The following is a 72,089-nucleotide window of genomic DNA, read 5'->3' as shown; positions in this document are numbered from 1 at the left end:
GCAGTTCCTTTTATATAATGCCCCCAGTAGTGGTCCCCCTAAGCAGTGCCCGCCTATGTAGTGCTCCCCAGTAATGGTCCCCCTATGCAGTACCTCCAATAGTGAGCCCCCGGTAGTTGCCCCCAGTAGTGAGGCCCCTGTAGTTGCCTCAGTAATGAGCCCCTGTAGTTGCCCCCAGTAGTGAGCACCCTGTAGTCGCCCCCAGTAGTGAAGCCCCTGTAGTTGCCCCCAGTAGTGAGGCCCCTGTAGTTGCCCCCAGTAGTGAGGACCCTGTAGTTGCCCCCAGTAGTGATGGCCCCCACCGTGCACGCACACACAAAAAAAAAAAAAAAACTTACCTTTATCCCCGCTCCAGTGCTGCTGCCGTCCATCCCCGGCGTCCGCTCCTCGGCACTATGGGAGTGACGTTATGACGTCACTCCCATAGTACACTGCGGGACCCGGAAGACAGAGGGAGCTCCGTCCTCCGGCTGCTGCCGGGGTTTGAATAGGAGCCAGATGCCTGCTGGTAACACACTCAGCGGGTGCCCGGCAAATGGAGGGTGCAGGGGGTGCGATCGCACCCCTTGCACCCTACGTAGTTACGCCACTGGAGGTGGAGCGCCGATCAGCGGCGCTCCTCCATGCAGCTCCCGGGGACAATGGAGCCAGGTGCCCCCTTCAGGGCTGAAGCCCGGCGGCAAATGACTCCATTGTCTCCGGGAGTTACGCCACTGTTTCTACACAATCAGCAAAGTCACAAACTAGACCATAAAAAATATCAAAGGTAAGTTTCCAATTACAATTGGATATCTAATGTCATAGTCATAATTACAATGGCCCTTAGTTCTGTGAATAGTTAATCAGAGGAACTTGTGGGGTCAACAAATCTCTCCCGAGGGTATCTTTATATGGTGATCCTCAAAAAAAAAAAGATGAGAAGAAATGGAAGGAAAAAAACAATAGTGTAATATGATTTTTACAGGATCAATGTCCCCAAAATGGTGTTCTATATAGTGGTCAATAATCATACCATACTCACTCTGTGAAACAGAGGTAATCTCCCATAAAGGTATCTTTTCCCCACGATCTATATTGCACCAATAATCGAAATACCCATATGTAGGTGGATACAACAGGAGAGAAAGGGCATACCTTACTCACAATAAATCTTTACAAGATGTATTCATAAAGGGTTTCTTTTAAATCCCAAAGGCACTTTGCATCCCTTTGTTTTGGCCCCTCAATTCCTCAAGGTTTATGCAAGTTTAAATGAATGAGGGATTACGTCAGACAAATAATAGTAGTATTCAAAAATGTATTATATCATAAAAACATAAAATATCAACCATGCATAAATAGGTGAAAAACCAGGAAGAGATGGAAAAATAATCACCTGAAGTGGGAGACAAGGTCCAGACTTTTCCCACAGTTGGTCAGAGATTCCTGGTATGATCACCCTATGCTCCAGCCCTATACACCTCGGTGGAGATGGCAACAGGATGCACTTTTTGAAGAAGTCAAGCCGACTGAAGCAGTGTGATGCTCTGTGCAATGATCTTCTCAGAAACCTTAGGTCCTGGCATGTGGATGTTACTTTAACGTGTACCACCTACCTAAACGTTGATGTAGACCAAGCACACCCATTTATGGTATTCCCTGAAGACATTGGCCTCTTCAGCAGGTTAATGCACCCTGTCACACCTTTTAATGTTATGGCTGATGGGTGTATGTATATATATATATATATTAGGGATGTGCAGACTCGGATAGGTTTGAGTTTGCACGTTGAGTTCGGATTTTTCCCTCCAAAAAAACGGAACTCAGAAAGAGGCTAAATGTCATCTTACATGGACGAACATCATCATTCCTGGACAAAAGTCCAGGAATGATGATGTTCGTCCATGTAAGATGACGTTTAGCCTCTTTCTGAGTTCCGTTTTTTTTGAGGGAAAAATCCGAACTCAACGTGCAAACTCGAACCTATCCGAGCCTGCACATCCCTAATATATATATATATATATATATATATATATATATGACAGTTGCACACGCAGGGGTGGTTTCTGAGTACCCAGAAACCCCCCCTGACAGACTGGAGAGCAGGCAACGTGTTCTTAAGCCCCGCCCCCTCACTGCAATTTTGCCATGATTCGCGGGTCAATATTAAGGAGGTGGAGCCAATAATACGTGATTTAATTAGATTTGAGTCATTTGGCTTAAGAACATGGTGACAGCCTGCTAGATCCTGTCCCTATCATATCTGCTGCAAGGTAAGTTTTTTTAGTAATGTATGTGTGTGTGTCTATGACGATGAATTTATTACATCGTCATCAGGGCAATAAATTAATTGAAACGTTGGCATCAAACCTGCCTATTTTATTACACTTTTGATGTCCGAGTCCCGCCGGTCTATGGATATATATATACACGCACGCACGCACGCACACACACACCCCACCCCCCCCAAAAAAAGATCCCTGTGTTTGCCCCTGATTGAGAGAGAGAGAGAGAGAAGTACATGAAATGAGTGCTGGAAACCTGAGGAAACTGAGGAGGAGGAGGAGCTAAGTTTGGGGAGCCTGGGTAAAGGAGCAAGAAGGAGTGTTGTGTGAGCAGGAGAAAGATGCTTGATATATGGCTCTAAACGTGCTGGTAGTTACAGATTTCTCTGAATCATTCATAGAAGGAGCACTGGTGTGAGATGTGCATGGGATGCCACATCCGACACAGGGCCTTATTCAGGGATGCCACATCAGACACATGGTTAGCGCACATCTCAGGTGGTGGGAGAACTGCTCATGCGCAGTGTGTACTGCGCATGTGCAGCCCTCCGTTTGCGAGTTCGCTCACAGTGTCTCTCAGCCGCAGCTTGATTGACAGGCTGTGGTGTTTGGGAGGCAGAGCGGAGGCATTCCATGGCTTTTCCGGGATGGACGAGGCCAGGGTCTGCGTGGGTGCACGCAGACTTCCTAGCCTCACAAGCTGCCAGGAACCAGCAAGGCTGTGAGAAGCGATTGTTCTGATGGTGACCCCAGGCCGCAGCGCTGGGATCACGCAGATGCAGCACGGAGGTGTGTGACACCACCTTCTGCATTTGCATTTTAAATGGACGGCATTGCACAGCAGCTTGTGTGCGGCTGTGCAATTCTGTCCATCACTGAATCAGGCCCACAGTGTGGAGTGGTATGTAAAGCTGGTCATCAGGAGCAGAGGAAGGAAAAGCTCCTCATGCTACAGCAGGGGTGGGGAACCTTTTTTCTGCCCCAGGGCCATTTTGATTTTTAGAAATTCACTCGGGGGCCATACAAAATTATTAACTTAAAATTTGCCTCCTATATTTGGTTAAAAACGTTATTACCTCCCCCTTAATGCGATGACTGTAAGTAACTGTTTCTCTTTGGTATGTTGCCAGGCAGAGTCTGGAGGGGCAGTCCCTATGGATGTGTGACAGGCAGATTGATAAGGCAGCCCTGGGGTCCTCTCAATCCTAACCAGCCTGATGACAGCACTGACTGTACACACCCCCTGCTGTGCCACCACTGCCTGCTTGCCCGCGCTGTTAGAGTGAGACCCTGCACACCCCTGCACTAACCAGCTCAATGGCAGCCATGTGACAGCCCTGATTACCCTCCCCCCTTGTGCGCTGTCTGCCTGTCGCCGCTGATGGGGAGAGAGCCCTGCATGCCACTCAGTGACAGCCCTGACACCCTGATCCCCCCCCTGTGCTACCTGCCGCCACTGATAGGGAGAGCCCCTGCACTAATCCGCCCGATGACAGCCCTGACACCCTCCACCGCTGCGCTACCTCCCGCCGCTGATAGCCGATGACAGCCCGACACACACACCCTCCCCCCGCTGTGCTACCTGCCGCCGCTGATAGCGCAGCGGGGGGAAGGGGTGTGTCAGGGCTGTCATACCAGCCACCGATGACAATCCTGACATCCCCTCTCCCCCGCTGCGCTACCTGCCGCCGATGACAATCCTGACATCCCTGCTCTCCCGCTGCGCTACCTGCCGCTTCTGACAGCTGCTACACTACGCTGATTCTGCTGCTGCCGCTGACAGCCAGCCGGGCCGAAAGATTTCACCTTGCGGGCCGTATACGGCCCGTGGGCCAGAGGTTCCCAAGCCCTGTGCTACAGTATTAAGCTGCAGAAAGAACCCAAACACAAGCTGCATGTGAGAGAAAACCACTTGTATACACACAAGCATCTATTTATTTGTGAGAGACAGACATTGACTTTTAAAAATTACACATCAGCACAGGAGCGGAGCTATTTAAGTAAACACTTCCATTTTGTTTATACACTTTAAGGGCCCCAACGTGCACACAATGACTCAAATGTGACCCAGGTTACCACCGTTTAAACCATTTAAAGAGTTTTTAACATATTGCAGAGTATCCTGGACATTGTTACTGAGGCCAAAGAGCCTTCATTTATTTAAAGGGACATTCATTGAGTTCCAACTGTGCATACTGTGGAAACAGGGTTTATGTGAACACCCAGTTATTTTATAGTTCTACAGGATTATTCTAAATATTTAGTAGGGCTGTATTATTATTCTTAAAAGATAGTTAATAGTTTTGTAAGTGTTGTATTTGAGTGGAAAAGCCATTAACAGTTAGAGGGCCTGATTCAGGAAGGTCGCAGATGCGATTGCAATAGTGATTATGCACGCAGTCTCACTTCGATCATATGCTAATCCATTGAGATCGCTATGCCATTGCAGCACAATATAAGGACGCCCAATTTACCTTACACACATCCGTAATACTTAGCAAGATTGCGAAACCATCAGTAACATTGAGCACCATCAAATTTGTGCCGGCACTTTACGATGCATGATGAGGTTATTTTCATGTCTTGAACGGTCTGTGAGGGGACCAAGGTCGAAAGACAGCATTCACAGCATTGGTATAAGTACTGAAGCTTTCCACATTGCACATTTGGCATTGGGCCTTATTAGCCACAGCAGGCTTTGATCATGGCTTTTGTCAAAAGGACATTATGAATATTCTTTTTGCACTGAACAGATGTGAACATCGCTTGCACCAAAAAAATAATAGTTTGATGTGGATGGAAATTACAGGATGATGTATTAATTTATACATCTGAGCATTATCTTGGTGTTATGGACATCACAAGCTGTTTTCTGTGTGCTATAAGAAATTCTAACATGGCTATTTAAAGAGTCATTGACACCATTAAGCCTGAATAATATCTGTGGGAGATCAATGTATGCCAGTTTTTGAAGAAATTTGACTGATTTACTGGGTGTTATATCACCAATAAATACAAATTATAAAGCCAAGTTGGTGTTTTGTTTGGAGAGTGCCCGCTATCTAATTGTCTATATATATATATATATATATATATATATATAATGTGTGTGTTGTTTGTGTAGCCCACAAATACTGGACAGGTATGTCAATCAATGGGCACCTTGGGAATTACCTGACAAGAATTGGCTTACATATGGGAAATGAGGTATAATGGAAAATGTGACCACACAATTGTATATAATCAATAAGTTTTAATCCATGGCACTCACCCATCTGCGGTGCCTGAGGTATGTGATCACACCATTTAAATAAAAATATCAAAATATCATACGTGCTCTGCACTCACCTAATTACACTCCAAACTGTAATTCATTTAAATTCAGGGAATGTTTGCCCCCAGTATATTGCAATGAATTGTTAATTGTTAAGCCAGCCAACTCTGTCAAAGTCTTCCCTTCTCACCAGTCTTTACACTGACTCACAAAAACATGAGAACTCCTCTACAACTAGGAATTTCACAGATTTAATACACAGACTATGGGGCATATTCAATTGGGTGTGAGAATAGCAAAAATCCTGCACCTGCAAGGTTTTTTTTTACTTTTTGAGCGCCGGGAGGTTTTTTTTTGCGCAACTCAAGAGATCGACCAATTTTTCCTAAAATCCCAAATTTTAGGAAAAAGGTCGGTAAATGCTCTGGGATCCCGGCGGCACCCCTTCTAATGACTAATTAAGCAATTGGAAGTTTCCAATTTGCTTATTTAGTCAGTAATACTCACCTTCCGAAAGTGCTGTCTTCTCCATCCAGTGTTGGGACCCGGTCTCCTGCAGCAGCGTTGAGTATGTAGTGGGTGACCCCCAGTGTATGTGTTCCCCCCCCCCGCCCCCCCCCCCCCCAAGTTCAGTGGGCCCCCATGGAATGGGAACTGGGAGAATTACATCTCCCAACAGCTATTGCTCTTCCCATCAGTCCCTGGAGCCTCCCAGCAACCCCCAGGACTCCCAGGAGCCCCCTGTGAGAAGATAGAGGGGAGACCACTGGGAGCCATGAAGACCACTGGAGACCCCCAGGCAGTATGTGCAGAATTTTTTTTTTTTACGCAGCACGGGTTTTTTAGAGCTGACAATCCAGCGGCCACTATTTTTTAATTGGATACCACAGGTATCGGGAGCGCGCATACCCGCGGAAATCCAAAATTGGGCGAGAGGGGCGCAAGGTTTTTTCCTCGCTAAACCTCGCGCCCAATTGAATATGCCTCTATGCTTTTATCATGGGTTGAGATCTGTTAGCTCATATGCTCAAAGAGACAGAACCTCCTTCAAGCATATCAATTAATGGTCACCTGGGGAATTAACTGACAAGAATTGGCTTACATATGGAAAAACGGGGTGCAAGAGAAAGTGTGACCACAAAATTTTATATAAACATTAGACTTTAATCCACCGCACTCAACCATCTGCGGTGCCTGAAGTATATGACCACATTTAAATAAGAAAAAAATTATACATGCTTTGCAGAAGTGCTAGTCTGCAGAGCATTCATAATTGCAACGTATACATGCAAGCAGCATTTTACAGTGTTTATTAAAAAATAATATAAATCTGCACACAAATAATGAATTATGAGTTTGAAAATTTACTGTAGGAGCCTACTGGTTTACAGACTGTGTAACTAACTTGTAACATAGACACAACTGTTGACTTTTTATGGGATTGAATATGTTTGCAAATCACTATATACAGTATATATAGTTACAGAGGGAGGGTGGTCAAGCATGAGCAAGCAGCAGGCATGCAGGGTAATTTAAAAAAGAGAGCATTACACACTTGAGTTGTTGAGAAACTTTATTCTTTGAAAAGTACATAATAAAAAGATTTTAAAAAAAATAGCATACAGTTAAACAAATTATATTTTTTCAAAAACATAAAAATGAACACAGCCCCCAAACCACCACCACCACCCAAAAAAAAAATCACCAATTTTCATACATTATTTTAGGAGTTTTATGTGTAAAATATCAATTGAAAAACACTCTTCTCCATGTTAAATTTAGATAATTACTTCAACTCCAAATATTTACCCTAATAAATATTATTAATATAAGCTTTTTTTTCCTCTTGAAAATATATTGTGACTACAGATGGTTGTAGGTTTGGTTCCCCATGCATTCTGCACAAATGTCTGCATCACGGTGACATATTATTGGTGGGAAGGGTCAGGGATTTTATTTTATTTTTTAACATCCATGTGCTCCCCTGCAGCTAAGCATTACTGTAATGCTGGTCACCATGACAGCCAACAATAGTTCACTATTACCAGTGATTTATACATACAGAGATGCAGAGGAGATATGTATTGGCTTACATTTGCTAACATAGATAGCCCCATGATGGCTGAATGATGACCTGGTGTCTTTAATATGATATCACCTGCACTGGCTGGCAGAACTTCATGTCTCTGGGCTCCATTACATGATTTCTAATGTATTTTCCAACTCCAATCAAGTCCCATCCACACATCGCCACATATTTATCATGCATAAAATACTTCCCATGCCAATGTAATAAGTACTTGGTATCAGAGCACTTTGCTCACTTTTGATGCATATTTTATTATAATTTTAACTATATTTATTTTGTACTATTTGTAATGACTTGTTTACATGCCAATGAATGTTGACAAGGAATTTGTAAATCAATGTTATAATTCAAATCTTTTGTCCTTCCACTGTAGGGGCAGTTCATACAGTAAGACACAGGTTCTCAAACTCGGTCCTCAGGACCCCAAACAGTTCATGTTTTCCAGGTCCCCTCACAGCATCGCAAATGAAATAATTAGCTCCACCTGTGGATCTTTTAAAATGTGTCAGTGAGTAATGAATACACCTGTGCACCTGCTGGGTGACATGCAAAACGTGAACTGTGTGGGGTCCTGAGGACCGAGTTTGAGAACCACTGCAGTAAGACAAAAAACTCACTGCATTCATTTGCTTGCATTACCTTTTTCACACTGTGTATGCAAAATGATGGGGAGTAGAGGTGCACTTTGGCTGCCTCATAACTTCTTTACCACTCCGACATGATGATTGCAGCCTGTTTATGGTGAACAATCTCTTCTCATCGCTCTGTAACAGAAAATTGCCTTATACTATACACTGCAATAGTCTCAATTTAGTTGTAGACTGTCCAAGCTCATGGACACCAGAAAGGCCTTCTCAGAAAGGGACTTTGATTTAATTTTGGCATTGCTGGGTGGATCAGGGTGGAGGGGTGTCTTTTGTCTTGATTTTTTACTTGTAAATGTTGGGAGGTAAGTCCAACATTTAGAAGTACAGGGATTGCTATGGCTTTTTATGCCTCTGATCATTGAATCTCCATAGAAACTGTAATGTAGCTGATCCTATTCTGCTTTGGATTACATAGGCCAGTTCCAGTGCTAGAATTTCTCAGTTTGCTACTATTTTTACAGTAGAAGGCAGTTATAACCAGTGAGTCACACATCGGGCTGTCAAACCTCGGTATACGATCTGGCACTTCCTTCTCCTTTCGATGTACACCCTCCAGGCTGCCCGTCAGTACCCAATACCATGTCCGCCTGCCATGGGTGGCAGATTCCTCCAGATAGATCCCGATGCAGCCAATCCATGGGCTCGATCAGTTGACCACCATTCACCCAATCAGGAAATACTTCTTTTCACCTGACTGCAGCAGCCTATCAGGAGCCCGGCACCCAGGGCTGGTCCTAGCCCCAATTTTTTAGCAAGCGAGTATATTTTTTGGTGCCCCCCTATGCAGTGCCCCTTTTACAGTGCCCCCAGTAGTGATCCCCCTGTGCAGTGCCCCTTGTGCCCCCAGTAGTAAGCCCCTTATATAGTGCCCCCAGTAGTACTCCCCCCTATGCAGTGCCCCCAGTAGTGGTACCCCCTATGCAGTGCCCCCAGTAGTGGTACCCCTAATGCAGTGCCCTTTAAACAGTGGTCCCAGTTGTAGTTCCCCCTCCTATGCAGTACCCCCAGTATTGCCCTTTATATAGTGCCCCCAGTAGTGGTCCCTCAATGCAGTGACCCAAGTGGTACTCCTCCCCCGTGTAGTGCCCCCAGTGGTAGTCCCCCTCCCTTGTAGTGCCCTTAGTAGTAGTCTTCCCCTTGTTGTACCCCCAATGGAGGTTCCCCCCCTATGCAGTGCCCCAGTATTACCCTTTATATAGTGCCCCCAGTAGTGGTCCCTCGATGCAGTGCCCCCAGTGGTAGTCCTCATCTTGTAGTTCCCCCAGTGGTAGTCCCCACCCTTGTAGTGGTCCCCCCTTGTAGTGCCCCTAGTAGTAGTCCCCCCCTTGTTATGCCCCATTGAAGGTTCCCCCCATGCAGTGCCCCAGTAGTAGCCACCCCCTTGTAGTAGTCCTCCCTTTGTAGTAGTCCCCCCATTGTTGTGCCCCCAGTGGAGGTTCCCCCCATGCAGTGCCCCAGTAGTAAACCCCCCCCCCGCCCGAGTAGACACACATGTAACAAAAATAAAAACACTTACCTGAATTCCCACTCCCGCTCCGGCCGCCGCATCCGCTCCTCAGTCCGTCCCCCCGGGCTGGGCTGCTCTGCATTATGGGAGAGACGTCATGACATCTCTCCCATTACCCACTGCGGGAGCCGGAAAGCTCCGGTTCGGAGTCGGCAGTGGGCGCAGTAGCCAATGAGTGTCTGACTGACTCTCATTGGTTGCTAATCAAAACAAACACACAGCTGCTGGCGGCTATGTGTTTGTCACTGTGTAGTGCTGACCGAACTCTGTCCGGTCAGCACTACACGCGCGGTGCAGCTGTGTCACAGAGACACAGTCTGCCCGCGGCCCACATGGTCGCAGCTGAGGTGCCCTCCACTATGTGGCACCCTACTCAGCTGCGTACCATGCGTAATGGGAGAACCGGCCCTGCCGGCACCCTATTTAAACCTTTCCTGGACATAGATGCCTTGCCACAGCAACTCTGCTCATGTAGCAGTACCCTGGTCCTCGCAGTGTTTGGTTCTCAGTATGCTGCACCTGAAAGTATCCTGCTCTGCAGTCAGGGCCGGCCCGAGCCCAATTTTTTAGGTAAGCGATTATTATTTCTGGCGCCCCCAGCGGTACTGTAGCGCACACCCGAAAAAGATAAAGGAATGGGATGGGGTAAGAGAGGCAGCAAGAGTGGAAGAGAGAGAGCAAAATGACATGGGGTGAGGAAAGAGGCAGAGAGATAGAATGGGGGTGGTGTAACAGAGAAAATGGGGTGGTGGTGTAGAAAAGAGAGAGATATCAAAAAGACATAAAGCATTTAAAATAAACTAGATTCAAAATATTTTACAATGTAGTGGGTAGAAAAAATGAGTAGCTGAGTTAAGGAGTTACAGGCACAATTATGGCACCAACAAACATATTGACATTTATGAGCTTGGTGCTGCACAAAGAGAAGGTGACAACAGGACAGCATGCATATTTACAGCCAGCAGAGGCACATACCTTCCAATCACTGTAAGTGCAGCTCCAGCTCCTCCTCATCACCAGAGGCTTCCCCTTCTCCTTCCGCTTATTCCCTGGCATCGGCAGAGGGCTGGGGAGGTCATTCACCTAAGTAGGGGACGTTGAAGTAGCGTTCCTCCATCACCGTGGCCGCCCCTGGCCCAGCTGTAGCCTTAGCCATGCTCTCTCCCATCTCCCCCACTGAGAACCAGAAGTGACAAAACTCAGCCATTTAGCATAAAGTATATTTCTGGCTGCTGCTGTGTGCTCAGGGCTGCCAGAGGCTCCCAGTCAGAGCAGTCTCCCGGGAGGAGGAGCTATGAGTGCAAAGCCTCTGAATAGTGGAACAGCTGTCCACATGTCAGAGGAGTCTATCAGCGTCGCCTGGGGGACCAAGTGAGTAGCAGTGACTAACTGTATGTGACTGCCGCGGCGCCCTCCTCTGTCTGGCCCTCTACGCAGCCGCGTACCTGGCGTAACAGTCGGGCCGGCCCTGTCTGCAGTATCCAGTAACCAAAATTTCTACCTTGCAGCATGCACTACCTCACAGCACCAGCAACCGCAGTGCTGGCTGTAGTATTCTATTTCACAGTATCCAGTACTTGCAAACACCATGTCTCAGCACCAGCAAACACTGTGCTTGGCACAGTATCCTGTTCCTCCATATACAGTACCTGTGAGGACTATCTAATAGCACCCCAATCCTAGTACGGTGCTCTCTACACAGCATGCCACTTGTTTCACCTTCCATACGGCACAGCTTCCAGGTTAGCCGACCACCATCGTACCCACTGCTCCCATATGAAAAGAAATCTAATCAAGCCTCCCAGTTTCCTATACACAGCCTCCAGCTCAAACCAACCCAAGGGTCCTGCTCCAAGTCCAGTAAATCCTCCAGTGCTGACACAGTGGCTCAAACTCTCAAAAAGTACTTTTTTTAAATCATTAACTATGACAATCAGATCTTCAGATTGTGGTGCACTAGTTGTGACTAGGTGATATTTCTGCTGCCCCAATGGCAAGTGTCCTGTGCTATCCACAGTTCTGCTCCAGCTCAGAGCTGTTAGAGATTAAGGGGTACATTTTCTAAAGGTCGATTTGACTTTCATTTTGAAGTGCGATTTAGCTCACCTCAAACCGACTCAAATCGAATTTTGAAAACCCAGTGTTTTTGCCAGATTTACTATTGTTCGATTTGGAAATCTGATTCGATTTGATTCAGTTTTGAACAGTGATTTGCTGTTCAATTTGAGATGTTCATGCAGAAATCGAATGACAAATCACACTTCTAAACGAACTGCAAATCCCCGATAGAACTGCTTCATGTTTTCACTTTCAGCATGAGCAGTTTGTTATCACACAGATACATGCAGACATCAGTGAGATGCCTGCATGTATCTGACTGTAACAAGTAAATAAAGAGTTAAATGTAAAACAAAATGACGTGAGGTACCCCCCCAAAACACAACCAGCCCCAGACTTTTGAAAGCCAGTCCTGGCAGTTTAAGTACAGGGAAAAAATTGTGTAGGGTTCCACTGTACTTAATACAACCAGCACTGGGCTTTGGGACCCAGTCCTGGTTCTGGAATTACAGGTAAAAAATTGCGTAGGGTCTCCCTGTAATTCCCAGAACTAGCACTGGACCCTTTCTAGCGGGGGACTGATGCCACAGCCTATCACTGGGCCCCCCAGCCGCAACGTCAACCCTGACTGCTAGTCAACCCAGGCCAGGTACACCTGGGGATTGGGAACCCCCCAATAAAAGGGGTCCCCCTCTCCAGGGCACCCCTAGCCTAGGCTGATAGCTTGGGGCTATTCCTGCCACCCCTGGGCAGTGGGTGGCGAGTTGATTGTTAAATGTTGTGTAAAAATAGAATATGTTAACATTGTCTTTACAGTAGAACTGCAGGTCCCAGCAAGCCTCCCCCGCATGCTGGTACTTGGAGAATCACAAGTATCAGCATGTGGGACATTAAGGGCTCACTGGGACCTGTAGTTCACCTGTAAAGAAATGTTGAAATAAACACACACACACCGTACACCGTATAAATTTAATAAATATACATGCACTGGTTCCCAAAGCCCAGTGCTGGTGGTATTAAGTACAGTGGAACCCTACGTATTTTTTTCCCTGTACTTAAACTACCAGGACTGGCTTTGCAAAGTCCGGGGTTGGTTGAGTTTTGGGGGGGTACCTCATGTCATTTTATTTTAACATTTAATTCTTTTATTGCTTTTTACAGTCAGATACATGCAGGCATCTCACTGATGTATGCATGTATCTGTGTTAAATAAGACCTGCTCATGCTCAAATCGAAAGCATGAAGCAGGTCTATTCATTTGGGGATTTGAAGTTCGATTTGAAGGTCGATTTTGTGTTTGATTTCAAATCGAATTATAGTAAATAAGGGTTTTGTGTGTTGGTCTATGTAAAAGTACCAATGTTTTCCCGATGTTCGATTTGAGGTCGATTTGACTAAAATTCGATTTGAAATTCGATTTTACATTCGATTTGGCCTTTAGTAAATACCCAAATGCAAAATTGAATAGAAATCAAATGAAAATCGCATGCCAAATCACTCAAAATGCCAAATCGGCCTTTAGTAAATTTACCCCTAAGTAGCTTTTAATGGAACCCATTTTGACCTGTATGTTACACTTTGCCGGAGAAACTCATTGCTCACCAAACAATGCAATAAAAAACAAACAATAAATTGCCACCTCTAATATAGACAGGTTTAATATGTTATATGAGAGTAAACCAAGCAATATTTTAGGTTGTTGGACTGTGATGTACACTTTTTCCTCCTCACTTTTAGTTTAATGAAGTGGAGGCTGAGAGCCAAGAGTAGGAAGATGTCCACCCAAAGTGCACAAATGAGAAATGTAAGCATTTCTCAATGTGCAAAAAATAATCTCCTCAGACGTCAGATATATCTATTCTCCATCAAATATACTGTTTTAAAGCAATATTTAGGTTGTTTTCTTTCCTAATCACAGGTATTTTGTGCTAGCTCATTACGCACATGGGGTGACTCAAAGCCTTATGAAAACCTACACTGATCCAGAGTAACATTCGTATAAAAAATATTTGCTGTGGTGGGCCCCTCCAACAAGCCCAGATAGTTGGTACCTGCTCGCCCCCTCTCAGCGCCCATATATATATTATATATATATATTAATTAATTGGTCTGTTTGTTTCTTTGTTTGTTTGTCTTGTTATGCATTAAGACATCAATGCACCGATTGGGATGAAACCAATGCCAGGTGGTCCAGTTGGATCCTGGTGAGGTTTTAGGGGGATTAGGGTCCCAGTTGGACCTCCTGTTGGTGTACATTGGGCAGAACTTGACCCGGGGAGACTGTTCTAAGCCTTCCAATGGATGAAAGTGGATGAAAACTTCACAGAGTGATCCCAGAAGACATGCTAGGGGGTTGACGTCCCGGTCAGACCTCCCATTGGTGTACGCTGGGCAGAACTTTGACCACTCTGTAAAGTTTTCATCCTAATTATTTGATGTCGTCCAAATCCATCCAGTGGAAGGCCCAGAACAGGCTCCTTGGGTCAAAGTTTTTCCCGGCATACTCTGCCGTGAGGTCTGACCAGGACCCCAACCACTCCATTAGGCACCACAGACAAAGTGCCACCACTCTGTGACATTTTCATCCAAATCCATCCAATGGAAGGCACAAAACAGGCTCCCTGGGTCAAAGTTCTGCCCAGCATTCCCGGGTCAAAGTTATGCCCAGCGTATACCAACGGGAGGTCCAACCAGGACCTCAACCTATAGTATATATACAATAATGTGCATATTTTTAATAGTTTATTTTATCAATTTTCAAAATGCAAAATGAATGAACATAACAGAAATCTAAATCAAATCAATATTTGATGTGACCACCCTTTGCCTTCAAAACAGCATCAATTCTAATAGGTTCACTTGCACAAAGTTAGGGATTTTGTAGGATTATAGTCAGGTGTATGATTAACCCATGTCTCAAGCCACCGCGCTGCCAATGCTGTGCGGGGTGAACGCCAGACAAGCATTAGCTGAAGTCTCCTCCTTCTTTCTGTTCGGATCTGTGGTTAGTAAGTAGCATATTGTTTGCAGTTCCAGTCTGGGTTGCTGCTCAGCCTCTGCACTAATTGGTGCCTGTCTGTGTGCACTATCAGGTGCACACTGATTGATTCTTCTGTCTGAATACAGCCCAGGTGCTCAATAATCTGTCATTAGGGAGATTTGCTCTGGTTGGGCCCTATTTCTGTTAAATTCCAGCCAGCCCTTCACTCCTTGTCGGTGATAGCATTTCACGTGTTTCCGGTTTTTGTTGATCTCTTGTTCACAGTCGAGTTCCAGTATCCAGCCAGCTCCATTGTTCATGCCGTTTGTGTCATCTAGGCGGCACGGTCCACATCTGCCTTACCTGCCGTTTGTATCATCTTGGCGGCACGGTCTTCATTCCTGCCTTTGCTGTTTGTGTCATCTAGGTGGCACAGGCTGCACTCAGAGTGCAGAGTGCGCAATCCTGTGTACAACCACTTGTGTCATCCCGGCGGTATTAAGCACACCTAGGCGTCCTGAGTACGCAATCCTGTGTACAACCGCTTGTGTCATCACGGCAGCATTAAGCGCATCTGGGTCTCCCGAGTACACAATACTGTGTACAACCGCTTGTGTCATACCGATGGCATTAAGCACACCTGGGTGTTCCAAGTATGCAAACCAGTGTACAACCACTAGTGTCATCCCGGCAACATTGGTGCACCACAACATCTCCTAGCTAAGTCCTTCAGCCCTCAAGGCTACCATTCAGCCCGGAGGCTGCAGCTTTACTCAGTGACTGTATCTCGGCCCAAAATCGCATCCTACCCAAAGTTTTCCTGCTCTCAAGGCAGCAACTCAGCCCAGTGGCTGCTACCGGCCCAAAGGGCCGCATCTCAACTTATAGGCCCACAGGCCTCATCCAGCCCAGAGGCTGCTACCGGCCAAAAGGCCACATCCAAACTTAATGGCCCACAGGCCTCATCCAGCCCAGAGGCTGCTACCGGCCCAAAGGCCGCATCTCAACTATTAGGCCCACAGGCATCCAGCCCAAAGGCTGCTACCGCCCCAAAGGCCGCATCTCATCTATTAGGCCCACAGGCCTCGTCCAGCCCAAAGGCCGCATCACCACTTAATGGCCCACAGGCCCATCCAGCCCAGGGACTCCTACCAGCCCAAAGGCTGCACCTCAAGTATTGCCTCTCAAGCCACATTTGGAGCTATCTCCTCCAGCCCTTCAGGCATCCAGCCGGCCGCATCCAGCCAAGATATTCCAGCCCTCAAGGCTGAGCAGGACTTAAAACTGGGTGAGGAACAGGCAAACTCTGCTACAAAGGTGAGGTTGTGGAAGACCGTTTCATGTCACAGGTCATAAACCATGGCAAGACTCAGCACAGTAACAAAACACAAGGTAGTTATACTGCATCAGCAAGGTCTCTCCCAGGCAAAGATTTCAAAGCAGACTGGAGTTTCAAGATGTGCTGTTCAAGCTCTTTTGAAGAAACACAAAGAAATGGGCAATGTTCAGGACCATAAACGCAGTGGTCAGCCAAGGAAACTTAGTGCCTCAGATGAAAGACACATCATGCTTATTTCCCTTTGAAATCAGAAGATACTGGCAGAAACCAGTGGGACCCAGCTACACCCATCTATTGTTCGGAGAAGTCAGGCCAGAAATGGTCTTCATGGAAGAATTGCGGCCAAAAAGCCATTCTTTTCATGTGGGAACAAGGTCAAGCTACTCAACTATGCACAAACACATAGGAACTGGGGTGCAGACAAATGGCAGCAGGTACTCTAGACTGATGAGTCAGAATTTGCAATATTTGGCTGTAACAGAAGGCAGTTTGTTTGCCGAAGGTCTGGAAAGCGGTACAATGAGTGTCTGCAGGCAACAGTGAAGCATGGTGGAGGTTACTTTTAAGTTTTGGGCTGCATTTCAGCAAATGGAGTTGAGGATTTGATCAGGATTAATGGTGTCCTCAATGCTGATAAATACAGGCAGGTACTTATCCATCATGCAATACCATCAGGGAGGCATCTGATTGGCTCAAAATTTATGCTGCAGCAGGACAAACATATAGCCAATGTCATTAAGAACTATCTTCAGCGTAAAGAAGATCAAGGAGTCCTGGAAGTGATTATATGACCGCCACAGAGCCCTGATCTTAACATCATCGAGTCTGTTAGTTCACCAAGATGTTTGGAACAATCTCCCTGCTGAGTTCCTTCAAAAACTGTGTGCAAGTGTACCTAGAAGAATGGATGCTGTTTTGAAGGCAAAGGGTGGTCACACCAAATATTGATTTTATTTAGATTTCCCTTCTGTTCATTCACTTTGCATTTTGTTAATTGATAAAAATAAACTATTAACACTTACATTTTTGAAAGCATTCTTACTTTGCAGCATTTTTCCACACTTGCCTATAATGTTTGCACAGAATTTTATATATAAATTTGTATACATTTAAGTATACATCATGATTATATTTAGGAAAGTCAGATACTGCAGCTACACTAGGCAGCTACAAGGTTAAACTAATTAAAACTCAGAGCATTTGAAATTCGATTTAAAACATTTTTCTGCTACCAGCCATCTGTGAAATAATACTCCAAGGTAATTATCACCCTCATGAAAGATTTCTACAAGTAATTAAGGATTCCATAATAAATAGAATAAAGAGAATATAACAGACACTATAGAGCATTTTATAGTTTCAAAGTTCATCCTTTTGTTCAAGGCACAGGAAGACAATTCACAACACTTTTTAATACTTTCATTCTGGATCAGAGTCTACAAAGTGATTAGACAATTTTTTGGCATTTTGACTATCCACTAGGGTTTACTATTACTGAGGGCGGGATGCACTAAGCATTGTATTAGCGATGTGGTACATCCCTTCTGTCTTCGGTTACATACCACTATATGTACCAAGAATATCGCAAAGGTTAGCTCTCCAGATAACAGCTGTCCTTTGCAATGCTGCCGAGCAGAGGGACTTCTGGGTTTAACATGCAGAAGTCCCTCTGGCATCCTTCTGCGCATGCGCAGAAGGCCGTGGGGGCTCATGGGAGGGATCCGATTGTATCCCTTCCAAGGGGGAGCGTCCCAAAAAGAAGCGAATAGGGACAAAGCTTTTTCACATTTAGTACATCCAGCCCTGAAACAGTTAAAAAAAATAAGGTACTGAAATGAATAAAAGCAAAACAAATGTGATCATTTTTTATTGCATGTAACACTTGGTAAAACTCATGTTATATAACCATATTTTAGTTTACTCTAAACACCCGTGTCTGCATAGCGCCACAGGATTTCCTTTAAATCCTCCAACCCAACAGTGTGCGTATTAGACCCCTGTGGCCAAGTTTCAATATGACTTAAATGGTTAACCATCAAGGGTGTATTAAAACAGGAGGGGGCTCATGTGCAGCCTCCGTTCAGGTCCCTCCTCTCTCCACAGCACAATTGCAAGTGGAGTCTGGCACTGTGCCAGAGTCTACTTCGCATTCGCAGGTCCCTGGGTACATGGCGCCATTTTCTCAGTGGTTTGTGCAGCACTGACGTCTAACTCCCCGGAGGTAAGTGTATTAATTGGGTGTTTGCTCCAGCGGGGCCCACACCACACCCATTATAGATACACCACTGGTATCTTGGGAAAATGAGAAAAAAAAGCACATGTGAAGTGATATAAGTGAATGATGTAACACAGACCATAACAGTAAGTCAGTCCTTGTCCTTAAAATCAGTAAAAAAAAAAAAAAGTTATTGGGTGAAAATTAGGCACAGAATGTTATTGGATGCACAGACAGAGCTTAGGGGAAACCAGAGTTATTAATATGTTAAACAAAGTTCTGATGTAGATTGTATGTTACTCCCAAAGAAAAATGAGGACCAAATTGTGACAGTTGTATGCAGTGGATGTCCTCACCCTCTGTGCCACCAAGAATGAAGGGTATACAGCCATAGGGAGAGATGTATCAAACCTTATAAAGAGAGGAGACGTGGACTAGTGGAGAAGATTTCCATAGCAACCAATCAGCTTCTATCATTTTGTAGAACGTATTTGATAAATACTAGCTATAAGCTGATTGGTTGCTATGGGAAACTTCTCCACTTGTCCATGTCTCCATTCTTTAGATGGCTTGATACACTTCCCCTACAATGCTTAAATGATTTGCACTGACTGATGGGACTAGCAATGCTCTTCCCCAACCACTGTGGTCATGTATAATTTTTTTCCATAGGTCCTCAATTATTTTTTTCTTTTATTGTATTCATACCAACCAGTGTAGATGTGTATCCCTTTATAGTCATATAACCATTGGGTACTCCTATTTAATGCAGTTTTTTTTTAATTTATATATATTTTTAACTTTTTTTGTTTAATTATATCACCATTGTTCTTTATATTTTCTCACTGCTGAAAGCATAGATCTTTATGATACTGTACTGAGTTTGGATATTTTAGACAAGAAGAATGTAATTACTGATAGATGTTCAGGGTATTGTATTATTCCTCAAAGCTTATTATTATTACTAATATTTGCTGATTTTATTCTGTGCATTTTTTTTATTGTATATACTTAATATATTTATATGAAAACAGTCAAATAGAAGCACAGGGGACGACTAGCGGACAGAAAGTAAGGTCCAAATTTTGCAGCCAGGAAAAAGGAGCTTCCAACCATGATACCAAAATTAACTTTGACATTGACAGTATTCTGACAAATATGGACAATTCCCTTATGATGTCTGGTGAGGTGATCAATCAGAATGTTTAATTCATAAATCCGAAAAGTAAAAAAAATAATAAACAATAGAGGGATGGGGGCCGTATAAGGCCCCCGGAATCATTTGGTCTGTCCCTCTGAGCTTTTTTCTGTTAGCCTCATCTGGCTAGCATGGTACCGAGAATGGCACCTTGGACAAAACAAAAAAGAAAAGTATCCCCAATACGGAGCACTCACGAGCCAAATGGCACCCTGCAGCCAGAATCTATGCAGCAGTGCCATCTGGAGCGTACTGAGGATGCTTCAGATGGTCACACCGCTGCCCTCGCAGCTCCCTGGAGGATCCTCAGTATGCTTCGTGCATTGCTGTAATCACTGGCGATTGTGCCCCCGTCTCCGTGTGACATCACACAGAGGGGGCATGCCCTTCACCGGCCCCGCAAATAATGTTATATATATCAAAATGGCCCCCGGTAGAAAAAAGGTTCCCCACCTGTTTTAAACCATGAATAAAATATTGTCTACTTCATTTGAATTATTAGTAACAATGTTCTTCATTGTACTAATTAAAAGTTTCCACTTTTCACCATACAGTAACTTGTCTTTTCTTTGCCATTTAAAACTGCACACACATGAAACATTTGTAACTGGGCAGACAGCATCTGAGCCAATTCCTATGCAGAGTATTTATTTTATATGTAATTGATTTGAAATGGTTAATATAGCAACTAAAAGTTAGTTCTCTGGTTTCAACGCCTTGCTGCACTGCAATGAGACAAGATATTGTCCAGAACCAAAAGGGTTATTTAATTCCATTTGTTGAATAAGGGCTTTAGGAAAGCATGAAAGTATGAATTTAGTATTTAAGAGGATTACCGCCTTCATAAATAGCCTGGAAAGCAAAAGTCGTTGAATGTAATGCATTAAACAGGTCAGCCAACCATTTCACAAACATCTGGCATTTTGCTCTTGTCATTTGTGTGCAGAAGAGGTCACAGTTATTTGGGAACCTTGGAAGAGATTATATAAATTGATCTTTAATATGATATAATGTAAATTTGCTAAATTGTCTGACATGTTTTATAACATCAATTTGATGTAATTCTGTTCTCTGACCTAGTATCATAAAAGCCTCGTTAACGCATTCTGTTTTCATTGTGAAACAAGTACAAACAGCAGTTTTAGTTACTACAATAAAATTAGCAGTCGGATTTGTAATTTGCATAATGTTGTAGCTGTATCACCTACACGAGAAGTTCTCACAGTTATAGAATGATATCACATTAGGCTATATGTGTGTATGAATTGATATGCATGACAATTACAGAGAATATTCATATTTAGTTGTATTTTTTTGTGTATATAATAAATAGGGGCAAATATGAATGCTTTCACTTCTTGTAGGCTGCTGTAATATATGTAATATGTATACTACACACCTAGGACATATTTTTTAACCTGCTGCTCTGTATTTCTGACCTGACATGAAGCATTTTATGATTGGTTATCAGATAAGACTTATTTTTATTATTTTCACATTTTATGTATTTCTTATAAAAATATGTATTTTATTTAAAATTACTATATTATGATTAGGTGTCTTGAATTACATGAATACATCACATATTGATGGGAGTAAGAGCTTTACCCAAGAAGATAATAGGATGCAGGATTCTGCCTTACTAAACATTCTGACTTAAATTTGACTGCAAGCTCACCACATTGTGGGCAGTTTCAGAATCCCGCACACACCTTATTACATTTGGCCCTTAGAATGAATAGAATATATCTTATCATCTTTCTGGTGCAATGCTTTTTTTTAACATTTACCATTCTAGTCAATATTTATTTTCTGGTTTTACCTGGATGGTAACAAAAACGAGAAAAGGAAGATTCCACACTGAACCTGTAATGTTCAATAAATCAGTCAAGAAAACCAATGTATACAGTACAAGTAATAGGTCAACAATATACACAGTTGTTGGTGCTCCCAAGAGTCAAAGCATTAATACAGTTGTGAGTGCAAGACAAAAAGATGGACTCCTTTGCGGGGCCACACTTAGTAAAGAAATAGTTAAAATATAACTTTTAATAATGTATAAGTTAAAATACTGTATATTCCAGACAATAGAGATCATTAGACAAACATAAACAAAACAATCATATTTTCTAAAAATTGTAATAGTACAGCTCTGTTTTGGGACAGTAAATACAAGAAATTGTCTGTGGATATGATTATCTTACAAAAAATGATTATATATATGTAGATGTACTGTCCCCGTGGTGACAAATAAGGTAAGTATCTTGCAAAAAATGGCAAAATATATTTTAAGAGTCTCCTGAGTGCTTGATGACAGTCACATAAGTGGAAATGTGAGTATGTTAGTTACTGTAATTGTCACCTAAATATTATTACATTCCCACAATACTACCAAAGTGTCAGTTGAGTACCCACAATGTTGCTATAATACAAAGAAATTAGTTTAAGTCCCCTGAACAAGAATTGCATGAGTTGCAATTACAAATGTGCCAGCATAGGAGGATGGGAAACATAGATGTCCAAATAAAGTACTATGACCGTTGTAGGTAGATAGAGAAAGTGAGAAAAATTATATCTAGGGTGTTGGATCACCCTCCTGTTTCTACTACTTCCCTGTATACTGTAGAGCAGTGCACTGGGAAGTGAGAGCACAGTGAGGTGAAGGACTTGGTTAGAAGAGGTTAGAGTTGGATATGCTGTTGTATGGATATAACTCTATCACCAAGTAATGATATTGCAGTAAAATGTATCTGTATAGATAGTCGCCTCATGTTAATTTCAGGCTAAAGGCATACTCCTTATTTTGATCCCTAAATTTTGAGGCAAGTTATTGCATTTGCTTATTCTAGATATGGTTCCCTACATTAAGATGATGTGTCACACAAAATTTTTTATGACCTATAAAGTAACCTCAGCAGATGTATCTATATCATGTATGAATTATTTACTGTGTTGATTGAATTTTTCTCATGAAAGGATCATGACTATCCCATACCTCCGTGTCTGATAACATATAACAGCGGTTCTCAAACTCGGTCCTCAGGACCCCACACAGGTCATATTTCCAGGTCACCCAGCAGGAGCACAGGTGCAGTCATTAATCTCTGACACATTTTAAAAGATCCACAGGTGGATATAATTATTTATCTTTTGATTCTGTGAGACCTAGAAAACATGCACTGTTTGGGGTAATGAGCACCGAGTTTAAGAACATGTGACATTTAAGTTAGGAGATACAATTGCTTATTTTGTTATATTATAGCATTGTGGAACACTATCAACAAAATGGAATCGGTATGATTTACCGCCGGCCGCACGGTTCAAATCACGACAGCGGCAGCCCGACGGGTGAAAATCCCAATCGACAGAAGGTAAGTATTGACTAACCTATTCTGGGACCTAACCATAACCCTCCCTTAGGGATGCCTAACCCTAACCTCCCCCTCAAGTGCCTAACCCTAATCCCCCCTCTAAGTTCCTAAACCTAACCCCCCCTTCCCCGCAGCCTAACCCTAACCCCCCCTTCTCCTAGCCTAACCCTAACCTCACGGGGGGTACCTAACCCTAAGTCTCCCCCCAGGAGCCCCTAACCTAACCCTCCTACCCCTGTGGCTGTCCGCACCCGGCGCCCGGCTTGCCTTCGGTCGGTAAGCCGGGTGTCGGGCTTCCGGCGTAGGTCTAATTACAGGCGTCAGGATTTCGACGCCTGTCATTAGACACTTGCCGGGATTAGACAGTCAGGAAGCTGGCGGTAGGTATTACGTCCGTCGGCTTCCCGACTGCTTCCCCTACAAAATACAACTATTACTATTTGGGTACTCAAGTCATTATCTCAGACTTCTCTGTCTGATAACATAGAGTAATGTGTGACAAATTGGATATTTAAGATACACATTCGGATGAGAACTACCATTTTAAGTTATTTACATTTTTATGCTTCAGTCAGCATTTGTGAGTAGTCCAGACCTGGTAAAATACGTGTTATATAATTTAACATTTCTAGTAATCCCACTGCTGCTCTATGTTTTTCTCCTTTTGACACATAATTTATTCTTTATTTCTTATTGTGGGACCAGCCTACATACTCTAGCTGAGACTACCAGGAATCGATTTGGTGGCTCGTCCATACAACTCTAACCTCTTCCATCCAAGTCCTTCACCTCGCATTGCTCTCACTTCGTGCACTGCTTTTACAGCATTCTGGGAAGTAGTAGAAATGGGGATGATCCAACACCCTGGATATATTTTTTCTTGCTCTCCCTTTCTCTATTTACCTACAACGGTCATAATACTTTATTTGGACATCTATGTTCCCCATCCTCCTATGTAGGCACGTTTTAATTTGCAACTCATGCAATTTTTAGTAACTTCTTTGTATTATAGCAACATTGTGGGTACTTAACTGATACCATTGTAGTATGTAGAATGTGGGAATGCAATAATATTTAGGTGACCATTACAGTAAATAACATACTCACATTTCCACTTATATGACTGTCATCAAGCACTCAGGAGACTGTCTTAAAATACGGGATGCTGGCACTCGGGATCCCGACGGTCAGAATCCCTACACCGGCATCCCGACAGGTTTAGGATAGCAACACCTGTCGGTAAGTATCCTAACCCTACCTATAACCCTTCCTCCCCACAACCTAAACCCAACCCTAAACCTAACCTCCTCCCTTTGCATCCTATACCTAAATCCCCCCCCCCTATTGCCTAACCCTAACCATTCCCCTAGTGCCCAACCTTAACCCCTAACCCTAACTTTCCCCCTAACCCCACATCTTACCTTCGGGATGCTGGCACTGGTATTCTGACTAGTGTTGAGATTCCGACTCCGGCATTCTGAGCGCTGGCATCCCGACAGCTGGGATTAAAATGACATCCCCCTTATTTGTACACCATGAGGACAGTACCTCTACATATATATAATCATGTTTTGTACGATCACTATCATATCCCCAGATGATTTCTTGTATTTACTGTCCCAAAACAGAGCTGTACTATTGCAATTTTTAGAAAAATATATGTTTGTTTTGTTTATGTCCATCTAAGGATCTCTGATATCTGGAATTATTTTCAGTTTATACATTATTAAAAGTTATATTTTAACTAATTCTTTACTACAATAATATTTTTCTCTTGCACTCACTACTTTACCCTGATGGTATCAAACCATCCTTCTGACACTCATTCCTTTTTTTCTCTCCCACTACTCTTACTGTCTTGCCTCCTTTCTCTTTTTACCCCTACTTTCTCTTGCTCTCTTGCACCGTTTCTTGCTCTTCTCTCTCTCCTTTTTAAGCCATCAGTAACTCCTCCTCCGTAGGTCTGTCTTTAGTTATTCTAGTTGATGCTCACACATTGACATTCTATACGTCACCGCATTGGCCTGCATGGACTCAACACAAATGCTTGCATGCGTAGATTCTGTTTTTAATCTTAATGGAGGGCCAGAGTATTTATTTTGTGTTTGTTTAGGGGGGGAGTGGGGGAAGGGGTGCTCAGAGTGTGTGGAAGATTTGGAGGTAGGCACCGGTAGTGTACACGTGCATACCAGCAGGGTCACTTATATTTTTTCTCACACATGATTACATAGTTTATTAGCATTTCCTTTCTTCTTTTCATCTTTACTATTGTACTTTATGGGACCTCCTTACTTTTCTTGGAGTTCGGTATATGTTGTCGACATACATAATGATGACGTGAGATTGTTGATCATAATGGCGCCATGCTTAGCATGTTGACATAGACCATTGACATTCATAATGTTGACACAGATGAAATGTTGACATGACTGGATTGTTGACAAAACAGTGTGTCCAGGTGCAGCGCCTGCTTTCATGCTAGAGGATGTCCGGTGGTGTCTTTGGGTCTGACGGTCAGGTGATAGTGAGTTCAGGCTGTCATCAAGCCGTTCTGGCTGTGAGTATCACTAACCCTAACACTCCCCTCCCACAGCCAAACCCTAGCCGTCCCTTCCAGCAACCAAACCCTAATGTCGGCATGTGACATGCTGCAGATTTTGACACATAAGCATATCAGCAATGTCGACATCATAATTATCGACATTGTAGGGTCGACATGATTGCTGCATTCCTTTCTCTTCTCTGTATGTGGCCTGTGCATCCCTGTGAGCCTTTTTCCTTTCTTCTATAGTGTTATACATTTTTGGTTGTGGTTAATGCTGTAATATTGTTATTGGTTGATTTTCAGGGGTGCCTTAGCTTTCATCATGAGGCGTTATGTAATATGTAAGCAAGGTAAAGTATGCGAAATAACAGAAGTGTTTGGGGACTGTAGATATGTGTTATGCTGGATCCCTCTGCTAAGTTGCGATGCTGAATGAAACTCAACTTAAGTGACCTGGAATGTCAATATCCACTTAGCCAATCAGAAGTAGTCAGAGCTGCAATATCCTCAGAGCTGTTCAGAGCTGTGTTGATTGGCTCTTGGGAAGGAGAAACCAGTTTAATAACAACAAGAGAATGCATTAACAAAAATAACAGAGAATAAAACAAGACGCTTACAGAATATTAATAAGGCCTTGCTAAAGGCTTCCCAGTGGGATATCATTAAAATGCTCAGCTTTTCAAGACTCCCTATTATAAATATAATGTGTTCATCGTTTCAGCTTCAAAAAGACTATGGTGCTGTCAGTTCTGATACAATAGCTATAATTTAATTTAAACCTGATAATATTCAATAGCTGACGTATAGTCATTAGCAAATGAATCATACTGCTACTTGTTAGTAACTTTTGTATGTCATATATATTTTAAAAATGTGCTTAGACTAAGGGCCTGATTCAGACCCACTCGCGAGCGGCTGTCCGCTCGCAAGTGGGTCGATGGTGTGCACTGCGCATGCGCACGACGGAGGGAGCTCCATCGTGCGCATGCGCGAGACGCGACGAGCGAAGGACTTTCCTTCGCTCGTTGTGTCTGATCAAAGGGGGCGTGCTGTCGATGTTGATTGACAGCACGCCCCCTTTGGTGGGCGTGCCTCCCAGACGGGGGCGTTCCCAAGGGAACGCCTACCGTCAGAAGCCGGCCCCACTGACATCACTAGTGATGTCAGTGGGAGTGATTTTGGCTCTGATAGAGCCAAAATCACTCCGGGCCCTGCGGTTGAGAAACTCAACCGCAGGCTTCGGCTCGCAGTGGCGATGGTCGCGATGGTCAAGACCATCGCGACCATCATCCTGCACGCTCGTTTAGGCTGTGGGTGGTGACCCACAGCTATACGAGCATCCAGGAGGACGCTCCATAATTATGGAGGTGGGCCCTGATTCAGAGCGAGCGCTCTGGTCAGAGCGTCCGGCTCTGAATCAGGGCCTAAGTTCTGAGCCAGCAAATTATAACTTGGCCTTCAGTCAATGCAGGATTCTGGAGAGAACTGAGCCTATAATTTCCTGACTTCATTTCTTTCTCCACCACAAAAGTGAAATCATTATTTCTTTAGCAGATAAAACAAGTCAAAAATGAAGCATGTGAACTTTATTTATAATAATGTATATCTCGTCCTAAACATACAGAAAGAATAAACCATGGCTCATCCACTAGCATGGTGGTTCCCAAACTGGGTACTATGGTACCCTGGTTTGCTGCCGGGCACTTGCAGAGGTGCCATTGGTTGGTGGCCCATTACAAAATCAATTTATTTATGCTTAATGTGATATTCAAAACCAGTGCTGGTAGCAGCATATAATAAAATATATGGACAAACAGATGTGCTACCCTGTCTACCACCACATTACTGAACCTAAGGAGAACATATAAGCACGATTTACTTAATTTAATAATTTTGCTGATTTTCTCAATAAGAAACTTTTGGCCTAGCGGTGCCATGGAAAGATGATGAGACGCTAGGATGCCGTAATTCCAAAAAGTTAGGGAACCACTGCACTACATTTAGCTTTTCAACAATCACCAAGGTTGGCCTATTTTTCTACTAAAAAACTCCCATCATTTGAGAGTCAGAGCAAGCCATGTGAAGGTGTATATTATTATTAAAATTCTTTATTTATATGGCGCCACAAGGGTTCCAAAGCGCCTTACAAAGCACATAAACAAATTATTAGAACAAGAAAAAAGTGACTTACAGTAGAAGACAATGCAGGACAAGAACTTGGTTGATAAACATTGCTGCATCAGTGGTTGTAACACTCAAATAAGCAGCAGGATGGCAGAAATCAACGATTAGGTGCTGCTGTAGGGAGTATGCAGTAGAGTATATAGCGATAGTATAAGTAAGGGAAGGAAAAGCACATTGGGGAAAGGGCCCTGCACGGGAGGGGCAAACAGACTGGGGTGACACAGATGGAGTAGACAGTGAGTATGGGACAGAGAGTTACGATGAAGATGTGGGTTTTGAGAGTTTGAAGTTTTGTAGAGAGCCTGATAGATGAAGGAGATAATTCCAGAGGTAGGGAGCAGCACATGCAAAATATTGGAGGCAGGAGTGGGACAAAGATATCAGTTGGCAGGAGAGGCAGCATTCATGTGTGGAGTGAAGAGGGCTGGCAGGAGTGTGAAGAGAGATAAGGTCAGAGATGTAAATGGGAGAGGAATGGGTAATGGTGAGAAGCTTGAATTGGGTTTTGAAGGGGAAGGGAAGTCAGGTTAGGACTTGTAGGAGAGGGGAGGCAGATGTCACATATTTGGAGAGGAAGATGTGCCGGGCAGCAGCATTGAGGACAGATTGGAGTGGAGAGAGGTGGGAGTCAGGGAGGCCAGATAGAAGGAGGTTACAGTAGTCAAATCTAGAGATGACTTGTGAGGGTCTTAGTAGCATGCAGGGTGTGAAAGGGTCTGATCCTGTAAATATTTTTGAGATGGGAACGGCAGGACTGCAAGAGATACTGAATGTGTGGCTTGAAGGAGAGGGAGGAGTCCAGGATAACTCCAAGACAGCGCACTTGGGGGCTAGAAGAGATGGTTGTGCTGTCAATAGATAATGAAATTGTGGGAAGTGGGGTTATGCGGGAGGGTGGGAAGATGATCAGCTCAGTCATAGACATGTTAAGTTTGAGAAAGTACTGGGACATCCAGGAAGAGAATGCAGATAGGCAATTGGAGATACAAGTGAAGGGAAGATCAGGGGAGGAAAGGCAGATCTGAGTATCATCAACATAGAGATGATATTAGAGGTCAAAAGAGCTGATGAGCTTGAGGACTTATAGAGGGAGAATAGGACAGGTCCAAAAACAGAATCTTGGGGAACCCCTACTGTTAGTGGAAGTTGGAGTAAGTGGAGTCATGGGAGGAGACGGAGAAGGAATAGAGAGGTAGCAGGACAGCCAGAAGAGGGCAATATCATGTAGACCAAGGGAGTAAAGAATTTGCAGGAGAAGAGGGTGGTCCACAGCATCGAAAGCAGCAGAGAGGTCAACAAGAATGAGTAGAGAGTAGTGGCCCATGAATTTGGCAGCATGGAGGTCATTGCTAACTTTTGTGAGGGCAGTTTCAGTGGAGTGGATGGAAGCCAGACTGAAATGGGTCAAGCAGGGAGTGAGAGGAAAGAAAGATGGTAAGGAGGTTGTAAACAATATGCTCAAAGAGTTTGGAGGCAAAAGGGAGGAGAGAGTTGAGTCCATAATTGAAGAGAGTGTTAGGATCAAAGGTAGATTTTTTTTAAGAATGGGGGAAACAAGGGCATGCTTGAATGCAGAGGGGACAATGCCTGATTGAGGAGGGAGGCAAGATACAGGCAGAAGGAAAGAGGTAGAGGAGGAGGTGGGGGGGTAGGATCAAGGGGGTAGTTGGAATAGGTGAGGACAGGATGAGGGCCATGAGTTTATCTCCAGATACAAAGGAAAAAGAAGTCAGAGCTCAGAAGTAAGGTAATGTGGATGGGGAGGGGTAAGCTGAGAAAAGATGGGACAGGGTGCCGAGGGTCTGGTTGGATGTGATGTCCTGATGTACAGTATGGAGTCAATTTTAGAAGTGAAATAGGTGGTAAAATCAAGGGCAAAGAGTTTGGAGTGGAGGTGAGGAGAGGGTGGGGAGATAAGGGAGTTAAGGGGCGAAGAGATGCCGAGGGTTTGAGGACTGGGAGGAGAAGTTTTTGAAATACGACTGTTTAGAGGGGAAAAGGGCAGAATGGTAGGATGAGAGCATAGATTTGAAATGAAGGAAGTCTGCCTTAGAGTGTGATTTCCTCCACTTCCGCTCTGCGGTTCGTGAACACTTTGTAGGTATCTGGTGCATTTGGAATTCCAGAGTTGAGGTGTGGATCTGCAAGGGTGTGTAGTGATAGCCGGAGCAACAGAGTCAAAAACAGAAGTAAAGGAGGTATTGTATAGCGAAGTGACATGATCAGGGCAGGAGAGTAGAGAGAATAGGGAAGAGAAGGGTCGAGCACGGAGGATAAGGAAATGCTGTTGATAGCATGAATGTTACACTTAGTGATGGTAGCCTTAGGAGGCTGAGCTAAGAGGGGAATCTGCCGGAGGTGGGCAGGGAGGGAGTTTAATGTGGTGTGACTGATGGTGAGGTGAGGAGAACGACTGAGGAGGAATGGAGCAGGGCTTGGTGTTTGGGTAATAAGACCATGGTGGGGGAAAAGTGAATGAGTGGAGTAAAGGGAGAGATGGGGAAGGTAAAAAGAGGGGAGGAGGGCAGACAGAGGAGTAGAGAGAGGGGGAGGAAGAGGTGGAAGGGGGAAGGATAGAAGTTGCAATGGGGAAAATAAAGGATTAGGTATACACTGAGTGATGGGGGATTTGAGGTAAACATGGTCATGGTGTGGATGAGGTAAATAGGGGGAGGAAAACTGAAAGTAGGAATGAAGGCTGTATGACAGAGGCAGTGCAGTAGATTTGCAGAAATGCAGGTAAAAGTACAGTGTTGGTAAACGTGTATGCACAACATCAATTGTGAGCCTATAGTGAGCAAAAGCTGGGTTATCTTTCTGTTTATATTAGTTATCTAATAGCACATACTTGCCTGTTCCCCCGTGAGACTTTCAAATTTAAGTAAGTTTGTATTGCTAGGTATTCAAAAATGTTTTGTAGAAAAAACTAAAAGCATTGGCAGATCGAGCACCATCGGATGCGATCACATCGCTTGAGGTTGACTATACCCTGCCGCAAGCACTGCGATCACTTCAGTGTGAAATCCCACCAAGTGACGTGTACTTTGACGCTGCCTTTTAATAATGCACGCCTCTGATACGGCGTTGCAACATACTGGCACACCTGCGTTCGCACCTCCTCTCCCCCGTTTCTAGTAGACTGCCCCTGTCACCACCCACAAAACGGCCTCTCCTGTCACTCCTTCAGATGGGCTGTCTATGCTGGGCGAGCGAACGCTTCCCAAATTTTCGCAGTGGTTTGTGCATACGCATGCGCAGATTGCAAATATCGGCCAGCTACGAGCATTCACAGCATAGCGGGAGGGTCTGAATGAGCTCCTGAGTGCTTATTCATCAATCTGTAGAACTTCAATATTCGGCGGTTCAGCAGGGCGGCAGATCCAAACCAAAAGTTTGTAAAAGAACTTGTAAACAACACATGGCAGATGCTCAGGGCAGCACTTATGACCTTAATGTGTTTCACCATTACTACAATGGCTTCTTCAGAAGGTAAGTGACCTTTGTCACATGCTATCTTCAGTGCTGCACCGAGAAACGTAAGGTAGTATGATTTCCAGCACTCGGGAGCAATTTTGATTTATTTTTTTTTATGTTTATTTAATTGTTTTATCATTTTAAAACTCACACTGGCCTTCTACAATTTGTTTCTACACTCTCAATAGACAAGCACTACCTGTGTGTTTGTGTGTAGCCCGCAATTTCATGTACATGGCCATGACAAGCTCTCAAAACAAAAGCCTACATGCAAACGCCCGATTGCAATTCCAACTCTTAATCACCTGTTGCTCATTGTTATGTACGCTCAGCCACATAGCACGGACAGTGCTAAATATTGCAAGACCCTTCCAAAAATGGAGTTGCGTGTGTCTCTGAATCAGTCCCATTGATTATAGATTGCAGAGCACATCAAACACTCTTTATTATAGCTCCAGAAAGTTAAACTGTGAACACAGCTTTGCCAGTGGGCAGTCAATATAATTTCAACTTGGATAAATATATTACACTTAGTTATTAGCCAGTTACTTTTAGGAAAATATTACAACCTAAATCATGACTATTGTAAGACATAGGAAAAACAATATATAAACCACATCATGTGTTGAGGAAGCCACGAAGGCTTTGATACTTTTGCCATCAAAAAAGTGCGGTTGTCAAAACTCTCTGTTATATTCCCCAGATCTTCATTATTTCCTCTGGGCATGAGTAGTCTGGATATAAGGCTGCTCAGTTTTGATTCCATTGTAGATTGGAATCTTTCAGTAGGAAGTGGAACATAATAAGTTACATTTTGTTCTGTAGGGTCAAGGCAAACTCCTTCAGAGGTCTTTTTAAAGGAGACATCACTGAGGTCAATACCTGTCAACGATGCAGGTGATGAGCAGGGTATATCCCGTACAAGTTTATAGCTCTCCATCCAGTCTCTTAACCATTCAATCTTACAGTCACATTCCCAAGGATTCTTAAAAAGAAAAAGTCTTCCTATAAAATAAACTGGTTTAAAGACCTCAAAGGATAAAGTTGCCAAGTTGTTACTATTTAAGTGTAAGGATACCAAGCCGGTAAGGTTTTCAAAAGCCCCTTCCTCAATATAGCTTATATTATTTCGGTCAAGATAAAGGACTTCTAACTCAACTAGATCTTGAAACCAAACTCGTGAGACATTGTTTATAAAGTTTCCACCTAAATTTAGCATCTTTAACCTTTTCAGTCCTTTGAAGGAGTTTTCTGGTAACTCATTCAATAAATTGTCATTGAGAAAGAGGTACTCCATCTTGTCACAGTCTTGGAAAGACTTGTCATGAATTACATTTATCTTATTGTCTTGAAGATTGAGGTATTTTAGATTTGGTAGCTCCTGAAGAGAATTGTAGGCCACTGCCTCAATCCTGTTACTTTCCAGGTAAACATGAGTCAAGTTCCGCATACCACGGATAGCTCCTGGAATCCTACGAAAATAATTTTGAAAAAACATGAGCTCACGTAGTAATAGGAGATCGACAAATATCCTGTCTGGGATGTTGAACAAATTGCAGTCAGCTAAGTCCAACTTCACCAACTTCTTTAAAGCTGAGAATGTTCGAGTATGCAAATAACGAATGTACTCATTATGAGCCATTTTCAGTTCAATCAAGTTGGGTAATCCTTTGAAAGCTCCGGGAGTGATGAAGGATATGTTGTTGTGACTAAGTGAGAGACATTTTAATGAGGGCAAGGTCCCAAAAGCCCATTCTGAGAGAAATTTGATGTTATTTTTATCTAGGTTAATAAAAGAAGCTTCACATGGAAATTCATTAGGGATCTCTGTTAGTCCTATTCGATCACACAGAACAGAGCAGTTTCGTTCCTGAGTACAAGCACAACTTGATGGACAGGAGCGGAAACAGGCCCATCTGGCATACAGTGGCTGGATGAAAAGGACAACTAGGGGAAGAAAAACACAAACAATTCTTACAGTAACCATATTGCAGCACAAACAGTGACATTAACTGCATTTTAAAATACTAGTATTATTAAATAGGTTCTTATGAATGTGACAATTTTGCATTTTAATTGTTCTCTAGCCTAGTGGAGCTCAGTTTATGAACAGTACAATACTTATTATGTACTGATTGGAAAGAGAATCAATCTAAGATTGAGTTATTGTTACATTGTGTCAGATACAGACCAGCCAAAATAATTGATTTACAGTGTGATTCCTTGACATAATATTCATCCAAAAGACTAAACTAGTGTAGCGTACAGATGAAGGGTGAATTTAGCACCCTCTATAGCATTGCATGGCTCATTCAACTTGTCACAGAAAACATCATTCTTATACTGCTGCATGTACAATCACCACATTTAATGAATGTAGTAACTATTATAGAAAATCTGCTATACTAAGGTGCAAATCCACTTGTAGATCTTGGAACGACAGTACGATTAGAACATTGTAATCGTAGAGTTGTTCCTCATCCCCTGTAGTGCCTACACCGAATGATATGTCGTTCAGTGCAGACACCCTCCCTCATCCCTGAACATGGGCAATCTGTCATTATCGGCAGATTGACCATCATGTTCTGGTGATGATTGATGTCGGAAACGACCAGCAGGTGCGTGCATCGCTGGTCGTTTCCGACATTATACTGGCCGATTTATGCACGATTAATGAGCGATTGAGCGATTATTTATATCGTAATCGTTCAATGGCTCTGTTTAATCGGCAAGTGGATACGCGGCTTTAAGGTTCCTGTGCAAAGACGTGTGACATGCCTGATATGAAAAAAACTGTCCATGACCCATTGTACATCCCTATTCCCACAAAGCCCACATACCAATGACTGCTACCTCACCTCCTCACTGATTTTACCTACCCATTCTTGCCTTCAGGGCTTCTCCAGTGCTATTCCCAACCTCTATAACACCCTTTTATTCTCAATTAGGGACATATGTATTGATTATCGGGATTTATACCCCATAATTATTATAGCTTATGGCTGTTTATCGTGGCAATAAGAAAATAAGGTACGCTGGGATGTAATAAAAAACACATCAAGGTACAGAGGCTCCGATAGGCAATTATTGTACTTACTAGTTCAGAGGCCAGCCGTGCTACTGCGCTTGCGCAGTCTGCCGATTGCGCATGTGCGAGCGACCATCGCAAATGTTTTGTGATCTGTAGCCCATAGGCTACAATGGCTAGTGCCATCTGAAGATCGTGTTAGTTGCCAGGGCCAAGTTCTGGCAAGCATTGCATTTTTTTACTTGATAACTTTAACATTTTAGTAGCCATCCTAGAGGGCTGCTTTTACAATCAAAACAGGGGTCCCCTGTACATGCATGCAGGTGTTTTGGGGGGATGTCCTGTAATTTTTTTTATTATAAATATAGACTTTCACCCAGCCTTTAAATCTCATCTTTTCACTCAACTCTCCAGCCTCTGCATTCCACAGTTCTGTTCCCTTCTTGTGCCCACATATATCCCCTCTAGAATGTAAGCTGGAATGAGGTGATATGCACATGCATGAACCAGCTAACTTTGCATGGAGATGCTCACGCTGGTGAAACATCGGATACAAGTATCCATCTGTATTAAAAAAAGAAAGAAAGAAATTGGCTAAAACACGCACACAATAACATAATATATGCACAGGTGATGAATAGGCATATAGCAGCATTAGTGGTGCATTAGCAATCAGCCAATCTGATTGCTAATGCAGCACTATTTTGCTTGTGCCTGTGACTGTCATCATCACCATGTATTTGCAGCTGTTCTGTGCCACAAATGATATGGCATTCACAAGCATATATAATATGTGTCTGTGCACCAGTCTGCATCTGTTCCCACTTACAGAACATGCCCTTACTGTTCTTGTTCTTGTAAGTGCCAGTCAAAGAAATCCACATATGCCTATGAGCCCTTTTCTGGGCCTTTTGCAGAGATCTTTTACATAAGTTATGCAATCTGGCATAGGCCTCACTCTGTAGCCCCTTTTATAGTAACAGTCCAGAGTTTGACATAAAGATACTGAAATAGTGAATTTTCCACATGAGAAGCAGTGGATGAAATCTGGACTTCAATCCCTTCATCAACTGCTGTAAAGTAAAGCATAAATATATATAGATAGATAGATATGGTAGCCTGTTCTTTCACAATAGCATGCTTTTCCCCTGAAGAAGTCCCTAGATAATACAGAGGGGCGAAATGCGTTGGGTTGGACCTCCTGTGGCCACCTCTAAGTACACAACAGATAAGCTGATCATTATTTATAATATTGTACAAGTCTTTATAGTGTTTTTTGATTAAAGTGTATCAGTTTTAATATACCACACGATTGGAGGCTCTTTCTGTTGTAATTCCACTTATATATGAGCATCCACTGATCGATGGGACCAGATGCAGACGAACATTACCCCTACCTGTCTTTGTCTCGAAATAGGTGCTGGGAGCCTATACCAAGCACGAGTGGAGTGCTTTTCATACTACTGATGTTTTATTTTTTGTTTGGTTGAGTTTCACAAACACATTTCTCTGCATGAGAGCACATACATGTATATGTATCAGTTTTACACTATGTTTGCTTTTGTTTGTTTTATTTTGGTTTAACATTGTGCCTAGGAGTATCAATAGGGAAGTCTCAGAAACCCCAGAATACATTGGAATATATTTTTCACCACTAAAGGTTTTGAATCAGACTTTTACATTGAAGGTGCTGATTTTCTTCACTTTTGTATCACTATTTATGGATGGTTTTTTGAATATATCATCGTTTGGAAGAATTGAGCTGCCACCTTAAATAGGGAGTTTGTTATAATTTGACTATTTTATTAGTTTACTATTGACACAACTTTATGAGCTGTTTGCACTTCTTTTCTTATATATATATATATATATATATATATATATATATATATTATACTGTATGTATGTATGTACAGTATGTGTAGCCCTTGATGAAGTCCATTGGTGGATGGAGCTGCCTCTCGCCTAAATGAACTACTAAATATAAGCACCATATGAATTATTGCATTTTTTGGAACCTTTTTAGAGTGTTTTTAGAAACATTTTTAAAAAAGGTTTTTGTTTTTTTTTACTAATTATCCTGTGCCATTATCAACTGCATTGTATAACTTTTAACTTATATGTTTTATTGTCTATTGAGTATGCATAAGGGACATTTGCAATATTTATAGCACTTTTGCACTTCACTGTACGCAATATTTGCATTGTTAGAGCCCATTGAGAACGTGGAGGCTCATTATTCTTATATTACATGTCTTTTATGTTATATGTTTTTTGTCATACTGAATAAAAATTGTTAATTTGTTAAGCCTACCACGATATATACTATTTTGCACAGCACCATTTTGCACATATTATTCACATTGTGTTATATTTTCACAACATATGTACGCCAGTCGATAAGACCTTATACACTTTTCTATAATAGCAACGGTGCATACCTAATGCTCCATCACATTTGGTCCAGCTGACACCCTTTAGATATAGGGAGTACGTACCAATATTATTTTTTCACAATTTGGCTTTTAGTTTATATTTATTCTATCCAAGTTGGCGCCATTACCCTATACATTACTATATAGTTTTCTTTCAACACAATTGTATTTTCTCTAGATGTTGGAAAATTTCCTTGTATTCAGCTGCTGCTATGGGAATTTTTTTGTAGCCAATTGAACAAGAACTGATATTTTATTTGTGTCAAGTAAATTCTAGGCAAAATAATATATTTTAGTGTTGTTTTTTGCTGAATTAATTTTGTGAATTAGAGGGCTGTTATATTATGTTACAAGTATATGTAATGGATAAATCATATTAATACACAATTAAGTGGGAAGATTAAATATTGGAAAGAACACCTTATTATATTTGTGAACCCTTTGAGGAAGTGACAGCATTCATATGAAGCATGCAGGGAGGTTTCCTTAGGGGTAGCAATTCAGCTCTTTCATTTAAAATATTGGCTCTTGCCAATTTCTAAATGAAGAGAAGGAAATAATTTGAGATGGTCTTCTATTTAAAATGTTACATTTAACTCAATATTTCTATTTCTATGCTATTATATGTGCAAACTTCTAAAATATGATAAATACTATAATACAATTCAATAAATATGACTATAAACAGATTTTATTTCCCATAAGTGGGGCGATAACATGGTTATTGTTCATCGTACACACAGAACAAGTCTGTATGTTGTTGTTGTTATTATTTATTTGTATAGTATTGAAGAGAGAAAATATTTCTCATGCTATCATTAGTTTTGAGTGTACTTAATATAAAATTTTTAGCATTTTTACTGAACATCAGATGTCCTGTTATGACACACAGTAGTGCCCCTTTTACATAATGCCCACAATAGTAGTGCCCCTAATACATATAATGCCGACAGCAGTAGTGCCCTTATATAATGCCCACAGCAGTAGTGCCCCTTATGCAATGCCCACTGCAGTGGTGGCCCTTATGCAGTTCCCCCAGTAGTGGTAGTGCCCCTTATGCAGTGCCCCCAGTAGTGGTAGTGCCCCTTATGCAGTGCCCACAGTGGTAGTGCCCCTTATGCAGAGCCCACAATAGTGGTGACCCTTATGTAGTGTCCCCAGTAGTAGTGCCCCTTATGCAGTGCCCCAAATAGTAGTGCCTCCTATGCAATGCCCCCAGTAGTCATGCCCCCTGTAGTAATGCCCCCAGTACTAATACCCCCAAAAGTCATGCTCACAATAGTATTGCTCCCTGTAGTAGTTCCACCAATAGTAATGCCCCCAGTAGTAGTGCCCCCAATAGTAATGTCCCCTGTAGTAGTGCCCCCAATAGTAATGCCCCCAGTAGTAATGCCCCAGTAGTAATGCCCCCAATAGTAATGCCCCCAGTAGTAATAACCCCAATAGTAATAACCCCATTAGTAGTGCCCCAATAGTAATGCCCCCAATAGTAATGCCCCCAATAGTAATGCCCCCAGTAGTAATAACCCCAATAGTAATGACCCCAATAGTAATGACCCCATTAGTAGTGCCCCAATAGTAATGCCCCCAATAGTAATAACCCCAGTAGTAATACCCCCAATAGTAATGCCCCCAGTAGTAGTGCCCCCAATAGTAATGCCCCTTGTAGCAGTGCCGCTTACAGAAAAAAAAAATACAATACTTACCTTAATCCCCACCCCTGCGTCTGCGGTTGTCCAACAGGACATGCCTCTGAACTATGGGAGAGACGGCATGATGTCTCTCCCATAGTGCATACTGCGGGAGCCTGAAGCCGGAGCTCAGGAGTGAACTCCAGCCTCCGGCTGCTGCTAGCGCTGTGGGGAAGGAGCCCGGCGTCCGCTGGTAATAAAATCTCAGCGGGCGCCCGACAAATGGAGCGTTCCTGCGGAACTGGTTCCATCTCCAAATAGAAGTGACGGAACGCAGTTTCACCCCTTTCCGGGCCACATTAACCCCTGATCGGCACACTTTACGATGCAGGGGATGACGGTGCGATGTATGATGCCATGCTGCATTCGGCAGCAGGGCATCATACACAATATCTTCTGATTGAGTTTGCAGCACAGCCAACTCGAAGATATTGCATGCGACCGCAGGAGCGTGCAAATCGGGCATACACACTTAACGATATGCCCAATTTGTCGTTCCGATTTACACAGAAATGACAAATATGGACGATATAATTTAAGTGTGTACCCAGCTTAAGGGTTCCTCAAACTGAAAACCACTGACTTATATGTTTTCATGACATACTAAAAAACGGAATGGGATTGAAATCCCGACAGCGGCAGCCCCACAGGATGAAGATCCCGACAGCGGAAGCAAGTCTCCTAACCCCCCCTCTCACCCCCCTAACCCTAATCTCCCGGGTGGTGCCTAAACTTAACCCCCTCCCCCGCATCCTAAGCCTAACCCTTCCGGGGGGTGCCTAACCCTATCCTCCCCCCAGTGGCACCTAACCCTAACCCCCCTTCCCCATGCCTAACCCTAACCTCCCCCCAGTGGCACCTAACCCTAACCCAGCCTTCCCCATGCCTGACCCTAACTCTCCCCGGGGGGTGCCTAAGCCTAAATCTACCTGGGGTTGCCTAAACCTAAACCCCCCCGCGGCTAAGTGCTAGGAACGGCCGGACTTACCTCGATTGGTCCGGCGTCTTTTGGCAATCCGGCATCGGGATGAAGATAGGCGTTGGTATTTCGACGCTTATCTTCAGTCCCCCGTCTGGCTTCTGGTGTCTGGATATAGACCGGCGGCATTTAGTCTGCCGGTATATTAACTATATCCCCTAAAAAACATTTAGTTTAGTAAAATTCTTACCTAATCTGACTTGTCCTAAAGGCAAAATTTTTGCAGTTTCATAATGACAATGGCATTAACTATTATTTAAGTTTACAATAGCTAATGGATGGGCTTTTCTGGGTAACAAATAACTATATTATTAGCCATGTCACATAGCCCTAACCCAACCAAATCCCATTCCACTCACACGTATCTCACTGATATATTTAATACTCCAAAAATATCAGGGGATGTAGTCACCATGCCGGTGGTTGGAATGCCGGTGTGTAGAATATGAGCACTGGAATCCTGACAGTAGTCGAAATCCTGGCACCAGAATCCAGACCGCCAGCATCCCGACAGTATTTATTAGAGTTAGGTTTAGGGTTAGGCACTAGGGGGAGGCTTAGGCTGCGAGAGGGAAGGGTTAGGCTGCGGAAAAGGTGGGTTAGGGTTAGGGGGAAGTTTAGAATGCAGCAGGGCGCATCCCTGCCCCATCAGACCTGGCATCGTCAAGTGTGTATGCACTTGTCGCATGCCGGCTCCCGTCGCCTGCGACATCGGGCTTGGTGCACATCATCTGATGTGTGCCCAGCTTTAGCTAATCACTCTACAACACAGGTTTTCAAACTCGGTCCTCAGGACCCCAAACAGTGCATGTTTTCCAGGTCTCCTCACAAGTTAAATAATTAGCTACATATGTGGATCTTTTAAAAAGTGTCAGTAATTAATGATTACACCTGTGCACCTGCTGGGTGACCTGGAAAACGTGACCTGTGAGAGGTCCTGAGGACGGAGTTTGAGAACCACTCCTCTACAATATAAATTCCTCTCTCTCATCCAAATGGATAGAGCAATATTACAGGTTTACAGGAGACACACTTTCAACATGCTTTTTTTGTGTTTTTGAATGGGCTTGAAAATAGATTATTCTATTTAACCTTTAAATTCCCTTCAAATTTCACTTTAAAAAAAAAAATCTGACAAAGTACGCTATTTGATTCTTCTTGGCTAGCTCGATAATATGCCTTATGCTTTGGTTTGTAGTAAGAAAAAGCAATTCAAATTCCTTAAGCAACCATTGTTCATGTGCAGCCCAACCCCCCTTTTTTCCTATGCTCTGGGAGCAGCCTGACCGTAAGGGAAAGTTAGCGGGTTGGCAGCGCAGATGTCCCGGGAGTAACATCTATCTACATAGCCGAAGGAACCACAATATCTGGCTTCTCATCTTAGTTTAATCTGCACTATATTTAACTTAACACCCAAGCAGCACCTAGACACACACTTCTTCCCTATGCATTCACTGCCAAAACACCAGCAGCACCCAGATACACCCTAACTTGATGCTTTCACTACCAACACCCCAACAGCACCCAGACACATATCCTCCCCCCTGCATTCACTGCCAACATCCCAGCAGCACCCAGGCACACACCCTCCCACACATTTACTACTAGCACTACAGCAGCACCTAGAATCACACTCCTCCCCCAATTAACTACCAATACCCCAGCACACAAACACTACCTGTTGCTTATAAGGGTCTTCAGTTGTTGCTATTTGCTGCAACAGCAGAGGCAGTGGCAGATCTAGACTTATGTTTTAGGGGGGGGGACTTACTGGTCAGTACCGACTCCTCCCCTCTCCAGTTGCGGCTTCTGCAGGCCCTGCACCCTATTACGCTATGTGTCACTAAAATAAATGTATTTTGAGATCAAGTTTGTTCATTGCAATATGAATGGACTGTCCGTGATATTCATTCACTAAAAGCAATTAACAGCTACTGTACTACTTAACAGCCATTGGGCCTGATTCAGAGTTCTAAGCTAATGCTCCTGCAATTTTTGCAGCTGTGAACAGCCGGGTCTTGTACTGAGCACCCACCTGAGCCAATGCAGCTGTGCGTAACTGTGTACAAATACGCAGCATCAGTCGCTGATCATACAAACATCAACATCCTGATCGAATTTATGGTCACTTAGAATGGCCAACATAAAAGATGCCGGAGCCTTCCCCAAATGCTCCCTGACTGTCAATCACACTGAGAATAAAGATTGCAGTGTGCGACTATGGTAACGTACCTTCACGCATGTGCAATGGCAAAAAAATGTTTCCATTTGAAAAAACATTGGCATAGTGTACTCTGAATAGTCCTATTATCCCTTATTGACATCCAAAGATTAGTACAGCAGATTATAATGCTACTAATACCCTCACTAGGAAATTTACCAATAACATAGACTTTATTTTGGAGTGACAATTTACATGTCAGACGTTCTGATTAAATCTATATGTGATTAAGTATAAAGAGAGCGGAGAGGCACATAGAAAATCACCTACATCACAAACTTTCTAACCCATAATTTAGAGCTCATTCATTGTGTGTAAAACAGCCCCCGAGATACCACACTACAATTTATCATCCTGTCCGGACCCCTAAATGTACAAAGCTATCAGGCACTTCCAACTCCACTGATGGTGCGTACACACTGGGCGATTAAAGTGGACGACTGAACGATAACGATATCGTTATCGTTCAGTCGTCCACTTTATCGTCCATTTTTAACACCAAAAAGATGAACGATGACGACGACGCGCGTTCCCGCAGGTCGTTCGTCATCCTCGTTCATCGGGCTGACATGCAGGCCAACCTGACGACCTCGTCAGGTTGCTGCATGTCAGGGAATGGGTGAGAGAGCCCGGCGCTGAACGATATCGCTAATGATATCGTTCAGCGGCTGTGCTCAATGTCATGAACGACATTGAGCACAGCCTGCCGGGGACACACTAGACGATATCGCTCAGGGAGCATATCGTCTAGTGTGTATGCACCTTTACAGTACTTAGTTTGCAGATCTCTAGCTGGCAGGCAGGCTGGTCCCTTTTGCTGGCTGGTCTCTGGATGCAGGAGTGCTCTCCAGCAAAGGTAAGGGTAAGCTATAGCGGTTATCAGTGGCGTCCCCCCCCGCTGTTACACCTGATGCGGGGAGGGATGACATGCGTCCCCGCACCTCTGGAAAGTGGATGTGGCCTCGGTGAAGGGGGCGTGGCCTCGCACCCGGTCTCCCGTCCGTAGGGAAACTTATTCATGGGGTATTGGGGAGTGCAGGAAGTGCAGGGACCTGTGAGACGCGGTAGCAGGGAGCTCGGCGCGGCACAGCAGTACACAAGCTGACTAGACGCCAGCTAATGAGCATGCAGGAGGGAGGGTCTGTGAGCAGGACTGCCGGGAAAGTGTATGTGCATCCCAGCGCGGACAAACTGGAGGCAGCAGTGTGCTAGGGGTGGCGATCGCCCCCTCTGGATCCGCCACAGAGGCAGCAGATCCCGCTTGTGTGGGGAGGAATAATTAACAAAGCAGGGAGGGGGCCATGTCCTCCAGCCTCTGCCCTGCCCCTTTTATGTACATTTTTGCGGTTTCCTTGCCTGCGATCCATTCCTAGAGAGGTTGGCAACCACTGTGCTAGACTTTTTGGAATGTCTGCATTGGATGCTGGCTGGATACATGCTGTTGTAGATGCTGGCAGTTCAATCTGCAGTCTCTTACCTTCCAATCTTGTCAGATCAATTATTATGCATAAGTAACTTGTTTCACACTGTTACTGCATCACATCACTGGATATACTTAATGTACAATCATAGCTCTTCACAGTTTGGTCTTCTTGTTTGTTTTCACAGTTCATTCATTTTTTTTCCCCTTCAAATTAAATTAATTAACCAGATGTTTAGGTCGACTCAAAGACAAAAAAAAAGACCTTTCATAGTGTCTAGCTGTATAAAGCCTTGTTCTAAGTACAAAATTGTTTTATTGCCTTTACTTTCTTTATTCCTAAAAACCCATCTTGTATATCCTCCTTGTGTCCTAGTCTAAGTATAATATCACACATAAAGGAGAAAGAGGCTTCTGGAAATTCATCCCAAATAAGATCAACTAACTATTAGGGGTATTCAATATGGGTGCGATAACATCGTTAATATCGCACTTTTTAACGTTTTTGCGTTAATATCACTTGTTTTAGTTTTACACCGTATTCAATTTCAAAGACTTATCGCAGTTTTGAAAAGTCTTTGATAAAAAACGGTGATAACTTTTCACCATTGAATAGGTGTCGAAAAATAGTGCAGAATTGGGGTTTAGGGGTGCAGGCTTAAAAAAAAATAGCCTGCACCCCTGAGATTGACATTTAAAAAAGAACTGTGTCAAAAAAAGTTTAAAAAAAAAATAAGGACACCCCAAAAAATGAATAAAAAAATTGGGGTGCAAAAAAAAAATGGGAAAAAATTGTTAAACAATTGGGAAATAGGTTCAGGACTATTCTGCATGTATGCGGCAGATGTTTTCTAGAATAGAATTATAGCGGCAGGTGCACAAATGCAGAATTTTAAAAAACTTACTATAGGGATATCAAAATATGCTAGTACCCATTTCCATGTACCCCAAATTTGATGGGACCACTTAAAAAAACAAAAAAAATAACCTAAGTGCTCTTCTGCATCACTTCTTCAATGTCGGGAAAAAAACACCTGCTGCGGCTATTTAAAGCCCCGACTTTCAATTAAAGGCTAAAACGGGGGTACCCATAGTGTTCCCCCATGTTTTTACAACTTTAGGGGGGTCTTACAATTATTTTAAGGAAAAATTAGTAACTTTACGCAAATCCAACTTCGGAGTTTCCCGTTTTCGTTAATTTGATATTGAATACGGGGATAAGCGGGAGCGCGCACCATACCTTTACGCAGAAAAAAACTCCGATATGAAACGTTAACTTCGCCAGGGAAGTTAATCTTTCATATTGAATACCCCTCTTTGTGTTGTCTGGATAGATTTTGTTAAAAGATTTTGTGCCAATATATCTTCTTCAATTATTTAACTCTGGTAGTAAGTAATGTACTGTTTTCCTTCATCCCATTCGTTATATAATGGCATTACACTGTTCACATGCATAAGAAACTAACTGGTGATAAATATATAAATGACAAAATCACAGGAATGGTAAGGTCACTGCCTCCAATAAGACCAGCACACTCGTCTCCTGGAATACTTTGGCAACAGTCAGTTTTCTCATAACCTAATTGGTTACAGGTTGATTTATTTCTGCCCACTTTAAAACTGGTAACACACAGACATGGAGATGATACCAATAACATAATGATAACAGCTAAATGACTCCTAGCAGGCTGTCTCCAATGTACAGGATACTGTGTATTAGGAGAATAATTTACTTCAGTGGAATTTTTGGAAACTTAGTAATTTGCTAATTAGGCCTTATAAGCAGTGGCACTGAGGGAGGGGACGCAGATAAATGATAAAAAATTGTAGCCTAAGGGGGAGTGGCCACACCTCCCACTATTAGGCCACACCCCTTCCCCAGGGTCGGGTCGGGTCGGCTCTCAACACCCCTGCTCATAAGTATAAGGGAAGAAAACACGGCCTCTGAAAATCAGACCAATCACAATAATGTTTATAGAAAGGAGTCAATAGCAACAGAACTATCACAATCACATGGCCAAAACTCTATAAAAATGATCCTTTGGCCACTTCCTCACTTGTCCTTCTTGCTTCAAGAACCAAAGAAATTCCTATTAGCAGCTGGTTATTCGTGAGTGTCCTACACAGATCTGCCATTTCATCAAACCAACACTACAATGTGGGCACTATAGAACGTCTTTTTCCTTTTCTTTAACAAATATCCTTATTGGGTACATTCAATGTAGTGTAATTGACTGCATTGTGCTGGCAGTATATAATTGTGTATTAAGGATGGCACATAGATGTTTAATTACATCAACACATCTAAAACTTCTATGCCTTGAGTGTTTACAGAATGAAATGGATTGACTCTGGGTGAGGATTATAATATAATAATGCATTAAGAGCAGGGCAGAATTCCCTGAGAGAGGATTTATTGTACATTTGACAGTAAGGCAGCTGTTTCCTTTCATGTGTATCAGTATTTGTATAAATCAGTATTGTGATTAATTTTTTCAAAGGTCAATATAAAAAATAAAGGAACACTTACACAGGGATGTATTGCAGGGTTATTCTCTGTAAGCATGGTCAGGATATAGAGGTTCCTGGCAGATCTTAAAAATGTTTTTTGTTCCCTTTTAATAGTAATTTGTATCTATAACTAGAATTAATAAATAATATAATATGGGGGAGGGGGTTAAAGTAATTAGGAAGGAATTGTTTTCCTCTCTGTGAGGTTAAATTGACAATTAAACATACTTATTTACCTTGCAACAAACAAGACACACACCCAGAAAAGCCACCCCTGGTGTCTGCCTATTTTTACTAATGCAGATTTCTATTTTTCTACCCAGACTGTCCCATTAGTGATTGTAGCCTACATAAGCACTTAAATCACAGTGATGGACATATTTTGGATATTATAAACCTTAGACCTAAATAATACATTGCTTAATTCCTAAAGGGCCAGGTTTATGAAAATATCAATACTACACATTTAAAATATAGTGATGGAAAGTATGCTGTAAAAGAAAGCTGAATCAGCAGTGTCACAGGAAGGATGAGCTGCAGTGAGTTTGCTGTAATCGCAAAGTGATTGCAAGAAATGGAATATGTTGCATCACTGTTATTTTAGTAGGGGAAATTAAGCAAATAAGCCTGAAAATAATGATTTTCTATTATGGCAAAAGAAAACCTTTTTCGGGCCTATATAACAATTTTTATATATATATATATATATATATATATATATATATATATATATATATAGTCCAATAGTATGTAGAACGGCACTCACCAAAAAAGAGAAATCAGCTTGTTGGGGTGCATAGCTCAGGACACCTGACAGAATCCATCCATAGGTGGCCATACACATGTGCAAACAAGGAGAGTGCACTCACCAATCTTCATAAAGTGGGTATGGACAGTCGACGTTTCGGGCCACTCGGTGCCCTTTATCAAGACCAAAGAATCACATCCCGCATAGTCCAAGCAGCAAGTACCACCGCCCGGGTGGTGGTACTTGCTGCTTGGACTATGCGGGATGTGATTCTTTGGCCTTGATAAAGGGCACCGAGTGGCCCGAAACGTCGACTGTCCATATTGTCTATGGTGCTATTATGAATTATTAAAGCTGCCTACCCACTTTATGAAGATTGGTGAGTGCTCTCTCCTTGTTTGCACATATATAAAATATCCTCTAGATCCGGCACTCCACCTGATAATGAACAAATACTCCGGTGCCCTCCCAAAGAAGTAATGTATAGGTCGCAGAACAGGCGGCACTCAAAGAGACTTTCCATAAAAAAAAACTCAGCAATACTTTGCTTATCTGTCAACGTTTCAGTGTTTCCACTTTTATCAAGACATAAATAAAATAACCACATTACATACCTTAAATAGATTCACCCAAGTGCTCCTTCACCACGCGTCTCCATCCCGGTGGGGTCTGATGACGTCATAGAGAGCGTCAATGCGCCGGCGTCATCGTCATCCACAAGGGGCGGACACACCGAAAGTGTTTGCCATCACCATAGAAACAGCATAGCTACAACAAGAAAAAAGAAAAAGAACTGGATACATTAGATACATTGAACCACCAGCGCATACTGGCACATGTATATGTCGAGGTATAATTACAGAACATAAATAACTATATAAGAGGCATAAATCACAGCATATCTAAAAAGAAAAAGAACTGAATGGATCAAATACATTGAAACACCAGCACATACTGGCAAGTACATGTGCTAAGGTATAAATACAGAACATAGATGAATCCACAAGCGGCATAAATCACAGGAAGCAAGAGAACGAGTTAATTTCATGAAGACCCATCGGTTGAAGGGTTTGCAGGTCGTGAATCCACCTAGATTCATGTTGCAACAGAATACGACCCCTGTCACCTCCCCTAATGTTTGGCGGAATCCAATCTATCATTTTACAGCGCAAGGTGGCCAGACCATGTTTAAACTTTAAAGTCCCTAAAATGCTTAGCCACCGGCTGATCCACCGGTTTACCGTCAAGAGCTGCCCTTATACTAGAGCGGTGGAGAGCCATCCGCTCTTTCAGCTGGTGAGTAGTCTTCCCTATGTAAAGGAAACCACACGGGCACCTGATAAAGTAAATCACGAACCGACTGGTGGACATCAGGGGGTATTTAATGTATAGTTTTTTACCAGATCGAGGGTGTACAAAGGTGTCACCAGTCTCCAAATGGGTGCAGGTGACACAGCCTGTACATTTATAATTTCCAGCCTTCCTGGTGAGGAAATGTATGGGAGCTTGTTGTTTGTGCTGTGACACGTCATTGTGCACTATTAGATCCTTAATATTACGGGCCCTCTTATAGGCAGGAGTAATCTTAGAGTCCTTCAGCATTTTTAAAGCCTGGTCCCCGGATACAATCGGCCATAGCTGTCTGGCAGTCTGCGTGACTTCACGTGAAGAATATGAATACTCTTGCACCCACAACAGCTTTTGATCTTTTGTAACAGATTTATTAGAATTGAGAGCTGCCACTCGTGATGTTCGTAAGGCTTTTTCTTTAGCTTCCTTAAGCGCTCTTGGATTATAGCCTCTGCCAAGGAACTTCGTCATCATATTGTCGATCTGCCGGTGAGCGTCTGTAGGATTGCTACATATTCATACGATTCTCACGAACTGAGAGTATGGTAAGCCTCTCTTGAGGGCTGGAGGATGAAAACTGTCCGCTTGTAGAAACGTATTTCTATCTGTGTTTTTAAAGTAGATTGAAGAAGTGATGTCCAAACTCTCATTGATATTGACGGCCACATCTAAAAAATGTACAGCTTTAAAATCACATTCAAATGTGAATTTAATCGATGGATCTGAAGTGTTAACGACTTGCATCATGTTGATAAAGTCCTCCTCGGTGCCAGACCACAGTACAAAAATATCGTCAATGTACCGTAAATACGTAGTAATCTTTTCTTGCGTGATGGATGAATTGAAGAATAGATCTTGTTCTACCTCACACATGAATAAGTTGGCGAAACTGGATGCCACACAGGAACCCATCGCACAACCTAATTTCTGCCCCTTGTGGATGACGATGACGCCGGTGCATTGACGCTCTCTATGACGTCATCAGACCCCCACCGGGACGGAGACGCGTGGTGATGGAGCACTTGGGTGAATCTATTTAAGGTATTTATTGTGGTTATTTTATTTATGTCTTGATAAAAGTGGAAACACTGAAACGTTGACAGATAAGCAAAGTATTGCTGAGTTTTTTTTGATGGAAAGTCTCTTTGAGTGCCGCCTGTTCTGCGACCTATACATTACTTCTTTGGGAGGGCACCGGAGCATTTGTTCATTATCAGGTGGAGTGCCGGATCTAGAGGATATTTTATAGAGGATTCTTATTGGCGTTTTGTCCAATAAACCAGGATCCATATTATCAAGGCACCCCCTACAATTAGAGTATACCGGAGTTTGATTTCAACTCTATCAAGTGGACCTTTTAATATTATCTGTGCCTTCCCGACCAAGATCTGTGGTGGGAATGTCTGAAGCACCGACACAGTTTGAATGCACTGGACTATCTGATACTGTATTGCCACTGGTTGAAATACTGAGCTTTTCGGAAGCAGAAGTTGAAAACATTCTGTTTAAAGACAATTTACAGACGACTGCAGGAGATGAGAGCACAGAACAACTTATTGCACAGCTGCTCCGACTAAAAAAACACGAAATAGACTTCTATTTGCATGGAGTAACCTTATCCGACTACTATCGTGATAAAAAACATGCCCACAATAGGACGCTATAATCCGGCGTTTTGCAGAAGATGGGCTGCAATCTTGAACAGATGCTCTTTTGATCTTATCCTCCTTGTGGTAGAGGAATCAGCAAGAGAACTTGCTATAGCTAAAGAAAATATCTGTAAATTTGAGACCTCACATCATAACCTGCTGCATTCAGAGAACTCTGTGGAGATTCTAGCTAAATTAGCCACACAAGTTGAACAATATAAGTCTGATCTGATTAAATTCAAAAAATCCAAACTGGCTACAGTTAATCGCGATTACGCGGAACTGAAAGTATATAGCTGGGTGAACAACAGGAGTTCCACGGCTGATAGAAGACCCAGGTTTAGACCCCGCAAGTTCCCACTAGAGACTGATTCCTCAAGTGGAGCTATATCCACTAGTGAAACAGAATGTGTTGGGGAGAACAGAAGCAAATCCTCCCAGAGACCCCCTTTAGGGGTTCGTACCCGTGCTCGGGCAGAAACCGGCACGGAACCAACACCCGTCGCGGAGGCCAGTGGTCGCTGTCGGCCATAAAAAATGTACAAAAAGAAGATGTAGTTTTTAATCTATCACACCGCACATTGACAGCGGATAAAACTATGGTATTAAACAAGGGCCTCTCTTTTGTTCCTACACAGGGGATTGATCTATTTAAGGACAAGGTTGATCTTTACAAATTTGCTAGAAAAATTAAATTGAAAGAACACTTTGGTGACTCCAATGACTTTGATACAGATATGCCTACTTATCTTAAAAAATCCAAATTTGAGCCCATATCTAGCAATTCAGCCATTAAGTATTTTACATCTAGAATGGAGGGATGTTTGGAGGAACGGTCCATGAAAGACAAAGTACAATTCAATAAAATTAACAGATGGAATCTGTCCAAGGGCGAACAAAAGGCCTTGAAAAATCTAGGTAACTATAAGGATATCGTTATACGCTCTGCAGACAAGGGCGGAGGTATCGTAATACAAGACACGGATAGTTACAAAGATGAAATTTATTCACAACTCTCTGATCATAATGTATATCAATCGCTTTCCAGTGATCCCACTTTAACCTTTAAAAAGGAATTAGACAACATTTTGTTGGATGCACTATCCAAGAATTTCATCTCCAAGAAAACATATGATAGCTTGAAACAGGAGTGGCCAAAAGTACCCATCCTATACACTCTACCTAAATTACATAAAAATGCAGTTAAACCGCCTGGCTGACCAATTATTTCTGCCAGGGATTCGCTGTATTATGTTGTGTCACAATTTTTGGATTTCATACTACAACCAGTTGTACGGTCCCAATCTTTGATTCTTAGGGACACCACTACTTTCATTTTAAAACTCCAACAATTTTCTCCCCTGACTTCCAAACATTTCATGTGCACAATCGATGTGATAAGCCTGTACACCTCTATACCCCATTCAAGAGGTCTGGAGGCTATTAGACAAATACTCACCAATAATGCAGCATATGCCGGTCCAGACATTAATTTCTTCCTTACACTTTTGGAATTAACTTTATCCAGGAATTACTTTCTGTTTGACAATAAATTCCTTATACAGAAATCAGGTTGTGCGATGGGTTCCTGTGTGGCACCCAGTTTCGCCAACTTATTCATGTGTGAGGTAGACCAAGATCTATTCTTCAATTCATCCATCACGCAAGAAAAGATTACTACGTATTTACGGTACATTGACGATATTTTTGTACTGTGGTCTGGCACCAAGGAGGACTTTATCAGCATGATGCAAGTCGTTAACACTTCAGATCCATCGATTAAATTCACATTTGAATGTGATTTTAAAGCTGTACATTTTTTAGATGTGGCCGTCAATATCAATGAGAGTTTGGACATCACTACTTCAATCTACTTTAAAAACACAGATAGAAATACGTTTCTACAAGCGGACAGTATTCATCCTCCAGCCCTCAAGAGAGGCTTACCATACTCTCAGTTCTTGAGAATCGTACGAATATGTAGTGATCCTACAGACGCTCACCGGCAGATCGACAATATGATGACGAAGTTCCTTGGCAGAGGCTATAATCCAAGAGCGCCTAAGGAAGATAAAGAGAAAGCCTTACGAACATCACGAGTGGCAGCTCTCAATTCTAATAAATCTGTTACAAAAGATCAAAAGCTGTTGTGGGTGCAAGAGTATTCATATTCTTCACGTGAAGTCACGCAGACTACCAGACAGCTATGGCCGATTGTATCCGGGGACCAGGCTTTAAAAATGCTGAAGGACTCTAAGACTACTCCTGCCTATAAGAGGGGCCGTAATATTAAGGATCTAATTGTGCACAATGACGTGTCACAGCACAAACAACAAGCTCCCATACATTTCCTCACCAGGAAGGCTGGAAATTATAAATGTACAGGCTGTGTCACCTGCAGCCACTTGGAGACTGGTGACACCTTTGTACACCCTCGATCTGGTAAAAAACTATACATTAAATACCCCCTGACGTGCACCAGTCGGTTCGTGATTTACTTTATCAGGTGCCCGTGTGGTTTCCTTTACATAGGGAAGACTACTCGCCAGCTGAAAGAGCGGATGGCTCTCCACCGCTCTAGTAAAAGGGCAGCTTTTGACGGTAAACCGGTGGATCAGCCGGTGGCTAAGCATTTTAGGGACTTTAAACATGGTCTGGCCACCTTGCGCTGTAAAATGATAGATTGGATTCTGCCAAACATTAGGGGAGGTGACAGGGGTCGTATTCTGTTGCAACATGAATCTAGGTGGATTCACGACCTGCAAACCCTTCAACCGATGGGTCTTAATGAAATTAACTCGTTCTCTTGCTTCCTGTGATTTATGCCGCTTGCGGATTCATCTATGTTCTGTATTTATACCTTAGCACATGTACTTGCCCGTATGCGCTGGTGTTTCAATGTATTTGATCCATTCAGTTCTTTTTCTTTTTAGATATGCTGTGATTTATGCCTCTTATATAGTTATTTATGTTCTGTAATTATACCTCGACATATACATGTGCCAGTATGCGCTGGTGGTTCAATGTATCTAATGTATCCAGTTCTTTTTCTTTTTTCTTGTTGTAGCTATGCTGTTTCTATGGTGATGGCAAACACTTTCGGTGTGTCCGCCCCTTGTGGATGACGATGACGCCGGCGCATTGACGCTCTCTATGATGTCATCAGACCCCCACCGGGACGGAGACGCGTGGTGAAGGAGCACTTGGGTGAATCTATTTAAGGTATGTATTGTGGTTATTTTATTTATGTCTTGATAAAAGTGGAAACACTGAAACGTTGACAGATAAGCAAAGTATTGCTGAGCTTTTTTTGATGGAAAGTCTCTTTGAGTGCCGCCTGTTCTGCGACCTATACATTACTTCTTTGGGAGGGCACCGGAGCATTTGTTCATTATCAGGTGGAGTGCCGGATCTAGAGGATATTTTATAGAGGATTCTTATTGGCGTTTTGTCCAATAAACCAGGATCCATATTATCAAGGCACCCCGTACAATTAGAGTATACCGGAGATTGATTTCAACTCTATCAAGTGGACCTTTTAATATTATCTGTGCCTTCCCGACCAAGATCTGTGGTGGGAATGTCTGAAGCACCGACACAGTTTGAATGCACTGGACTATCTGATACTGTATTGCCACTGGTTGAAATACTGAGCTTTTCGGAAGCAGAAGTTGAAAACATTCTGTTTAAAGACAATTTACAGACGACTGCAGGAGATGAGAGCACAGAACAACTTATTGCACAGCTGCTCCGACTAAAAAAACACGAAATAGACTTCTATTTGCATGGAGTAACCTTATCCGACTACTATCGTGATAAAAAACATGCCCACAATAGGACGCTATAATCCGGCGTTTTGCAGAAGATGGGCTGCAATCTTGAACAGATGCTCTTTTGATCTTATCCTCCTTGTGGTAGAGGAATCAGCAAGAGAACTTGCTATAGCTAAAGAAAATATCTGTAAATTTGAGACCTCACATCATAACCTGCTGCATTCAGAGAACTCTGTGGAGATTCTAGCTAAATTAGCCACGCAAGTTGAACAATATAAGTCTGATCTGATTAAATTCAAAAAATCCAAACTGGCTACAGTTAATCGCGATTACGCGGGAACTGAAAGTATATAGCTGGGTGAACAACAGGAGTTCCACGGCTGATAGAAGACCCAGGTTTAGACCCCGCAAGTTCCCACTAGAGACTGATTCCTCAAGTGGAGCTATATCCACTAGTGAAACAGAATGTGTTGGGGAGAACAGAAGCAAATCCTCCCAGAGACCACCTTTAGGGGTTCGTACCCGTGCTCGGGCAGAAACCAGCACGGAACCAACACCCGTCGCGGAGGCCAGTGGTCGCGGTCGGCCAAAAAAAATTTACAAAAAGAAGATGTAGTTTTTAATCTATCACACCGCACATTGACAGCGGATAAAACTATGGTATTAAACAAGGGCCTCTCTTTTGTTCCTACACAGGGGATTGATCTATTTAAGGACAAGGTTGATCTTTACAAATTTACTAGAAAAATTAAATTGAAAGAACACTTTGGTGACTCCAATGACTTTGATACAGATATGCCTACTTATCTTAAAAAATCCAAATTTGAGCCCATATCTAGCAATTCAGCCATTAAGTATTTTACATCTAGAATGGAGGGATGTTTGGAGGAACGGTCCATGAAAGACAAAGTACAATTCAATAAAATTAACAGATGGAATCTGTCCAAGGGCGAACAAAAGGCCTTGAAAAATCTAGGTAACTATAAGGATATCGTTATACGCTCCGCAGACAAGGGCGGAGGTATCGTAATACAAGACACGGATAGTTACAAAAATTAAATTTATTCACAACTCTCTGATCATAATGTATATCAATCGCTTTCCAGTGATCCCACTTTAACCTTTAAAAAGGAATTAGACAACATTTTGTTGGATGCACTATCCAAGAATTTCATCTCCAAGAAAACATATGATAGCTTGAAACAGGAGTGGCCAAAAGTACCCATCCTATACACTCTACCTAAATTACATAAAAATGCAGTTAAACCGCCTGGCAGACCAATTATTTCTGCCAGGGATTCGCTGTATTATGTTGTGTCACAATTTTTGGATTTCATACTACAACCAGTTGTACGGTCCCAATCTTTGATTCTTAGGGACACCACTACTTTCATTTTAAAACTCCAACAATTTTCTCCCCTGACTTCCAAACATTTGATGTGCACAATCGATGTGATAAGCCTGTACACCTCTATACCCCATTCAAGAGGTCTGGAGGCTATTAGACGAATACTCACCAATAATGCAGCATATGCCGGTCCAGGCATTAATTTCTTCCTTACACTTTTGGAATTAACTTTATCCAGGAATTACTTTCTGTTTGACAATAAATTCTTTATACAGAAATCAGGTTGTGCGATGGGTTCCTGTGTGGCACCCAGTTTCGCCAACTTATTCATGTGTGAAGTAGAACAAGATCTATTCTTCAATTCATCCATCACGCAAGAAAAGATTACTACGTATTTACGGTACATTGACGATATTTTTGTACTGTGGTCTGGCACCAAGGAGGACTTTATAAGTCGTTAACACTTCAGATCCATCGATTAAATTCACATTTGAATGTGATTTTAAAGCTGTACATTTTTTAGATGTGGCCGTCAATATCAATGAGAGTTTGGACATCACTACTTCAATCTACTTTAAAAACACAGATAGAAATATGTTTCTACAAGCGGACAGTTTTCATCCTCCAGCCCTCAAGAGAAGCTTACCATACTCTCAGTTCTTGAGAATCGTACGAATATGTAGCGATCCTACAGACGCTCACCGGCAGATCGACAATATGATGACGAAGTTCCTTGGCAGAGGCTATAATCCAAGAGCGCTTAAGGAAGCTAAAGAAAAAGCCTAAGACTACTCCTGCCTATAAGAGGGGCCGTAATATTAAGGATCTAATTGTGCACAATGACGTGTCACAGCACAAACAACAAGCTCCCATACATTTCCTCACCAGGAAGGCTGGAAATTATAAATTTACAGGCTGTGTCACCTGCAGCCACTTGGAGACTGGTGACACCTTTGTACACCCTCGATCTGGTAAAAAACTATACATTAAATACCCCCTGACGTGCACCAGTCGGTTCGTGATTTACTTTATCAGGTGCCCGTGTGGTTTCCTTTACATAGGGAAGACTACTCGCCAGCTGAAAGAGCGGATGGCTCTCCACCGCTCTAGTATAAGGGCAGCTCTTGACGGTAAACCGTTGGATCAGCCGGTGGCTAAGCATTTTAGGGACTTTAAACATGGTCTGGCCACCTTGCGCTGTAAAATGATAGATTGGATTCTGCCAAACATTAGGGGAAGTGACAGGGGTCGTATTCTGTTGCAACATGAATCTAGGTGGATTCACGACCTGCAAACCCTTCAACTGATGGGTCTTAATGAAATTAACTCTTTCTCTTGCTTCCTGTGATTTATGCCGCTTGCGGATTCATCTATGTTCTGTATTTATACCTTAGCACATGTACTTGCCAGTATGCGCTGGTGTTTCAATGTATTTGATCCATTCCGTTCTTTTTCTTTTTAGATATGCTGTGATTTATGCCTCTTATATAGTTATTTATGTTCTGTAATTATACCTCGACATATACATGTGCCAGTATGCACTGGTGGTTCAATGTATCTAATGTATCCAGTTCTTTTTCTTTTTTCTTGTTGTAGCTATGCTGTTTCTATGGTGATGGCAAACACTTTCGGTGTGTCCGCCCCTTGTGGATGACGATGACGCCGACTCTCTATGACGTCATCAGACCCCCACCGGGACGGAGACGCGTGGTGAAGGAGCACTTGGGTGAATCTATTTAAGGTATGTATTGTGGTTATTTTATTTTTGTCTTGATAAAAGTGGAAACACTGAAACGTTGACAGATAAGCAAAGTATTGCTGAGTTTTTTTTGATGGAAAGTCTCTTTGAGTGCCGCCTGTTCTGCGACCTATATATATATATATATATATATATTCTTTATAATTGTGAAAAGTGTCTGACTATGACAGGCAGTGAGAGACAGACAGTGGTGTGCACCCCACGTGCCCCCGCTTCCACTATCACCGATAAGGATCCATTTGTGCAGCATATAACCCACTCCAGGCCAGCCCTGCCAGCCCATGTAGCTACCTTTCCCACTAACTTACAGAAACATTTTACCATCACATGCTGTTTGACCACTTTAGGCACTTGAATCACCACCATGATGTGTACTGCACGAGGTCTGCATCATTAGGATGCACGTTGAAGTAAAAAGTAAATAAGTGGACAGACAGAAAAAGGGGTCGAGAGAGAAAGAGTGAAAATAGGCAGAGAGAGCAAAGGGGGAGCGAAAAAAGGGGGTTAGAGAGAGAAAACAAGAGACAAAAGAGAAGGAGAAACAAATAGGGGGAGAGAGAAAAGAGGCAGAGAGAGGGAGATGGGATGAGAAGAGAGAGAGAAAGACAGGGCAAAGAGGTACGGGGAGAGGACAGGAAAGCAGGACACAGAGATGAGGGCAGAGAAATGGGGAAAGAGAGATACAAGGAAAAGGTTAGTAACAGAAAAGGGAGGAGTGACAGAGATGGTGAGGAAAGGGGGAGAGAGAGAGACAACACAAAAAAGGGGAGAGAAATAGGGAGGGAGGAAAGAGGAAAAAGAAACACATAAACATACATATATACATAATATTACATGATAGATACCGCCAGACACGGCTACCGTAAAACAGCTGTTTTATTACAAAAGTGCGTAGCTGAGAGAGCATGTTATTAAGGCATTGAAAACAAGTGCTGGATTTTTATTATCAACTGTTTTAACATACAATTTCATAAGAACAAATATCATAGGGGTTTAATTTTCAAGCAGTGATAACACCTTTTTTAAGGTATTTTCATCTGAAAAGGGTTATAATTGGCTTGGGTACGGCATCCCAACAGTCAGAATCCCGGTAGCGGAATGATTATGCCAGCCTTGAGTGAACCCATTTTTCACCTACACTCATGGACTGTATAAAATGTCTAAATGAGAGAGCGTCAGCAGGAAACCATTTTTATTGGTTGGGTACAAATACAGTGCCAATGAGCATGGCATTTAGGTGTATAACTGTCTTTAATCCATGCGATGTTGTATAATACACACAGACCATAAACTGCTTACTGGGCACACTGGCTACTCACACAGGAGAACAACCTCTCACATCAGTATTACACTGATGCCATACAGTGGAGAAAATTCATAGACAGAAAGCTAGTTTTGTGCTGAATCTCTCAAGCAGGTACAACATTGTTACAAAGAAGTAATCACGTGAAGTGGGTGCAAGAATCGGCAAAAAAGCAGATAATTTTCAGAATAAAATTGAGTAACAATAGACTCCTTAGTTTTTGCTGTAATGGAAAACTTAACTAGATTTTATATTATCCTAGTAGAAGGAATTGGAATTGACTCAACTAAATATTAACACATTTTGGAAGTTAATATCACTGTCAGTGAAGAAATTGAACCTATAAAGAAGATGGATATTTCAACAAGACAATGATGCAAATATTAATTCAAGTCAACCAAGAACAAAAGTTGAAGGTTATTGAATGGTCTTCACACACCCAGTTGAACAATATTGGACATCAGTCAAGAGATCTGGAATATGCAGTGCCTACAAACAGACCTATGAATATTTCTGAGCTAGAAAAGTTGTGCATGGAATTTGGAAAATGTGATTTGCCCAAATAAATACTGAGCAGAAGGAGCCCAAATTCATTTACATATCACATTCAATGTTTAAATGGCCTGCGCTCTCTGGATTTTGTAAAAGTATATAATAAGAAAATACTGGCACCAACATTTCTGGGCTACTCAGAGCCCTGTCTTCAGGGTGATACAGCAACATCTGATACATATGAGTGAGTTATTTAATTTCTGTTGTTACATCGACACCCATTGGATTGTTTTTATTCTCAGAGGGAGCATCTAGGTATCTAGGTATTTTTCAAGTGTCGAACTAAATGGATTTTGATAGATATAGGGAGAGAGGAAGGGAGGGAGGGAGAGAGGGAGAGGGAGAGAAAGAGGAGAGAGAGAGATTCCATTTGATATAAAATTAAGTTCAGGACTTACCAATTAAAATGTTGGCAAACATCACTACAAATATTGGACCAGGGCATTTCAAAAATATTACAGCCAAGTCTCTTTATCTGAAATATAGTGAACAGAAACACATGTCGCACATCTGTATACTGAAATGATTGTCTTCTCAACTGCATCTTAATTATAACATTCATTCATATATTTTTAACCGGTGCTAGCATAGATTTAGTGTCTTGCTGTGCTGAGATTCAGTAGACACATGAGGCTACATAAAAAAAAATAAGTAAAATTAAAATGTGTGTTGAACAGTGTGAGTGAGAATAATTTGTTATTGATGAATGCTTGTTATATATTATTAGTAGCTGTGCATATATTAGTCCTATGTATTAATTCCTTAGAATGCAGAAAGACTGTAACAATGATTTAAATATATACCAGTATTTACACAATAATTAACATGTTCAGTATGACATAGCCAATGCCCCTTAAAGAGTCTGAAATGAGAAGAAGTATTTCCGTACTTGTGACGTCATAGTTTTCATCCTATAGTGAATCAGGCATAGTATATAGATATACATGATAGATGATACATGATAGATATTATAAAATGAAAATCATGAAGCCACCAAGGTACAGATATGGGTATAACTTGCCTATTAAATCAGTTTCTTTTCATGCCATTAATTATACAACTTTACAGCTATTTGATTTAAAATAAGCATCTAAAATGCATACATCAAAATTGTATACAACAAATAATAAAATGACCTTCGTCATTTGACTTACAAGCATTTAAGATGCTTCTATATATAAACATTAGTGTTTAAAATGTGTACTACTGCCCCCCTATATACTTAATTATAATAACAATTTTATGAAAACTTCATTAGCCACAAATTATGATATTACTGTACCTAGTGTGTAGGTTAGGCATGTCTTTTGTTCCATGGCTCTGAATGCTGCTCGTCTCTCTTGCAGTACCATTTAGTTTATGTCTCTCTGAAAGTGATCATTTAATGGCCCTAAAATCCCCAGTATCGCACGAGGATTATGCAAGAGAAGTAAGAATATGATTGCATCAAAAGCAAAGCACAGATTGTTGATGCACCAATCTGCCATGCCCAAAATAATATCATAGACTTGTATTTGGCTCTGATCCACACTGAAAAAAACTGTCACAAATCCAGAGGAATATTAACTGAGAAAAGCATGTTACATAATGTAACATGTGATTGGTCTTACTATTATTTGTGTTTGGATTACTGAAATATAGGTACTAAAAGACTGCATGCAAATGACATGCAGTTTCATTATATTTAATACCTGTAGCATGAAAGCGTATTTAAAAATAATTGCACACATTAAGGATCATTTCCGAAAGAGCAGATTGGCTTTTTATTTATACTCACCTAGGTGTATGTGCAAAATATTAAAGAGCAATATTAATTGTAATTAAATAACAGGGTCAATATTATTGGTATGTTAATTAGGGTCATATTAATTAACAAAATGGGACACTAATAATATTGCACACCTGAGCCACTACAAGTACCAGCATGAACTTGCCCCATCATTAATATAAACCAAAATAACTTACAAATATTATTACAATGTTATTTTTTTTTTTTTTTTAAATAATCCTGCTTAATAGTTAACAAAGATTTTATTGTCCTCATAATAAAATAATTCAGTAATGTACCTCCCATAATATATTCAGTATATGATTGTGCCCCAATAAAAATAATTATTAACTGCGGACCCCTTTATTAATTGATTAATCATTGCCAGCATAATAAACCAGGCTATTGTGCCTCATTCTAAATGGCCAGGTAGTTTGAGCAATCTTTGTGGCGATTTGTCAACCCACAGCTCAATAAATCCAATAATTTTTATTCATGAAAGAAATGGCATGGCGATTGGCAGCGAGTCATCTTTTACATATCGCAATTTTCCAGTAGTTTTAACTTTAGTAGATACAGAAAGGTATAACTCACCAAAAGACAAGATGAAAACCAGCAATTTGAATACATTGATTAAATCACTGCTTTTTAAATTCACCCCACTATCTATTTATGGAAATTATTTTTTCACTCCACAGTCCAGAAAAATATTAGTGTGTCAACTACTATCAAAATGGATCCAAGTCATGTGAGTGTTGCAGAATTTAGATTGTAAGCTCCATTGGAGCAGGGACGGATGTTGATTATTAAATATTCTCTTTAAAGCACTGCATAATATGTTCATCGGTGGTTGCTGAAAGGTAATCTTATGGGAACTGCCAGACTCCCCCAGGGCCGTAACTAGGGGTGTGCGACCAGTGCCACCACACAGAGTGCAGGGTTTTTGCTTTAATCTTGTACTAACACTTTAGTCTCTCACTGGTGTGCTTCGCTGGGGTGGCTGGCTATCGCCGGCTTTTTTGGGGTTCTGCACCCCAGATTCTGACCAAGTGATAGGGACCCCCGGTATCAGAGACGCCGTGACGCGGCCCGGAGGCTTAGCCATATCTTTGCAAATATATGCAACTGAGATCTCTGAATTATCTACCACCATGTAGTTTTTCAAATCTTACTGCTGATTTTATTCAGTGTGCTGGGGGATTACTTTTTGTTGTTTCTTGTATAGAATAACCCCTCCCTTACATGCACCTGAGTGATATTACTGAAGTGATTGAGCAGCTTCCAACTTGTATTTCTGTATTGAGAGGCATAGATGGGACCAGCGTTAGGAGGGCATGCTGGTTCTTGTAGTGCCATTAGGAGGATTTAGGGGTGACTCCAAGGTAAGCTGGCTCTCAATTCAGGTATATTTGCATGTGTCATTATCATGTGGCCTTATATTGGGCAATTATTACCCAAATTGGATATAGTTATCAGTTTTGGGGATGAGTTTGGGGTGCGGTGCCCCTTGGGGTTGGTGTGGCTGGGCTGCTCTGGTGAGGCACACATTAACACCTTATTTAGCACTTTCACACTTTCTAATACCGTATATACTCGAGTATACGCCGAGTCTTTCAGCACATTTTTTGTGCTGAAAAAGCACCCCCTCAGCTTATACTCGAGTGAAGTGTGTAGCGCTGACCGGACGGAGTTCGGCACAAACACACAGCAGCACAAACACACAGCAGCCAGAGCCGGCAGCTGTGTGTTTGTTGTAATCAGCAGCCGCTGAGAGTCTGTCAGACTCTCATCGGCTGCTGCTGCTCCCACTGCGGGAGCCATCTTCCGGCTCCCACAGTGGGTAATGGGAGAGACGTCATGAGTAATGACGTCTCTCCCATGCAAAGCGGCCGGAGGAGCTGTTAGCGGCGGGACCAGGAGTGATTCAGGTAAGTGATTTAAAGGGGGGATTACCACTGTGGGCACTACCAGGGCAGGATTACTACTGGGGGCACTAAAATGGGGGATTACCACTGGGGGCACTACTAGGGGGGATTACTACTGGGGGCACAACCAGGGAGAATTACTACTGGGGGCACTACCAGCTGCTGCCATTTCCCACCCTAGGCTTATACTCGAGTCAATAAGTTTTCCCAGTTTTTTGTGGTAAAAGTAGGTACCTCGGCTTATATTCGGGTCGACTTATACTCGAGTATATATGGTATATTTTTTTCTATTTTATTGTGTATATATATTTTTCTTAGCATTTTAATTACACCTTTCACTTATTAACATAGTTTTTGCTTTAATCTTGTACTAACACTTTAGTCTCTCACTGGTGTGCTTCGCTGGGGTGGCTGGCTATCGCCGGCTTTTTTGGGGTTCTGCACCCCAGATTCTGACCAAGTGATAGGGACCTCTGGTATCAGAGATGCCGTGACGCGTCCCGGAGGCTTAGCCATATCTTTGCAAATATATGCAACTGAGATCTCTGAATTATCTACCACCATGTAGTTTTTCAAATCTTATTGCTGCTTTCATTCAGTGTGCTGGGGGATTATTTTTTGTTGAATCTTATGGGAACTGCCAGACTCCCCCAGGGCAGTAACTAGGGGTGTGCGACCAGTGCCACCACACAGAGTGCAGGGCTCTGTGGGTGGCACCGTTGATGCCCCATAGCCCTTGCTTCTGGCTAGCAAGGTGCCTGAAACAGCACCCTGCAGCCACAATCACTGCTGTGGCGCCATCGGAGTGTCCATTAAGTGCTCCGGACAGGCACCTTGCATTCTGTGTGCAGCTGATCTGAGCTCTAGTTAGCACTGCACTTACTGGTGCTGCCAGCCCCACTGCCTCACGCGACGTATTGACTTCGGGCATTAAGGGGATGGGCCGGCAGGGCTCATATACTGTATGCCCTGTTACAGCTCTACTAGGCCGTCGGCTGCCTCTCCACCCCCACCCCTCAGTATCCTCCTCCACCCTGGCCACAGAAGGGCTATCCTAACAGAAAATCTTTCTGAAGCCATTGCCCCTTACACTTCAACCCCGGCCACACTGGGATGGTCTGTGAACTACTAGCCAGGGCTCAATGCTAGCCGCCTCTCTCCAGTCTCTCCTCCAGGCAGCAGTGATGGCCGATTCTCAGGAATGCCTACCCCCTGCTGCTAACTTCTCTTCTTACAAGACTCTGAAATCCTCAATGTGTAACTAAGAAGATGCTTTAGGTCAGTGGTGTCAAACTCAGGGCCTGATTCAGAGCCAAACACTCTGACCAGAGCGCTCGCTCTGAATCAGTGCCCTCCTACCTGAAAATGGAGCGGCCTCCTGGCCGCTCGCATAGCTGTGGGTGACCACCCACAGCATATGCAAGCGGCCAAAAAGATGGTCGCGATGGTCAAGACCATCGCAACCATCGGGCTTGCGACGAGACCATGCGGTAGGGTCTCGGTGACTGCAAGCCCAGGAGTGATTTTGGCTCTATAGTGGGGCCGGCTTCAGACGGTAGGCGTTCCCATGGGAACGCCCCCGTCTGGCAGCCATGCTCCCGGCACGCCCACCAAAGGGGGCGTGCTGTCACTCACCATCGACAGCAGTTTCCCCTTTGGTGCGAGACCCCGAGCGATGTATTCCTCGTCGCTCGCCGGGTCTCGCGCATGCGCACGACGGAGCTCCCTCCGTCAAGCGAATGCGCATTCGCACAAAATCGACCCGCTTGCGAGTGTCCTTTGCTCGCGAGTGGGTCTGAATGCCCCCCTCAGGCCCTCCAGCTGCAGTGGAACTACACATCCAGCATGCAGTGCCACAGTTTTACTAGTAGGGCATGCTAAAACTGTGGCAGGACATGCTGGGTTATGTAGTCCCACAAAACTGAAGGGCCCAAGCTTGACACCTTTGCTTTAGGTATACAGTTAAAAAAAACTTTACTCAGCGATTTTGTAAATTAGCGAATTATGTAAATAATAGCTTTTTAAAACTTTTTTAGCAAAATGTTTCCAATAAATCTGCATATTTTTAATACAATTATACTGAATCTGGTTAAAAAAGCTATTATTTACATAATTTTCTAATAGAAAAATCGACAATTTAGGGAACAAATAAACAGTAGGAATGGAAAGGTATGTCATCATGGGTCACAATGTTGGAGGTGTATAGATGTATGAATTAAAAAATTATTTTTATTAGTAACAACTAGAGATGAGCGGGTCCGATTCTCAGAGAACCGGACTCACTCGGACTTCACGATCCAGATCGAGATCTGAGTCCAGCTCGGGTTTTCCCACCTAAATTGGATCCCAGAACGAGGCAAAATGTCATCATCTCGCTGTCGGATTCTTGCGGGTTTTGGATTGTATATAAGTCACTCCCCGCGGTGATCGGCGCCATTTGCTTATTAAGTCCCAGGCTGACAGGGCTGTGCTTCATCCAAGGGGCGCTGTGTTGTGTCCAATACAGGGGTGTGCTGGGCTGTGTTGTCTAATACAGGGGTGTGCTGTGCTGGGCTGTGTTGTCTTACAGGGATGTGCTGTGCTGGGCTGTGTTGTTCAATACAGGGGTGTGCTGGGCTGTGCTGTCCAATACAGGGGTGTGCTGTGCTGTGCTGGGCTCTGTTGTCCAATACAGGGGTGTGCTGTGCTGGGCTTTGTTGTCCAATACAGGGGTTTGCTGTCCTGGGCTCTGTTGTCCAATACAGGGGTGTGCTGTGCTGGGCTGTGTTGTCCAATCCAGGCAGGGTGTGCTGTGCTTTCTGTCCAGGGGGCTGTGTTATTTATCATTGCTTTGCTAATACAGGGGTGTGCTGTGCTGTCCATCAAGGGGTGTGCTGTCCATGGTTGTACTATGCATGGTTGTGCTGTCAATCCAGTATGCTGTTTGTTCACGGGCTATAAAAAAAATTAACTAAAAGTTAAAAAAAAATAAAAAATATTTTTCTTTTGTGCTGTACTCCACACTGTGACGCTGTATCCTGGATCCCCCCAGTGGTTTATTCATAAAAAAATTGTGACACTGTAAGTGAAAATGCAATGTAATATTCAACACGTATTGTGATACTGTAAGTGGTAGCGTAGTGTTTTCTTCACAAAAAATATTGTGGCACTGTAAGTGGTAGTGCAGTGTTTTATTCATAAAAAATATTGTGACACTGTAAGTTGAAACGCAGTGTAAAATTCAACATGTATTGTGATACTGTAAGTGGTAGCGCAGTGTTTTCATAAAAAATATTGTGACACTGTAAGTAGTAACGCAGTGTTTTATTCATAAAAAATATTGCGACACTAAGTGGTAGCGCAGTGTTTATTTCATAAAAAAATATCTTGACTCTGTAGGTCATTGATCCCGCAGTGTAACACTTAAATTTTGTACAAATTGACGTGTGTCCTGTACCCCACTTCATTTGTGTTTGTTGATATGGAGAACAATCATTTAAGAGGAGAGCAGGAACCACATACTAAGGCTGCTACTGCTGCTATTGCCACCAGTCATGACGATACTTGTCCGTCTACGTCATCTACTAAAGCCGACGCCCAAGGGCATACAAGGCTTAGGTCAGGTCATCTAAAATCAAAGAAGCAATCTTTAACATTGGTAAAGGAAAAAACGTCAAAGGGAAAGTTAGCTGCAGAAGAACATAAAATTGGCAATATGCCTTTCACCACACGAATTGGCAAGGAAAGGCTAAGAATTTATTTATGACTGATGGTTCTGCCTCTTATGATTATGTAAGCACAAGTGAACATGCTGGCATAGAAATCGAAAATGCTTCTGTGGAAGTGCACCAGGATGAGGAGGATATTTCTGTGGCTGACGCTAATAAGGATGGTGATGATGTTGATGATGTTGTTTGTGAGGATGTTGTTTGTGTAAATCAGGCACCCGTTGGAGGATCAGTTGTTGCCCATGATAATGAAAAGCTCATTGTCATGTTTAGGCATAAGACAAAAAAAAATCCTCTTCTTATGTGTGGAATTATTTCCGCCTAAATACAGACAATTGTCAAGCCATCTGTACTTTTTGTAAAGCCATAGTAAGTAGAGGTAGGGACCTTAAACATCAAGGAACCTCCTCCTTGTTATGTTATCTGCAGGTCATCCAACCAAAAAGTTTTTGTAAAATTCAGAAACTTTGGCTAAAAAAGTAAAAACAAGCAGTCCAGCGTCAGCTAGCTCCATTCTCTCTGCTAGATCCAAGCACCTGCAATCTTCACCACCAACACCTTCATCAACAATATCTTCAATCATGAAGTGATTGGTTTGTTTGGGTCCCTAGAAGACAAGCTACCAAAGGCAGCTGACATTGCTGGCTATGTGCACAAACTGCTGGTCTCTCAAGGTGAATCAAAAATTCAAACAGCTTTGATGATGTGTAGGCGATAATGTATTGCTAAACAACTGCAATAATATCATATAGGAAAAAAAACATTGTGTAGCCATTATATATGATCTAACGAGGTAAATATAACAGTATTTTTGTCTTCACTAGTACAATTTAATGTAATCAAATTAGTGTTTACACTCAATTATTTCCCATTGTCTGACGCATATAGAGTTATAATAACATAATGTATTTTTTATCTGGAGGAAATGTATAGCCCATATGTAAATGTAACAACTGCATATATTAATATAATATTTACTGACAGTCCTGGGGGGAGATGTACTAAGCTCTGAAAAGTGATAAACTGGAGAGTGATAAACGACCAGCCACTCAGCTCCCAACTGTCATGTTACAGGCTGTGTGTGAAAAATGACAGTTGGGAGCTGATTGGCTGGTGGTTTATCGCCCTCCAGTTTATCACTTTTCAGAGCATAGTACATCTAGCCCCAGGTGTGAGCAAAAATGTCACCAACAAATTAATAAGGTTGAAATGCAAAATTTTTTGAATAGAACTCACAATGGGGCTGATGTATCAATCAGTGAGTGGTGTGATAAGTTGTCCAGAGCAACCTGTTAGTTTTAAGGTAGCATTCATCGAGTACATTCTATAAAATGTTGGGTAGATGTTGATTGGATGCTATGGGCAACTTCTCCACTGGTCCACTTTTCCACTCTATTGAAGCTGACCTTGTTGCCCCTAATATTGAAAGAGATCATCAGCTCACCCATGTCCTTTAATTACAGGGTTCCTAGACTTTTGAGCTAAGGAACGAATTGTGACTGCTTATAGTAAAACTGAAAACTCTTGACGGCCACCACATTCTCATCTTCCAGGAGTAGTCTCTATCTGTATCACAAAAGCGTAAAGAGTTTGTTCCTCTTTGCAATACCTGGCAGAATCGGTTTACTTTACTTTATTCAGCCGAGTTGAAAGTTATAAACAATGGCTGCACCTATAATTTTGATGACCCTAAACAAACTAACCTTCATTTCCATCCCAAGTGCCCTCTCACTGGGTCCCATTACTCTGCTTCTAGGTTACAGAGTGACCCTGAATTTTAATTTGTCAATTGTGCCATGTTTCTAACTCATGTATATGCAGTCTGGTAGCTCACCTTCGCTAACGCTATGAGTTTTGATGTTTGCTGCTTGATTGTTATTTATGCTACTTTGTCTGCTGTGCACTAGACTCACCTCTAGTGCACTCAGGTCCAAGTCGTTCATGTATTAGAAAAAGTGATGAAGGGCTTTAATTAATTCACCTAATATAAGACGTGTCGCTCTGAAATATTGTGCTGACCAGAAGGTAGATATTGTAGCAATACACGTCACACTTCTCTTTGCTCTCCCTCCCTCAGTTTACCAACCATAGATTTCCAACCTGCTATGTTTCTAGTGGTCCCTTTAAAAGGAGTGATGTAGCTATTCTTTGAGGCAATGCCTGTCCTTTTAAACTAGAGAAAAAAATTGTATGTAAAGGCCAATACCTGATACTTGTTGGGCAGATTGGTGGTCGATATGTTACTCTTCCCTCAATCTATGCTCCTAATTCTAGGCAACCTACAGTAGTTTCCTAAAATTAGTCATTAGAAAGATCCAAGAGGTTTGAGAAGGTGCCTTATTCCTTATGGGTAACTTTATTATTGCACCAGATCCTCAGTTGCATAAATCCTCTATCTCCAAACAGGCCCAGTCCGCAGCCCGTTCTCAAGCTTCTGCCTTTTCACAGTTATTGGCAGAATATGATCTCTATTATGAGTGGCGAGCTAAACACCCTGGTGTATGGGACTATACCTATTATTCCCCTGTTCACATATCTTACATTCATTTAATTACTACTGTCAGATAAATGGTCCTTCTAGAATGTATCTGGAATTAACATATTACCTATATCTTGGTCTGACCACACACCATTAGCCTCCCCCCCCCCTTCAGGCCCTGATGTCTGCAGGAATATATCCTGCTGGAACCTGAAGGTAAAAGAATATTGCAAGATACTTTGACCACATATTTGGAAATAAATACCACTGATGATACCTCTGCCTCCAATCATTGGTGCACTCTATAAGCGGTGTGAGAGGCAGCCATACAAGCAGTGGTTAGAATCAGAAAGACTAATCAAGAGGTTCATGTGGCATATGAATCCCAAATGGCTAACCTAGAAGCTCAACACAAATGCTATTAATAGGATTAAATGGGGAAAAATGCTATAAATAGGATTAAGTGTCTTGCCAATCCTAATGGGTCCTTGTTTTCTAACTCCCGAGATATTGCACAGCATTTTTCTTGTTACTATGAATCTCTTTATAATCTCCAAACCGCTAATGACTTATCCTCTCCGTGGACCACTGAAGAGTTTCAAGCTGTGATAAAATCCCTCAAAAAGGCCCAGGTGGGTTCATTAATAGTTTTATAAGAACTTCCTTTCCACTCTTGCCCATCTATTGACCAATCTCTTTAATTATGTCTCTCATAACTCATTTCCAAAAGAAATGTTGGAGGCCCAGATAACTACAATTCCTAAGCCAGACAAGGACCCGACATTGTGCCAGAATTATAGACAAATTCCGTTATTGAACATCGATATCAAAGTTTATGCTATGATAGTAGCTAAACGGTTAAACCCTATCCTTCCTGGTTTGATCTCTCAGGATCAAGCTGGGTTTGTCATGGGACAACAGGCACCTGACAAAACCAGAACAGTATTTAACCGTTTAGAAACTCTTACACATACCTCTGTTCAAATAATTTCGCTCTCTCTAGACGTAGAGAAAGGTTTTGATAGATTGCACTGGTTATATATGTCTCGGGTCCTTGCCAAATCTGGTTTTAATGGATTGTTCTTAAAGGCGATACTAACATTATATGCTAACCCCTCAGCTCGTATTTTCAGTAATGGGTTTTGTCCAGGTCCTTTAACATTTCTAATTGTACCTATCAGGGGTATCCCCTCTCCCCCTTAATATTCGCATTAGCTATAAAAGCCTTAGATGAAAAAATTAGATCCTGTAATTCCCTTGACGGTCTCTCTATTGGAACTTTTACACATAAAATCTGTTTATTTGCCAACGATGTCCTCTTATTTGTCACAAAACCCAACTCTTCTTTAGTAGTTCTTCATGATATTCTTGATAGTCTTGATAAATACTAGGCAGTCTCTTACTATAAATTAAATACTACTAAAACGAAAGCCTTAGTGTATGGTACAGATCAGAATTCCTTCTCTCTCCAGACTTCCCACTTCAAATATCTGGGTACTGTATACAGATTCCAGCACAACTACATGAAATCATACCCTGTAATTACCAATCATTACTCCTACAACTTACTACTCTCACTACGAACTGGACCAACTATAAGATCTCTTTGTTAGAATGCATGGCTTCAGTCAAATTGATGTTACTCCTGAAAATTCTGTATCTTTTCAGGAATATGCCATATTTAATTCCTGGTCATTTATTAACTAAATTATATGCTGTTATCTTTGCTTTTCTCTGGAAAGGCAAGAGACCCAGAGTGTCCAGGACTTGCTTATTTATATCTAAACCTAAGGGTGGTATGACTGCACCTAATCTTACATTTTCTCAACATGCTTGCCTTTTAGACCGACTAAGAGATTGGCTTTCCCCTTACTTATTAAACACTGAGTTAATATTGAGTGCTACATTAGTATGCCTTTCCCCTTACCAGATCTTTTATATAGGGACTCCCAAAGTAGACCTGCTCAATCCCTTAGCTTGAAGAGTATATCAAATTCTTTGGTGGTCTGGGACAGGTTGTTTAAGGTCTATGGCGAGGTCTCTCTCCCTGCTTCCAACATTTCTATAAATACTTGGTCAGAACGGTGCATAATGACAGTCCAGGATTTGTACGGCCACCAACATCTTAAGTAGTTTCTCCAGCTTCGGGAACAATATTCATTACCCTCCAATGACTTTTACAAATATCTTCAAATCAGACACTGGATATCTTCCAAATCAGCGAATTGTCGGCCCCTACATCCCCCTCCCTGCTACATAACTTGCAAACTCTCTTCACTAAACCATAAAATTGATCTTTCTATGTGGTATAAAACTTTACTTTCCTAATTGGAAAATAAGAAGTCAGAAATTCAAACCAAATGGGAGTCAGCACTCCAAATCTCCCTTACTGACGAGGAATGGATTGGGTTGTTTACAAATATCTTCAAAATGTCCAAATTTATAAATAATTCTGAAATGATGTTTAAACTTATATATGGTTTATATCATACTCCAGCTAAATTACATTCAGTCTGGACAGATTCATCTCAATTCTGCTGGAGGAGTTGTGGGATGGAGGGTACCTTGATTCATATTTTTTGGTCCTGTCCTGTGATAAAACCACTTTGGAATGAGGTTTTCAATATGATTAAACAGGTCACCTCAAAATCCCTTCCACGTCTCCCTGAAATACCACTGTTACATCAATTCAACAACATAACAAAGACATGATTGGACATATCCTCATCGCCACAAGAGCAGCTTTAGTCCAATATTGGAAGAGAACCGACCCTCCCTTATTACCAATACTTATCTCTAGGATTCAACGTAGTTATGAAATGGAAGTATAGGTTTCAAATATTCTATGTCCCCTTCGTCCCCCATTGTCAAATGGTTCTCTTGGTCTGACTGTTATGCGAACCACGTTTCCTCAAGTCTGGCTCTTCCTTTATCGCAGTTTGTTTTCTTTCTATGACAAACAAGATTAGGGCTCTATTTGTAATTGCAATTGTTTCTGTATCAATCTCCATAGGGTGTATGCACTAACTTTTTTTTTATAAGTGTACTGCTGATATTTTCAAATTTTTCCACCTCCCCCTCGTTCTGTATTTCTTTTCCTTTTTTTTTTTTTTTTTTTTTTAAGTCACTCTAAATATTGCACTTTATGAATACTATACTGTAATTTGGATTACTGTATGTAACGTACTGCCGTTCTATTTAATAAAAATTAATTCACTAAAAAAAAAAAGTGATGAAATCTGTGCTTTTTTTTTCCTTTATTACTTATTTCACTTTTATCTGTTCTCCTATTTGTTGAAGCACACAGGTGCAGATAGACTGGATAGGATGAGCTTCGGTATCTCAATCAGGTTTAGAACCAGTAGGACACTGAATCACGTGGAACCTGGAGTAGCTCTGCACCGAATTGCTGGATAACCGGAATGGAACCGGAATACTGGATAAACGGAATAGTACCGGAATGTGGCTTACTAGAACATCGGAATGGGACCAGATTGCTGTAACATCGGAATGGGACCAGATTACTGGAACACTGGAATGAAACCGGATACTGGAGCCAGTAGTGCAGCAAGAAGGTAAACTGCATTTATAGTCTCTGGGCTGAGATTAGAAATCTGCAGGAGCTCACTGAATTAGCACACAGCTAGGCTGTGGACTACATTGCACTGGCAAGTGCTATGTGCAGGGAGACTCCTTATATACCCCTGGCTTGTCAGAGATTGGTTGCAGGCGTCATGTGACCGTATACTGGTCTCCTGTTGGTGGAGAAGTGGTCACCTGATACAGACTGTCATGGCTGCGACCAGCAGACAGCACTAGAGGGAATGTTGCACGTGGAAGCCAGGGAGACTGCAGGAGGTGAGAAAAAGCTGCAGCTGGAGGGAATCTGTCATGGCGCCGGATCATGGAGTTCGGAACCAGGTAAGTGAGCCCACGGCTGCAGCAGATCGTGCAGTTAGTGACAAATATAATTTTCTGGAATGTGGATGGCCTGAATACAACTATCATATGCCTCTGAAGTTATACAATGTCTATCTTCAGGAGACACACTGTAAGAAAAGAGATGATTCATTACTGTATGATAATTGGACTGTGTCTCGTCTCCTTATATCACAAAATCCAGGGGTGTCGCCATCTTGATTGCTAAACACTTATTCTATTTTGAAAACAGTCTTAGGGGTCTATTTACTAAGCAGTGGCAGGAGACAGAGTGAAAAGTGATAAAAAAGTGATAAGGTGCCAGCCAATCAGCTCCCAATTGTCATTTTTCAAACACAGCCTGTGAGAAGACAGTTGGG

General features: G+C 42.3%; 1 protein-coding gene across 1 annotated transcript; it reads right to left on the bottom strand.

Annotated features, from left to right (window-relative positions):
* Positions 1–31,439: 31,439 nt before the first annotated feature.
* Positions 31,440–59,268, bottom strand: NYX (nyctalopin). Its single transcript, XM_088451558.1, is given in 4 exon segments — positions 31,440–31,809; positions 31,812–33,092; positions 58,311–58,387; positions 59,195–59,268. Coding segments are annotated over 3 exon segments (1,398 nt in total). The 5' UTR covers positions 58,333–58,387; positions 59,195–59,268; the 3' UTR covers positions 31,440–31,714.
* Between the last annotated feature and the right edge of the window lie 12,821 nt (positions 59,269–72,089).

Source organism: Taudactylus pleione, unplaced genomic scaffold (assembly GCF_031769625.1).
Source record: "Taudactylus pleione unplaced genomic scaffold, aTauple2 ptg000026l, whole genome shotgun sequence".
NCBI lineage: Eukaryota > Metazoa > Chordata > Amphibia > Anura > Myobatrachidae > Taudactylus > Taudactylus pleione.
This window is presented reverse-complemented; position numbering and strand designations above follow the sequence as displayed.